The sequence below is a fragment of the Heterocephalus glaber genome, unplaced genomic scaffold (genome assembly GCF_053883595.1).
Source record: "Heterocephalus glaber isolate CG9 unplaced genomic scaffold, H.glaber_assembly_v1.0 deba00001444, whole genome shotgun sequence".
In the NCBI taxonomy this organism is placed as follows: Eukaryota; Metazoa; Chordata; class Mammalia; order Rodentia; family Bathyergidae; genus Heterocephalus; species Heterocephalus glaber.
The window spans coordinates 26,010,431-26,082,519 of record NW_028258297.1 but is presented as its reverse complement, the minus strand read 5'-3'; the positions used below and the strand labels follow the sequence as shown (position 1 = coordinate 26,082,519).

General features: G+C 38.4%; 3 protein-coding genes and 1 pseudogene across 3 annotated transcripts in view; 2 read left to right on the top strand and 2 right to left on the bottom strand.

The window, feature by feature from the left end:
- LOC147827514 (taste receptor type 2 member 14-like) overlaps nucleotides 1-845 on the bottom strand; it is a 941-nt gene extending 96 nt beyond the window's left edge. Inside the window, 2 exon segments of the mRNA XM_087214225.1 lie at nucleotides 1-314; nucleotides 317-845. The exon segment at nucleotides 1-314 is cut by the window's left edge and continues 96 nt beyond it. Coding sequence (XP_087070351.1) covers nucleotides 1-314; nucleotides 317-845 — 843 coding nt within the window.
- Nucleotides 846-22,586: 21,741 nt separating this feature from the next.
- Nucleotides 22,587-31,105, top strand: LOC147827513 (C-type lectin domain family 12 member A-like). The gene is made up of 6 exons (XM_087214103.1): nucleotides 22,587-22,838; nucleotides 25,081-25,179; nucleotides 25,439-25,627; nucleotides 26,463-26,614; nucleotides 28,478-28,584; nucleotides 30,229-31,105. Exons 1-6 carry the CDS (start codon nucleotides 22,748-22,750, stop codon nucleotides 30,398-30,400), a joined length of 810 nt encoding a protein of 269 aa, XP_087070229.1. The 5' UTR covers nucleotides 22,587-22,747; the 3' UTR covers nucleotides 30,401-31,105.
- A 25,001-nt stretch (nucleotides 31,106-56,106) lies between these two features.
- Nucleotides 56,107-56,790, bottom strand: LOC147827512 (taste receptor type 2 member 140-like). Its single transcript, XM_087214224.1, has 2 exons — nucleotides 56,609-56,790; nucleotides 56,107-56,485 (listed from the first exon to the last, which is right to left on the bottom strand). Exons 1-2 carry the CDS (start codon nucleotides 56,788-56,790, stop codon nucleotides 56,107-56,109), a joined length of 561 nt encoding a protein of 186 aa, XP_087070350.1.
- An 11,208-nt stretch (nucleotides 56,791-67,998) lies between these two features.
- Nucleotides 67,999-68,736, top strand: LOC110349331 (putative taste receptor type 2 member 33; annotated as a pseudogene).
- The last annotated feature ends 3,353 nt before the right edge of the window (nucleotides 68,737-72,089 follow it).

The window sequence follows — 72,089 nt, the reverse complement described above, 5'->3', positions numbered from 1 at the left end:
AACAAGTAAGTGGCCTAAAGGAAAAGCAATTCCAATAGACTGTTTAAAAAAAATGATGTGGTCTTCCTCTAGAAATTCAAAGCTTGAACTCTGCATGATAAAACAGAATAAGTAGATGGTATAAAGTAAGGCGAAGGTGATCACAGTTGGCATGGCCTCTATGTGGGCCTTGGTGCTGACATCTCTGGACCCCTTGGCATTGCACTGCATCCTCTTCAGATGTCTCCATAGGGAGAAGATGAGCAGAAGAAAAGCTGTCAAGGACACAATAAATGGTATGAGCATGAACATAGAGTTGGTGAATAAAAGAAGTCAGAAAATTGTTTAGAGTTCTTCAAACTGGAACTGTAAGATATATTTCTCTTAGATCCATCAAGCCAGACATTAATTTGTATGTCTATAGCTATGATATTGAAAAATAAGAAAACCAGAGACATCTGCAATGTCACTAAAACCACTTTTTTAATTCTCCACTTTAGATAAAGAAAAATAGAATTAGAGAAATTGGCTATCTTGAGAAAATAAAAGATGCTGAGGCATGTAGAAAGCCAGATTCTAAAATGATTGGTCACAATCCAGGTAATAGTAATGATCATTCTGAATACTTGTGCAGTCTTCAGGAAATCTGGGTATTTTGCATACAGCCATGTGTACTACTGTACTGAGCAGAGCAGAACAGTTCTGGAGATGGCCAAGGTAGTGAGGATTTGATCAACTGGAGAGATCTTCCTTCTCTTGACCCTGTCCACACAGTTCACCAGTGCTATGAAGCTATTTCCTACAATTCTAGTGATGGAGTCCACAGTTAATATGATTGTAAAGATGCTCTTTAAAACACCAGCCATTTTCTGGGAGAGAATGCAGCAATTTCAAGTTTCACTGCTGAAAATTAGTTACTGTATTAGTTGAAAATGTGTTGTACAATTAATTTTAGAAAATTCAAAAGTATTCTTCTTTTACAAACTCATGTACACAGTGCCAATCCAGGAACCATCAAGATTGCCTAATTTCTGCATTCACATTTTCTTCATAAAAATCCTGTATTTTTCTAGACAGCCCAACCGAGTTTGATCCAGGTCCTGTGTGATTTGCACACAATAGTCTTTTGTAGTTGATGATGAAGGCAATGCTGTAATCTCATGAGCTAACATTCAAAGAAAGATAAATTTATTTGCATGGCTTTCAGTTTTTGCCTAATCTATGTATTTCAGTCTGGCAATGTGACTCCTGAGCAAATAGTATTACAAAATTATAAGGTATACACTGAGCAACAAAATGTAAATTTGTATATGGAATATCCTAAATCCTGAGGATTTATAAACACTTCTAAGTTAGGTATATATAGGAGCCTATGAATATACTCCCCTTCCTAAAAAATGTCAGAGTTGTGTAATAATCTCTTAGACATCATTATTACTAAAATATTGGGTACTGAGTGATAGGTCTCCCACTACCTCAGAAGCTATTATGTATAGTAGCTGCCCTCTTCCTATGGTGCCTTGCCCCCTCCCCTGTGTGATGTCATGCCAAGATGGTTGCTCCCACCAAAGAATAAACCCTTCTTCCCAGCATGCCCCTGTTCCCGCCTAGAAAGTAACCTAATACTCGCTCACCTCCTACCATCTAGTGACATCATCGGCTCCTCTATTCCCTAGTCACAACCTCACTCAATCCCGCCTCAGCCCCTACAAACCCCACTTCAGTCTCTATAAAAGACTCTCCCTGCCCCAGCCATATTGCTTTTGTCTCTCCTTTGTTCAGAGACAGCCCGGCAGATCTATTCCCCTAATAAAGGCTTGTTGTGGCCTGGTCTGGTCTTGGTTTTTGGCCCTTTTACCTGACACTGAGGATAATACTTATCATTTTACTTTTTAATAGGGCCTGTGCACACACATGCACACACATACACACATATTTATGTGAATCCATTTCCCCTCCATATCCACACCAAAAAATCAAATAATCAGATTTTTCACTGATTCCACATTTATTATGAATCTAACACATATTTAGTGCATTCATAGTTGCTAACACTTTGTTTCAAAAATATTTCTAAGTTAATGATATAAATGTTAAGTGTAAATATTCATTTAACTTTGAAGACATTTTTCTGTGTATCTGAATAAGGTAGAAATCCTGTGGCAATCTTAAGCAAATACTGAAGTGAATGAGTTGATCCACACAGGAAGAATATTCCTCATTCTCTGCCTCTACCTTACCCAGAAAGGCACATTGCTCTGTCAGAACCAGAAACTTTCGGAATTTATCCACCTCCTCCCACTTCCTACCAATGTTTTCTCCACAACCACCACTACAACCAATAAGATAGATGAAGGATGATATTCTTGCTTGGTCTTGTTGGGGCATAAGGAGTAGGACAGGATTGCTCTTTCTCAATAGCTAAGGAGTAGAAAAAGAGCCAAGCAAAGAAAATGCAGCAAAGGCTACTGTAAAGAGCAGAAAAACATTATCCTATATTTCAGAGATGGTAGAAAACAATAAGAGGTACTGATTATAAAGAACTGATCATATACCTACTCCCCAACAATAGTCAGCAAACAAGGTTAATCCACCAACTTACCATCAGTGTAGAAGCAGTCAGTCAGTCCCCTGTTGTCAGCTTCCCAGCACTGGTCAAACAGCTGAGATAATCAAAAGGAGGAAGGATTTCTTTTGTTTCACAGGCACAGAAGTTTCAGTCCATGATCAACTGGTTCATTCCTTTTGTGTCTCCGATAGGGCAAAATACCATGGCAGGAAATGTGTGGTAGAACAAAGCTGCTTTAGGGTCAGTCACAAACCAAAGAAAAGGAAAAATGGATGGGGTCCTAACAACCTCTAGGAGGGCACACCTCCCATGAACTAACTACTTGCCACTTGGCCTTACCTCCTAAAGGTTTGAAGAGGTTCCACTTATGCCGTGAGCTGGTGATCAGTCCTTCAGCGTAGGACTTTGGGGGACCTTTAAGATCAAATGATAACAGTTCCTCTGGCTTCTTCCAGTCCAGGTAGCAAAGAGCTCGGCAAAGAATGTGAGCTCTGCAAAGAAGACAAAGGAAAATGCAAACAACCCTGGGGTGGGGCTGTGTGGAGTGAGAACTGGCGCTGGAACTTTATGGGCTTTTAAGAAAGAGGCAGAAATTGAGTTCCCAGCAAAGGCCTCACTCGGCCCTGAGGAGCTCTTCCTGAGATCTTACCAGTGCACCTGGCCCTCTGGATTGGAAATCCTTTAGACTTCCACCTGAACGACATCTCCTAGGGAAAGACATCCTTCCCAGTCATGGTGAGGATGGCATCATGGATAATTCTCAAAAACTACATCCAGAAAACAAATCAATCTCTCACAGAGGGGCAGTGTTTGTACTCATTTTCATGTTAATGTTATATCTAGCTGTACTTAAATGAAGTTAGTGTACTTATCTTTTTATTTGTGACAAGTTTTATACATTGTGTACTCAGGTGTAAATAATCAAAATCTCCACGAGCCAAACCTAAGATTGTCTATGTACCTCTCCATTTAGTTCATTACATGGACAATAATATGTCTATAAGCTTTATTATCATTTTTAATTATAAAGCATTATTGTTGAAAGGTACTAATTCTCATCATTTTGTTTTTTTCTAATCTTTGATTTATTAGCATTCATTCATCTGTCTACTCTCCCAGTGAGATTTATCTTTCCCTTGGCCTCGGGGACATTGCTGTCTTCTTTGTCTCTTTTTAGGAATTCCTTAAGCATTTTCTACAATGCTGGTCATGAATTTCTTTAGTTTATAGTTATTGTGGAAGGTCTTAATTTCTCTTTCAGAAGGGTAATCTTACATAATATAGTGGTCTGGACTGGCAATTATTTTCTTTCAGCTCTTGAAAAACTTTCTCTTAGCACTCCTACCACTTAGGGCTTCTGTAGAGAAATCCATTTGTTATACTAATGGTTTTGCCCTTACAAATGTTCTTGTGATTCTCTCCAAGAGCTTTTATTTTATTTTTTATTTGTTTGTTTGTTTTTTATTAAATTCTTTTATTGGTACATTGTAGGTATACAACACAATTACATTTCTCATTGGGAATTGTACCTTTACATAATGCATCTTGGTTCTTATTTTTTCCCCATTCCTAGCCCTCCCTTCATGCCCTCCACCCTTCCCTATTTACAAAGACTTTATTTCCATTTTTTCCATTTCTCATCATTTTTCTTTTCCCTTCTTTCCTTTCTCCTGCCCCTCCCACTACCCCTACCCCTTTGGACCTTTCCTTCCTATTTTGCATTTTTGATTATTCATTCTAATCATTGGTACATTTTAGGTATACAATATAATGACACTCATCATTGGAAATTTGCACCTTTACATAATCTCTCTTGGTTCTTATTTATCAACCTTGCCCAGCCCTCCCTTCAACCCCTCCAGTCCTCCCTATTTACAAAGATTTTGTTCCTATTTTTCCATTTTCTCATATTAATCCCATTCCCTTCTATCCTTTCCCCTAGCCCTCCCACTTCCTTCCCCTTTGCCCCTTTTCTTCCTATTTCACATTACTTATTATACATTTAGTCCTTATTTACACTTTCAGTTTCTCACACCAGAGAAACTATTGAGAATTTATTCATGTGTGTCCTATTTATTTCACTTAAGAGTATTGCCTCAATGTGCATTCACTTAGCTATAAATGTCTCTAATTTCTCATTTTTCATGGCTGAGTAGTACTCCCTTTTATAAAAACACCACATTTTCTAGATCCAGTCTCCAGTTGATGGGCATTTGGGCAGTTTCCAAGTTTTAGCTATTACAAACTGTGCTGCTATGAACATGGGTGCACATATATCACTGTGGTATGATTCTCTCAATTCTTTGGGGAAGATCCCCAGCAGTGGAATAGTGGGGTCAAATGGGACTTCCAGTCCTAGTTCTTTGAGGTATCTCCATACTGATTTCCACAGTGGTTGCACCAGTCTGCACTCCCACCAGCAGTGGAGCAGGGTTCCTCTTTCCCCACAGCCCTGCCAGCATTTGTTATTGGTTGATTTCATGATAGCAGCCATTCTTTCTGGAGTGAAGTGGAATCTCCGTGTTGTTTTCATTTGCATCTCTCGAATGACCAGTGATGTTGAACATTTTTTCATGTATTTATTTGCTATTTCTACTTCTTTGTCTGAGAAATGTCTGTTCATTTCAGATGCCCATTTTTGGATTGGGTCTTTAAATTTGGGAGGTCTGATCTTTTCAAGTTCTTTATAGATTCGAGATAGTAGACCTTTGTCTGAGGAAGAGCAGGTGAAGATTTTTTCCCACATTGTGGGTTGTCTCTTCACACTGCTGGTGGTTTCTCTTGCTGTGCAGAAGCTTTTTAATAAGAAGAGATCCCACTTGTTGATTGTTTGTGCTAGTTCACGGGCAACTGAGGTTTTGTTCATAAAATCTTTTCCTACACCGATGTCTTCAAGAGTTCTACCTAACCTCTGTTCCAACTGGTTCAGAGTTTCTATTTTAATATTTAGATATTTAATCTATTTTGATTTTAGTTTAGTACATGGTGAGAGATACAGGTCTAGTTTTAATCTTTGGCAAGTTGAAGCCCAATTTCTCCAGCACCATTTATTAAAGAGGCTATCTTTCCTCCAGTGAGGGTGTTTGGCTCCTTTATCGAAGATGAGATGGCTAAATGTGTCTGGCGTTGTTTCTGCATCTTCTAATCTGTTCCACTGGTCCTCAAGTCTGTTTCTTTGCCAGTACTATGCTGTTTTTATCACAGTAGCTTTGTAGTATAGTTTCAAGTTGGGGATTGTGATACCCTCTGCCATGTCTCTGTTACCTAGAATTGCTTTTGCTATTCTGAGTCTCTTCTTGTTCCAAATGAATTTTTGGATTGTTTTTCTCAAGGTCCATGAATTATGCTGCTGGGATCTCAATTGGAATTGCATTAAATCTATATAGCAGTTTTGGAAGTATGGCCATTTTCACTATATTAATCCTTCCTACCCAGGAGCAGGGGATGTCTGTCCATTTTCTGATATCATCTTCAATCTCTCTTTTCAGAGTGCCATAGTTTTCAGAGAAGAGGTCTTTGATTTCTTTCATTAGGATGATTCCTAGGTATTTCAGTTTTTTGGGTGCTATTGTGAAAGGAATTATTTTCCCTATTTCTCTCTGAGTGAGTCTGTCATTGGTGTAGAGGAAAGCTATTAATTTTTGTGTGTTGACCTTGTAACCAGCTACTTGACTGAATTTGGTTATTAAGTCTAGAAGACTTTTGGTGGAGTTCTTGGGGTCTTCTCTATACAGTATCATGTCATCTGCAAATAATGACAATTTGACTTCTTCATTACCTATCTTTATTCCTTTTATTTCTTTCTCTTGTCTAATTGCCGTGGCTTATGTTTCCAGAACTACATTGAACAAGAGTGGTGATAGTGGACATCCTTGTCTTGTTCCTGATTTTAGTGTGAAGGATTTCAGTTTTGGACCATTTAGTATGATATTGGCGGTTGGTTTTTCATAGATGGCTTCTATCAGTTTGAGGTAGAGACCATCTATTCCAATTTTTTGTAGGGTTTTTATCATAAATGCATGTGGGATTTTGTCAAATGCTTTTTCTGCCTCTATGGAGATAATCATATGGTTTTTGTCCTTGACTCTATTGATATAGTGTATTACATTGATTGGTTTTCATATATTGAACCATCCCTGCATCCCTGGGATGAATCCCACTTCATCAGGGTGTATGATCTTCTTGATGATCTTCTGCATTCTGTTTGCCAGTATCTTAGTAAGGATTTTTGCATCTATGTTCATTATTGAGATTGGCCTATAGTTCTCTTTTTCAGTTGGGTCTTTCTCTGCTTTGGGGATCAAGGTGATGCTCGCTTCCAGGAATGAATTTGGAAGTATTCTTTCCCTTTAAATTCCATTGAAGAGTTTAAACAGTAGCGGCAGCAGTTCCTCTCTAAATGTCTTGTAGAATTCAGCAGTGAAGCTATCAGGGCCCGGGCTTTTCTTAGTTGATAAGTTTTTAATGACATTTTCAATTTCATTGGTTGATCTTGGGTTGTTTAGAATTTTTAGGTCTTCTTCATTCAACTTTGGCAATTCGTATGTGTCTAGGAATCTGTCCATTTCTTCTGTGTTGTCCGTCTTATTGGCATATAGGTTCTGGAAGTAGATATTGATGATCCTCTGGATTTCTGCTGGGTCTGTTGTAATTTCACCCTTTTCATTCCTAATTGCATGGATTTGGGCCTTTTCTTTCCTTTTTCTGACAAGGTTGGTTAAAGGTTTGTCGATTTTGTTGATTCTTTCGAAGAATCAACTCTTGGCTTCATTGATTTTTTGTATAGTTCTCTTAGTCTCCACTGCATTGATTTCTGCCCTGATCTTTATAATTTCCTCCCTTGTATGAGCTTTGGGGTTGTCCTGCTCCTCTTTTTCTAGAAGCTTGAGGTTCAGCATCAGGTTGTTTAATTGGGCTCGTTCTGTTTTCCTAATATGTGTATTCACTGCTATGAATTTCCCTCATGAGACTGCTTTCATTGTGTCCCATAGAATCCAATTTGTTGTATTGTCATTGTCATTTAATTGAAGGAACTGTCTGATTTCTTTAATTTCCTCTGTGACCCATTGGTTATTCAGAAGTGTGTTGTTCAATTTCCACATGTTTATGAAATTTTTGAGTTTCTTTTGCTATGGATCTCCAATTTCATCACACTATGGTCTGATACTATACAGGGGATAACTTCAATTCCTTTGCACTTACTTAAACATGTTCTGTGTGTGAGTATGTGGTCTATTTTGGAGAATGACCCATGTGCAGCTGAGAAGAATTTGTATTCTGATTTTGTGGGGTGGAAGACTCATAAACATCTGTTAAGTTCATTTCTTCAAGAGTTTGATTGAGTTCTAATATTTCATTACTTATTTTTAGTCTAGTTTATCTATCTGCTTGTGACAGTGGGGTGTTGAGGTCCCCCACTTCAATTGTATTAGTGCATATATGACTTTTCATGTCCGTTAGTATTTGTTTTACATAGTTGGGTGCACTAGTGTTTGGTGCATAGATATTTATGATTGTCATCTCTTCCTCTTGAATTCTTCCCTTTACAAGGTTGTAGTGTCCTTCTTTATCTGTCTTAATTAGTGTTGGTTTGAAATCTACTTGATCTGCAAAGAGGATAGCTACTCCTGCTTTTTTTCGGGTTCCTGTCTCATGGAGTATTGTTTTCTACCCTTTAACTTCCAATCTATGAGTTTCATTTTGAATTAAGTGTGTTTCTTGTATGCAGCATATTGTTGGATTTTGCTTCTTGACCCATTCTGCCAGTCTATTTCTTTTGATTGGTGAATCGAGACCATTAACATTGATGGTTATAACTGAAATGTATTGACTTGTCATTGCCATGACTTTTTCTTTTTGTTGGGTTCTCCCCCTTTACATTTAATTTCTTGTCATGCCAGATGGGTTCATTCTGCTTTGCTTCCTGGGGTTGTGATCCTCAATATCTGTTCCTAGGATATTGTGTAAAATTCTTTGGAGTGCTGGTTTGGTCTTCACGAAGTTCCTAAGGTGGTCTTTGTCATGAAAGTATCTTATTTCTCCATCCATTTTGAAAGATAGTTTTGCAGGGTACATCAATCTGGGTTGGAGGCTGTTTTCTTTTAGGGCTTGGAATATGTCACTCTAAGCTCTTCTTGCCTTGATGGTTTGTGTTGAGAAGTCTGCTGTGATTCTGATGGGCTTTCCTTTGTATGTGATTTGTTTCTTTTCTCTGACTGCTTGGATAATTTTGTTGTTCTGTTGTGTTTCTGGAATCTTAACAATTATATGCCTACTTGTAGATTTTTTTTGATCAAGACTATTTGGAGTCCTATATGCTTCACTTATCTGTATGTCAAGCTCTTTTCCCCTGTTTGGGAAGTTTTCTGCCATTACTTCTCTGAAGAGATTTTTTATGTCATCTCCACTCTCTCCTGTTTCTTCATTGAGCCCAATCAGTCTTATGATATTCTTCTTTGCATCATCTAGTAGCTGCTGGATTGATTTCTCATGTTCCCTTTTAATTTTGAAGCAATTTTTCTTTTCCTGATCACTAATTGCAATCTTATCTTCTATATCTGAAATTCTGTCCTCACATGGGCTCATTCTGCTGTGTAGACTTCCAGTGGAGTTTTTCATGTCCTGGAAATCTATTTGCATCTGTTTTATGGATTCCATTTGTTTCTTATGTTGGGATTCCATCATGTTCCTGATGTCCTCTCTAGATTTATTAATCATGTCTTGCACTAGGAGCACAGTTTCTCCTGTTATCTGAGAAATTATTTCTGATTTCATTTTTTCCAGATCCCCTTTTGTTGCCAGTTCAGTGGGTCCAGGTGGTTGGGTATCAGAGTGTTCCATCTCATTTCCCTTTGGGGTTGCTGTAGGTGATCTGGAAGTCTGGTTTTGAGACTTATGTATATGTTTTCTCATTTCGACTGGGGCGGGGGGCTGTTAGCACCTGCACGGATTACGTCCTCTGAGCTGGGAGAGGTGGGACAGGGGCCGTGAGCAGCGGTAGGGATGGTGACCCAAAAGCCCTTTCCTGTGGGCTGGGAGCAGCGGGAGGAATGGTCGCCAGGAAGCCCCTTCCTCTTGACCAGGAACAGTGCGATGTCAGCTCAGAAGCCCCTACCTCTGGGCTGGGAGCAGCAGGACTCAGTACCTTGGTCTGGTGATCTGGTGTCCTCTGCGTCTTTGTAGTGTGGAACCAGGTGGCTGCCTGTCTGCAGCAGGGTGATTCGGCATCTTCTGTGGGACTCAGGACCTCGGTAGGGCTTGCACAGACCTGCCTGTCTGCAGAGGGCTGATTCAGTGTGTTCTGTGTGACTCTAAGAGCTTTTAATAGTCTTTCTTTTGTTTTGCATTTTTGGCATTTTGACTGTGATGTGTTATGGGCCCATTCTTTTCTATTTGTGTCTATTTGGGGTACTTATGTACTCTACTCTTTCCTTGGTACTGGGGACTTTTCTGCAATCATTTCAGTGCATAAATTTTCTGTGCCAGTAACCTGACTTTTCTTATGCCCTAATCCAATAAACCTTTTCTTTTCTTTTAGATTTACCCAAGTGCTCTTGGAAAACCTGTTTACAATTTCTTATTCTTTTTCTTTTATACTGTCTAAATGTTTTAGTATATCCACTTGTTTTCAAGTTCCTTCTTCTGATTAATCTTTTGTGTCCCTGAGAATTTTGATTGAGTTTTTATTAGACATATTGAGGTTTTCAATTTCAAGATTTCTGCATGGTTCTTCAAAACCTCTACTTCTTTAATGAAGTGATCTTTTATGCTCTACATTGTCTTCCTTAATTCATTAAACTGATTATAGCTTCACTGAAATTATAGATTGTTTTAGTAATTGATTCATTCAGCAGCTCCTTATTTGTCTCTTTCTTGATCTCATTGTTCATTTCAATCATCCATTTTTAAAATGCTTTCTCTAGAATTTTATCCACTTTAGTATCCATGGGATCAGCTCTCAGGGAGTTACATATTTTGAGACATCTACTTGCCTTGTTTTCTCATTATTGTTTCCTTTGTGTCTTGAGGTTTACAGGTCAGTTCAAAGGATGTCTTTTCCATTGTTGTCTGGGGTCATTTTTTGTGAGTGCATTTTATTTTGTGTTTTCCCCTGAGTTATTAAGCTTCCACTAAATGTGTGCTCAGTTTAGCCCCTAAAGCTGTTAATCTGGTAGGTATCTCAGAGCAACCTGTGAGTGGTTCTTCCTCTAGTCAACCAGGATTGATCTTTGGAGAGTTTTATTTTGATTTTTGGCTTTCAGTCTTAATGTTTCTTGCTCAAAAAATGAATGGAGGCAGACTTTCACCTGCAGCCTACTTCCATCTCTCTTGGAACCAGGCTTACTGCTTCCCAGAGAAAAACACAGCAACCTACCCCAGCTTATGTAATATTTGAAACTTTTATAATGTTTTGATTACATATTACATTTATTTTTTAATAATTGTATTCATACATTTTGGTGATATATTTTATAAGACATCATGACCTTAATTATTGCATCTTATTTTTCTTTGATAATTGATATCAAATATTGATACATTTCACCTTAGAGAGTATTTCACATATCTCCATAGTCCTGCAGCTTTTAAATGGTCAGTCTATTACTTCAGAATTCAGATTCATGCTAAGAAGCTGAATAAAGTGTAAAAAATTCATGTTTTAACTAGATGAAAAAGCACCTATATCTCATCTAAAAATGTGTTCAAAGGTTAGTTTTTTAAACACCAGCATGTACACAATAATATTATGGTTCTTTCACTCACCAAGAAAGGAAAAATTAATATTGGAAAGTAATTAGCAGTCATTTGACCATTTGTATTCATTTATCTTTATTCAAATATTTTCAACCAATCTTCATTCATTTATCTTATATATGACTGTGATATACAAGATAAAATGGGCAAAATAAAAATACACAAAACTTCAGGTCAGGAAGGTGATAAATAAAAGTGACATTTAAGTGATTCAGCAGCTGAAAAAGTCCAATAAAGAAGACAATATTTCCCATGCAGCAAAAGTGAGGAAGAGTTCTAGAAACTAATATACAAACAACTGAAAACCTAAATGGCATGGAAACCAACATGAGCAACATAAAGGATACAGAGCAATCCATAGTAAGTCATGTGCATGTATGAAAGTGATAAATTAAAATCCAGTATTTTATAAAATTAATAACACAAGTTTTTTTTAAAGGGCAGCTTAAAGAAAAAAACAGAAATAAAAAAATCCCACATATGTTATTCCTTTCTCTTATCAAAATACATTGTCCTTTGGAGCATGCTAAAAATAAAGTTATCACTGTAATTCTAGATACTGACTCAGATTTTAGAAATACCAGGATAAGATATTCATCAAATTGCATTTGTATTTATTCACTTCTCTATGAATTTACAATATGGTAGTTTTAAAAGTTTACTTAGAAAATATATTGGAAACATATGTATTTAAACAGACATATATCATATCAAAATAACATTTCAGAATGAAGTTTGTCCATAATTAATTTCTAGAAATCCAATGCCACTTTAATTTATTGGTATATATTTGTGAGGTGTAATAATTACATTTATTTTGGAAAATTACTATATATTCATATAACATCTCAATATTTTACTTCCCCTTTTCCTCCTCACTCTCCTTTCTCCCCATTTCCCCAGATTAAAATTACATTTTAATATAACATATCCAGCTAAAAATCACATAATCATATCTACCATCCCAATAAAAACATATTGTCAGCCTCTCTGAAGGATTCACGTGCCTTCATGCAGGTGACCTGCAATGACTGCACTCCCACCATCATCTGGAAAGCCATGGAGAAGCACTTCATAGAGGACAACCCCAAGTACTACAAGCTTGTGCAGATTGTTTCCCACAGAGAGTGTAAGTCAGAGCAGAATCGGCTTGCCATGGACTGGAGCATCCTGGGTGAAATCCTCATCTGTGGCCCTCAAGGCCCCTGCTTTGGAAGCCACTTCAGTGCCTTGAGGCTGGGAGGGGGTGGAACCCAGAACAAGCATAGCCTCAGAGACACCAGTCAGGTTCCCTGCCCTCTGTTCCCCTGTCTTCCTCCCGAGAGGGCAGAAGAGCCAGTGGGTTCACCCCACATACACGTCTGTGTAAATACTGTCAGCGCTGTGTCTTTCCAATGAGCTGGAGACCCACGGCAGCCCTCGGTCCAGACTGTCAGTGGGGACAACCACCATCCCTGGGAGGAAGCTCAGGGAGGCTCAAGAAGAGGAGGCAGAGCCGCCCAAGTCCCTCCCAGCCCTGGCTGAGGGCCCACTCTGGGCTAGAGGAGAGGGATGGGAAAGAGGAGCCAAGGGAAGGACGTTCTGGGTGCCCGGGACCACAGGATGTGGGGTCCCCTGGGCTCTGCCTGGGGTGAGGCCTGCCCTTTCCTGTCCCCAGAGTCCTATTCTTAGGCAGCACTCAGGGGGTGCCTTGGTCTCTGGAACCCCTCCTGCTGGAGTCCTGACCAGTAAAGGCCCAGGGTCCCCAGGACGGGGTGAGCCTCTTCCACCTCCAGGCTGAGTGGGACATTCTGGGTCCAAAACCCATTTCCAGCCAGAGTCCTTAGCTGGGTCAGGCCCGCTGCACAGTCTCCTCAGGAGGGGTCCCAGATGTGGCTGCTGCTGGACAGAGGGGTCTCAGGGCTTTCCCGGAGGAGGGTCTCCAGGGGTGGGGGCCGCACGAAGCAGGGTCCCCCATGAGCACCGCTGACCTCCTCTCTGTCCAACCCGCAAGAATGAAGATCCCCGAAGGCAGCAATGTCTTCTACGCCATGAAGTCCACCAGCCCGTACGATTTCATCCTGAGACAGCAGACCCTCCTCAGTTGGCTGGATGTCAGTCCTGGACCCTTGTCAACCTTCCATCGCTGGAAGCAGAGAGGACTGAAGGCTTTGTAAAGGCACCTGCTAAAGCCCCCTTGGGGGGATCCTGTTGGCCAGGGCTGGACCAGAGAGGCCCAGGCTGCTCAGGTTACCATCTGCCCACCTGGCAGCCCAGGCCACCCCACACTCCAGTCTCACCCCAAACCTCTCCTGCCTCGAATTCGCACCTTTCACTTCACAGGCTCGCTGTTGTCTCCCACGCTAAAGTTTCAAAAGATTTTATTTTCTGTTGCGTGAAACCAGCTGCCTTGATTTGGGCCACAGATCTGAAACTATTCAAGCAGCTGTGGACACAGAAAACCCAGGTGTTCTTTCCCTGCAGGTCCCCAAACACTAACATTGCTTCCCTTGATCTCCTGCCTAATGGGACACTAAGTCCTGGAAAAAGCAGGACAGGAGAAAGACATACCATCTCTGGGACAATGAACTCTATTTCTTCATGCATTTTCCAAAATTTATGGCTATGTCAGAAGAAGAAGTTTACAGTCGAACCTTCCACTTGGAATCAGGATGTTGTCTTAGCCTTTTCCTGAGCCAGGCAGCTAGGAGTCCAGTTCTTCGCCTCCTGACCTGGGACAGTTTCATGCAGTTCACACTCACTGAATAGCACAAGTGCTCCCCGCAAGGCATCTTCTGGGCTGGAGACACAACAAGGAGAAAGGAGGAAAATGAATGACTGCTGACCTGGAGGAGGACAGCAGACCCCTGGGAGGGTGCTATTCCTACAGAATTGCTCAGTGAGATCCTGTCTCCCACCACATGCCCTGCAGTGACCTTCACACCAGGGCCCAATTTTCTCTGTGCAAATTTAACCAAGGTCAGCAAGCCGGGGGAAGTCATAGTGCAGGACACATATGTGATGCCTCTCTAGGGGATTGTGACCTACAAAAGCTAGTTTATAAATAGGTATGAAGAGGTTTTAAAAAATAAATAGAAAATTAAGCTGTGACTATTAGAATTAATTAAGCTGTAAGCATTAGAATTTTGTCTATTTCTCCATTTTAAAACATGTTGATATGCCTTAAACTGTAGTTGTAGATCCTTGTCACTTTGCTGTTTGTAATAACTGGTATTTTCTAAAACTTGTGTAATCTCCTTTCTGTGTTAATACAGAACTGTCATATATGTAAGCTGCATGGGACATGCTTGTCTTTTTTTAACAACTAAAATGATTGCATTGATGTGAAGCATATTATTTCTTCAAGTATCCAAGTAGTCAGCACCCTGCTGGGTAACTTGGTATCTGCTCAGGTGGGAGTGTGGTCAACAGGTCATCTATGCATCCCCATCACTGGTGCCCAAACAAAAAGTGGGGAAAATATATTTTTACCCAAATGTCAAAAACCCATGAGGGGTCCAGTGGAGTGTGATGTGGTTGGAAATTCCCTTAGGCGGAACCCAAACAAGAAGGTCCTGCTGGGCTGCGTGGGTTGCAGAATGTGATCTACTGCCCGCTGCCCAGAATGCCAAGAGTGCACCACAGGGCTCGTCTGTCTGTGGCCCGAAGCACAGAACCCTTGCTTTCCTGAGCAATGGCTGTGCCCCTGGTGGCAGATCTCTCCATGTGTTCCATCCCGAGCTTTGCAGATTGTCCCCGGGCGAATCCAGGTGCCACCCACAGCATCGCCTGTGTCCTGCCATCTGGCCGGCTGACCTTATTAGCACCTCCTTCCACTGCCCCTACAGAACCTGTGTCCCCTTCCCTCCTGCAGAGAGCTGGGGCCACCCTGCCTTTGTTTAGGGTGCATCCCCTCCTCGTGCACCAGGTCTGGTGTCCACGGCTGCATTCTGCCTTTTCAAGTCCACTTCCAGTGCCCATGCTAGGGGCCTCCTACCCTTCTCCAAGGCCTCTGCCCCGGGTAGTGCTGGTCCAGCAGCGAGGCAGAAGCGTGAAGGCTTTGGAGATGCCTCACAGAGCAGTGAGCGACCTCGGACATGGCCTCCTTTTCCCGGGGCTTGTGCTGTCTCCACCACGGAGGGGCAGTCGCTGGACAGGGTCACATGGCTGTCAGGACAGCTGGCTAAGGTGGTCAGTGCAGAAGTAGCCAGGCAGTGGGTGTCAGGGCTCTCCGCCCATCCTCCTCACTGACGTCACCACCCACGCTAGGTTACAGGGCACCCTGTGGCATTATGTTGGGTCTTCCACACAAGCAGGTCATGAATCAAATTGACCCCAATCCTGAACGCCTCAGTTTTCTGCCAGGACAGAAGCCACAATGGCCTCACTGAGCATATGCTCATGACTGGAGGCTCAGGTGACCGAAAGTCGCCAGTTCCCATAGGATGGGGCACCGAACTTCTGGCCAGGAGGTGGCAGAGGGGGCGCTGAGGTGGGCGGGCCCACAGCACACCACAGATCTCCACTGTCTCACCCGCACCTGGCGAATGGTCAGACCCTGCTGCTCCACAGCCCCCACGGCCTGGCTGGAGTCCAGCGGCAGCTGGGAGGGCGCAGGGAGGGGAGAGTGAGCCAGGCTTGTGCCGCCTTCCCCATATCACCTTCCCCTACTTCTGCCTGCAGCCAGCCTCATCCGCACTCTGCTCAGGAAACTGTCTGAGGCCTTGTCCCGCCACCCCTGGGTGCCCAAGCCCACCAGGGAAGGCAGGGCAGGATTCAGCAGGGACAAAGAAAGTCATGAGCATGGACACAAAGTAGGTTTTTGCAATGACTCACTCTCCCTCCCCACCTCTGCTGGATACCAATACTGTAGACCCTGGAACAAAACCACTCAACCAAAAACACAGCAGAATTTTTTAAAAGCTCATTTCTATTTTTTAAAATTGCTTTTGGGGGTTTGGGCTTTTTCTTTTATTTCCTTCCCTTTTCTTTTCTTCTTTATGTTGTACTATGTTGTTTTTCTCTTTTTCTTGTTTTTTATTTCTCCTATTTTTAATATAATTTTATTAATTTTTGATAGTCTTTAATAGACTCCTTTATCTCACTTTTCTCCCCTTTTCATTTCCTTTCCTTTATTTTTAAAATTTTATTTCTTTCAATCTCCTATTGGCTCCATGTTTACTAGTATTTTTATTTTTTTATTTTTTGGTACCAGGGATCAAACTCAGAACCTCACACTTGCAAGGAAGGCGGCAGATCCACTGAGTTAAATCTCTGGCCCTACTAGTATTTTTAAATTAGCCTTTTACATATGTATTTAACTCTATGCTATTATTGTTGAATTGTTTTCTAATTTTAATCAAAGGACAGTTGCATTTAGTAGATATTTGCTGTATGACAATATTTGTTTTGTCTTCATGACTTTATTTTTATTTTATTTTATTTATTTATTTTTTGGTATGGGGGATCAAACTTGGGACCTTCTGCTTGTGAGGCAGGTGGCAGATCCATTGAGTTAAATCCCCAGTCCCTACTTTATTATAATTTTAGAACACTCTTCTGTGGTATAGAGTTGTACAGTGATAGCTGTTATCAGTTCTTATATCAATATCCAGTTTACCTTTGACTCAATTATTGTTGATATTCTTGGGGGGGCATAGTTGTTGCTGTTAATTAGTTTTTCCAATGTCTGGTTTGTCTCTTTGTCATCAGCAATATAATTGTTCCTTTTTGAAGAGCTGGGTTCTGTGTCAGTTATAGTGCACCTTTCCCTCCAAAATTAATGGAGGTGTTTGGATCTTGGGACCAAGGCGAAAGCCTATACCATGCTGAGAGTGCATCACTGAAAAAAAGACATAAGCTAAAGTGATCTCCATATAACCAACAAGATCTTTCCACTACAGTCAACCAACAAACCTCAGTACACGTACATACACATGAATACACACAGACAAATGCAATAGAAACAAGAGAAGACAAGGCAACAAAATGTCTCTGAAAACTTCTCAATTTCCTAAAACTCATTCATAGGGAATTGATGTGGGAGGAAATAAAAAACCAAACATCTCAATGTTATGAAATGATAAAAGAGAAGACAAAAATATCAAAATAGTCCTTAGCAAGCTCAGAGATGATATAACTAAACAAATAATGGACTTAATAAGCAAAATGGTCAGTGAGCTTACAGGCTAGCTGAGCTAAACAAAATGATACAAAACACAAATAACCAGTTTAAAAAGAATTAGAGTCGTGTAATGATATCAAACAGAAATCCAGGAGCTCAAAAATTTTATTAAAATTATGGGCAGTTAAACTGACCAATGTAAAGAGAGTGTCAGAACTAGAAGATAGGACTGATGCAGGGGACCATATAATCAGAGATACCTTCAAAACAAGAAGAGAATATTAAAAAATGGATCCAGCAGCTAGTAGATAATATGAACAAGACTAATTTAAGATGAATTAGAATTAATGAAAACTCACAAGACAGCATGAATGGCATAAAAAACCTATTCCCAGACATAGTACCAGAAAAATTTCCAAATATAAGGAAAGAATTTAACATTCAGATAAATTAGGCATACAGAAGCCCAAATAGCTATGATCAGAAAAGAATTCCAAATATAGTCAAACCACATACATAGTCGAAACCCAGGAAGTCAAACACAAGGGCAGAATATTAAAAGCTGTTAGAGAAAGGCAGCAAATCACTTATAAAAGTAAACCGTTAGAATTATGGCAGACTTTTCAACACAAGCCTAAAGGCCCTAGGGCTTACAGTGAAGTGTTTCAAACCCTACAAGAAAACAACTTCCATGCTGTATACAAGAAACACGTTTTGGGCCAGGGATTTAGCTCAGTGGTTTCGCTGCCTGCTGTGCAAGCGCAAGGACCGGAGTTCAATCCCCGGTACCAAAAAAACCAAAACAAAACACGTTTAACCAAAAAGAAACTCATCGATTAAAAATCAAAGAATAGGATACAATGTTCTGTGCAGTGGGAACTCCAAAAACGAGGCAATAGCTATGTCATATCCAGAAAAAGTGGATGCCAAACCAAAACTGATCAAAAGAAACAAAAGGGTCACCACCTATTAGTTAAGGGAACAAACCAACAGGAAGAGATAATAGCTATTAACATATATACCCTGAACAATGGCACACCTAATTTTGTAAAACAAATACTACTGCTCATGAATTTCAGATCAACAAACACAATTACAGTGAGGGACCTCAATAAAACACTATCCCCAAAAAAAACAGATCCACTACACCAAAAAAATCAACAAAACAAATGAGTTGAACAAAACATTCCAACTGGGCCAGGGATTTAGCTCAGTGGTTCCGCTGCCTGTCCCACAAGCACAAGGACCTAAGTTCGATCCCAGGTACCACAACAACAACAACAAAAAACCCTTCCAACAAATAAACTTAATCGATATTTAAGGAATATCCCACCTAATAATAATATAATACACATTGTTTTCAGCAGTATATGGAACTTTCTCCAAAATAGAACACATACTGGCTAATGTCAGTCTTAGGTAAATGAAAAAGAATTGAATTATACCATGTATATTATCCAATGATAGCTCAATGGATAAAAATTCAACAACCAAAGAAAATAAAGTAATAATGCAAGCAAATGTATGGAAACTAAACAATAAACTTTTAACAAAACGATGAGTTACAGACAAAAATCAAGGAAAAAATGACAGTTTCTAGAACGAAGCATTAAGGTTAGTTCTACATATCAGAATGTACAGGGCACAATGAAACCAATCCCAAGAAGGGCAAAAGAAATCACAAGCATAATACATTCTTTTTTTTTGTCTTCATACTGGGGATCAAACTCTGGTCCTTGTGCTTGTGAGGCAGGCAGCAGAACCACGGAGTCAAATTCCCGGCCCTACATTCTTGAATAATCAATGGTCACAGAAGAAAGTAAGGAAGAAATGAGACAATTCCTAGAGTCAAATTGTAATGCCATTACAACATAAAGCAGTCTTGAAGCTTACAGCTGTGAATGCCCAAGTCACAAAAATGGAGTGGGCCCTAATGATATACCTCAATGTCCTGGAGCAAACCAAATTTAAAGCTAATATGAGAAAAGAAATTGTAAAGGTCAGAAGAGAAATTAATAAAATTAAGACTGAAAAACAGAAAGAATCAATAAATGCAAGAGCCAATTCTTCAAAAGAAAAAAATTTGACATAACTTTAGCCAATTTTAGCAAAATAAGAATCAATGAAATTAGAAAAGAAGAAGGCAAAATCACAAGGGATGCTGCCAAAAGCTAAACGATTATTAATAACATCTTAGAAAAATTGTACTCCTATAAATTGGAGAGTTCAGAAAACAAATAGATTTTTAGACAAACGCTTTCCTCATTTAGAAGCAAATCACTGGACTTCACACATGTTCCATTCCCTCAAAGCTGCTATCTCCTGAGACCGTAGGAATGACTTGAAAGCTTTTCTTAAAATTGAGTTGTGTTCCATTCTGGAAGACAATGTTTGAGAATGTTGGAGTGCTCTCTTACAGCCTACTGAAGATGTTTAAAAGCAGCTGTCAGAACAGCTGCTCAACTGATTATGTCCAGAATGCTGTTGTTGGGGAACTGACATCTGAAAGCAGAAGTTGCTGCTCCATGTATTGCATGGGGGAGAGCCAAGTACCAAAGAATGTCATGTTTGTAAAGAGAGAACATAGTCATGGTTCTGTTACATAGGAAATTGATTCCGACCCCTAGAATAACCAGTAGTATTGTTTGAAGTGAAGGATTCAGTTGCAAAGTGTAACTCATGTTGTGGCTCCACATAAGCAGTTATATGTGGATCCCAAGGAACAACTGAGTTAACTCCCATGCTCCCCTTTCAAGAGAACATGCAAACAGGACTACTGATGACTCAGTCCTGTGAGAATGGATATGTGGACCAAATTAACTTTGTGATCAACTTACACATACTAAATTAATAAATTAATAAAGAAGATGGTTATAGGAAGATAAGAGAAATGTGAAATAAGTGATAAGAAAACTATAGTTCTGGGTTAGAGCTTACGACCAGCTCTATGTGGAAAGACACCAACAGCAAGGTTTGCTAATTATATTTTTAAACTTTGCTCTGCACAACCCTAGTATCTTATGAATTGCAGTGGTAGGAACTAATATTTTAGATTTATTTAGAAATAGGACTCAATTGGTACTAACTTACAGTGATACGGAACTTCTAGGATTTTGTTTGTTGAACAAAACCTTCCAACAAATAAATTTAATAGATATCTAAAGAATATTCCACTCAATAATTATATAATACACACTGATTTAGCAACACATGGAACTTTCTCCAAAATAGACCACAGACTCGCTAATAAGTCAGCCTTAAGTAAATGTAAAAGAATTGAATTATACCAGGTATATTTTCATCTGGAGAGACGGGAGTCGATGGAGAGGGCAAAAGAGATTAGCTCTGTTGGATATTCTATTCATTTTCCAGAATTCATTTCTGTTTCTCTTCCAGATCTTTTCAATGTTCTGTGTTTTTACTTTATTTTATTTTGAACATACAAATAAGTTTAATATTTATGTTGTGAATTATGTCAATCTTCAATGACTTCTTCTGTCTTCCCTTGATCTTAGCCAAAAGGCCGAGAAGCGATGACTTCTTCTGTCTTGTTTAGAAACATCTTTTGTACTCAAAGATAATAATAATAAATAAATGCACATTTGTAAGTTTTCTTCTGAAATGTGAATGATTCTATTCTTCACGTACAAATATCGATCCCCCTGAGAGGAACAGAGAGGCTGTGTTCTCATCCCAAGAGGCACTGTCACCTGTGCGTATGTATCTGAAATATGCAGCCAGGATCCTGCGGCCAAGTTTCAACTCTACCACTCTGTGATGTTGGGTAAGGTCTCAGTCACTTCCTAGTTTACTTCCTCTCCTGTAAAATAAGAGTAAGTATTGGTAAGATGAAATAATAATCCTGTGCACTGAATATTCTTTCTTATAATTTTGCTGGCAATATTTTCAGAAGAATTTTGATAGCCTATTTTGCTTTTGTGTTATTAATTGGCTAATAATAATAATAAGTGTACATCTTTATGGGCTACAGTGTGATACTTTAGAACATTTATACCCTGTGGAATGATCAACTCATGATATTTGGCTTCTGCTTCCTCTCAAGTGTTTTTCATTTCCTCGTAGTGAAAATATTCAGAATCCTCTCTTCTCATTCTGTTTAATTATAGTATACAATAGTCTTGTAAGTATCAGGGAGAACCTATTAGTGTCTTACTTAAATTAATATTAAATACTTTGATGAATTTAGTAATGTTCAATGCCAAACTATTTGACTGTTTAATTTTTTTTACTTTTTAATAGTTGTAAATTTTTTTTCATTTCGGTGGTGCCAATGTCTACTTAATTTGAATGAGTGATTTTTTTCTACTTATGTTTAGTACCTATTGTGAAGAGTATTTGTATGCTAACAAAAACAACCTTTTAACTGAATTCTTTAAATTTTGTAATACATTCTCTTTTAGAAGAATAGTAAAAATATCTATCCATTTTGTATTACTTACATGCAGTAATATCACTAGGAATTTCACAGGAAGATTACTAAAGAAAATTAAGACAGGACAATTGAAAGTAGTCATTGTTCCTCTCATTCTTCCACTTCCACAATGAACAAGAAATGAGGTCACGAATACTAGGAATGTCGAGTCAAGCCAATAAGACACAAATCGGTTTGATCTTGGTACCTCGTCTCCTTCCCCTTTTTGGAAGCTTAGCTAAGTGGCTCATGTGGCTTGAGCCAGTCCACAGAGGGACAGAAAAGCTAACCTTTGTTTTCTTGCCTTGGAAAACTATTCACAGAATCTTCATTCACAGACCTTTGTCACAAGCACGCGAACTCTTGGTGTGATTCTGGAGCCACAGATCCCTGAATAGATGTTTGTTACTGAGAGAAACTAGGTGCTCCTAGGTCCATCTTAGGCTCACACGGGTGACTGGAGGACCTTTATTGTCTCTCTCTGGAGTCATGTGTCCATGCCTCCCTCTTGCTAACACCCCCCCACCCCGGGCATTTTTGCCTGAAAATAAATCCGGTGCTACATTTGCACCAAATGGTTCTAATGATTTGTGTACCCTTGCTTGGTAGTAATATTTTTGAAACCTCATTTCAAAAACCATTTCATGTAGTTGGTAGATATTTAAAAATGAGGAAAAGGAAGAAATATGAGGAAGAAAGATGTTTCCTCTTCAGCAGCTCTCTGCTCTGGTACCACATATGGGCAGTAGCTTGTGGGCAGACACACGGGAGAGGGTACAGTAGGTTGTAAAAAGAAGTTCAAAATTACAGATCCTGTTTAACATGCAGCAGTTAGCTCTCTTTTAAAGTAAAAAAAAGACAAACCAACAAACCAGTAAACACTTGTTGAGCTTTCTTTGCATATTCGCCAATGTCTGAAGAAGTTACTTATGCACATCTAAAATTCTCAGAACCCAGAAAAACAGAAAATATCCAGGAGGTCAACAGATTTGGGACACAAGGTAAGCTTTGGAGCTATAGATGTGCTGTAGATACTGGTAACTTAATAATTATATTGATATCATTCAGTTTGAATTTTAAGTAAGCCTCTGATTTTTAGCAAAAGTATGCAAACCATTAGTACAAATAATTACAAGGGTATTTTTTAAAACCCTAACCAGTTCATTAAATATTCTCAGTCTTTAAAAAATTTTCTAATTTTAATTTCACACTCCAGATACATGAGGCAGGATTGCATTTTGAAAAGACTGGGTGGGAAAGTCTTTTTTCCTGGATGAAAAGAATCCATAGAACAAGAAACACAGGTTATCTAGGAAAGTTATGGTTATTTTTCTTTATCTTTTTCATAATAAAATACTTATGTGTGTGTAGGAGAGAGAGAGAGAGAGAGAGAGAGAGAGAGAGAGAGAGAGAGAGAGGAGTTTTGAAAGCATGAACTTTGGTCCCTGGCTCCCAATTCTTCACCCCTTATTCCCTTCTCAACTGACTTTATTAGGCGTCTCCTCTCACTGTTCGGCTCTTCTCATGAAGGTCACTGCTGTCCTCCTTGTTTCATCCCAGTTGTCACATCTCTACCCTTTCTTTCCTTCATTTTTCTGCAGCATTCAAAAAGCTCAACAGTCATCTTTTAAAACACTTTCTTTGCATATTCTCCTGGACACATCGCCATAATTTCTGCTATCCCTATGGCTGCTCTGGGTGGGGGCGCTGTTTTTGGTTTGGTTTGGGAGTTCTTTTTGTTTTTGTTTTTCCTCTTCCTCCTCTATGGAACTCTTTTTGATTGAACGCTCCAGGGCTGTGCTCTGGTTTCCCTTTTCTTCTGTCACTCAATATATCCCTCTAAGTTGTCCTGCTGAGTCATTTAACTCCAAATACAATAACAGCCAAATGCTTCTATGTGATCCATCTCCTTATGAAATGCAAAGCCTTTTTCACATTTCCATGTGGAGTTCTCATTTCAGGCCTTGACACCCTCCAAAGTCATTTCTCACAACCACTACAGCTCTTTAGCCACTCTGAATTTATTTTGTTTCTGGAATAAAAAGCTTTTCCATCAGAGTACAGTCTTCATACCAAATCATGGTGCCTGGAATGTTTTCTCCACTTATCTTGCATGCTGCTTTCCATTGTCCCTAAAAGCTGAACTACCTATTTTCTACAACTCAGTTTCAACTTTCTGCACCCCGTAGTCCATGCTAATATGAATCTATCTCTTCACTTGTTTCCTCTCATGATAAAATGTGTCTCCATGAGAACAGTCTTGCTCCTTCTGCATTATTAGCATCCACAATAGTGTCTGATATATAAGAGGTACTCACTATATAACTTTAAATGATTATGTACGTAAATGAAAAAATAATACTTAAAAAAGATAGCACTCGAATTTCTAGTTTTAACCTTAGAAAAGATCTTGTTTTTTTCACTAATAAAGGTTTTCTAAGCTCTAAAGAAAATTTCTCATTTCAATTCTTTCTGGACTTTACAATAGTATTCTACCAACTGAGTGGTATGACCTATTTCAGAAGCATAGTAAGATTATCATGTTATCCTCCAATTTTATTTTCTTCAAATAGGATGTTTTCACATATGCACATGATGATAATTTAAGTCATGTGATGACTTGATAATAATTCACAATATACATTTCACAATTTTTATAGAAAAAAAAGATGCATTCTGGGCTTTACTGTTCAGTATAAGAAGAGGAAGCATTCAATAAAAACTCTTGCTAAACCATACAAATGCAAACTTTTAAAGAGGACCTGGCACGGAGTTGCTGATGAGGAATCAGCAAGTCAAGAAGAGACAGACAAGCTCCCAGGGTGGCATGGGGAGGACATAAACCTGGAGCTACTTTCTTTCCCAACCCCAGCTCCTCTCAAGGAAAGGCTGCTCAGATGAAAGTCTCTGTTTTCTATTCACTTTCCTCAACTGTGAGCAGTAAGATGCATGGCACTGACTGGGGTTTCTTCACTGTCTTTTGTACACTTTCTCTCTGCCTTTTCATTTCTGGAATCACTCCACCAGTTACCGTTCTTGTTTACCAGAGCCATTTCACCTGCAAAACTAACTTTCTCACTTGTTCTTGACTTAGTCTACTAAATTTTCAAACATTTCTTTGAATCTCTAGCAAATCAGGTTCATTCAAAATGTAGTATTAGGAAATCAATAAAGACGGAGTGGATAAATGAAATTAAGTTGTGTTCCATTTCTCAAGCTCATTGCCAATTTTGCTCTTGACAGCACCTCCTGCTGCTTCCCGAATATGGCATCAAACAACCTTGACCCTGACTCTTTTATGCCTTTTGCTGCTCACTGGACTAGGAATCCTGGGAAGCATATGTACGTATTATCCATCTTTCGATGAAAAGTGTCTAGAATTTTGTGGGGTTTATAGCCAAAGTTTATTCTTTGATTGGAGCTTTGTAATAATAATAGAGATCTTGTGAAGCAGTGTGTAAACTTAGACTCCTTCCCTACTCCTGCAGAGTGACTTTTCCTTACCCTTTAGTCTTTTAAACACTACTTATGCAAATATTTTAATGGTTCTCGTTCAATTGAGGGTTCACAATTTCTCTCTCTCTCTCTTTTCTTTCTGGAGTTTATACCACTTTGAAGATAGATAAAGGAAGATTGAATAAACTGCAAAATGTCAAAGAAGAACTTCAGAGCAACATTTCCTTCCAGCTGATGACTAACTTAAATAGGTCTGAAAATATAAGAAATCTCTCCATCACTTTGCAAAATTTGGCTACCAAATTATGTCGTGAGCTGAATAGAAAAGAACCAGGTAACCCTGTATTGTTTTCAGAGTTATTTACTGGACAATGAGTAATTGAAGAATAACTATCATTTGCTAGCATCCTTTCAATATGGAATCATCGCAGTATTTGAAGGAAGGAATTAAATGTGGATGGTGGAGATGTCCGTGTAGTTAGAGGAAAGATAGAAAAGTAGTAATAGCTGCAAGTCACCAGATTATCCAGGGAGGAGAATAAAGCAGATAGTTTCTCTAATCTGCAATTTACTACTGTTCTAGGCATTGGGGTAAATTGATCATAGGGAGGGACGTCTCTTAGAGATTATCTCATTTTAAAATTCAGTCAGTGATTGATGACTAAAAGGCCATAGGAAAGAAATAAACTCTCAGTTTTACACTTGGAATTGGGGGAATTGGCCTTGAGATATCTCTACAGATTTCAGCAGGTTTTGTGGCTCAAATGCTTCTGAAGTTCCCGGGAAGCTGCTCTGGTTTTCAAATTGGAGAAGGCAGGAAGAATGCTGACATGTGGGGTTGATTCTTACGAGACAGAATGCTTCCCGCTGTTAGATTTTCTTGAAACACATAAATTTAAAACTGAGAAAGGGATATTTACCAGAAATCCTGGTACAAGAATAAACACTTCAATCCAAGTGTTTCATTTGAACTTTTTTGGCTCAAGTTATGTGTCATATTATTTGTGATGACATCTAAGAATCTTGAATACAGCATTCATTTTCTTTGCCTTTGCCTTAAAAATAAAAAACAGTAAATTTGTACAGTGTCATACAGAGATTAGAGGAAACAATAACAGTAATGAAGTCTATTCAGAGAACCAAACAAAGCTGTGTTCTTCTTCTTGCAGGGCACAAATGTAAGCCTTGCCCCAGCAGTTGGATATGGTACAAGAATAACTGTTATTTCTTAACTACAACACTTCAAACATGGCAAGACAGCGAAACGTCGTGTTCCTCTCAGAATGCCAGCTTGCTGCAGATTAAGGAGAAGAGTACATTGGTAAGGCTTTATGTCTCTTCCGGTGAGGAAAGAAATCGTTTTTTCTCAATACACAGTAGGCTAGTGGCGAGCTTTTGTTTGTCTCCAACTGTTATTTTATTTATATTGCTGTGCTTAAATTACATGGAAAGAAGACAACAAAGAAGTTCCGCCCCATTTCAGAGAAGGTTTCCAATCAACACCAACTGTGTGGTGGCAATAAGCAGGCGTGGTGTCTTTGGGTCAAGACTGACAAGGAAACATGGGCTCTGCTGCTGCAGTTCATCTCCAACAAGAATGTGGCACACGGGGCAGCACAAGCTAGGCTCACACTGAGCCTTCAGCACTGGGCACAGATTCGGGCCTCTTCTCTCAAGCTAGCGAATCAAGTGAAATAACTGGGTTTAAAACATGTTTTAAAATCAAGCCCAAATAAGTGTAAAAACCACGCTGTTGACATAGTCTCCGTTCAAAATTTACATAAACATACTTTTCACCCTAATAACTTAGATTGTTTCCTCACATAGCCCACCGTGTAGCTGCAGGTAGACTCTTCTGCCTCACGATGGACACATAGGGAAGAAAGGTAACAGCATCTGCATAATATTTTCTCTACACACTGCAGTTGGATGGAAAATACAAAATTTTTAAAAAGAAAGAAAGATTTCATCTTAGATTCTCACAACCTTGTTTTTCGCAGTTCATGAATCCAACTCTGATGCTAAGGTGACAGTGCATGTAGGTAGATTTTTGTTTTCAATGAAGGGGACCTGGGAAAAGACGGATTTATCTCTTTTTCTTCAAGAATTATCCGATGGTACATGCTCTTCAGTAGACTGGAGGCAAGCTTGTTGGCCAGGACACTCACTAGTGATTCTTATTATAGTGAGAAAAGAGATGAGACTTTGCACATTTATCTCAGGGAATCACAGCCAAAGGAAACCACAGAAAACCTTAGCTCAGGACCTTCGCATAGGAGTCTTTAGGAAGCTCGTGGGTAAATAAAGGGTGCCCAGAATCTTCAAGTCTATGCACATCCCCAAGTTGGAATTCTGGAATCAAGTCTCAGAACATGATTTCTGAATATTTTCTACAAACATGGAATCTGGAAATGATTCTGAAGATTACTAATTCCATCAAAATTACAAAGGAGGATCTTTTCATTTGGCAAATTCCACACGATATGTCACACTGAGTCCCATGAAAAATAAAATCTCTGATAGTATTAATTTTTCATTTTCTTTCTTTGTTCTTTCTTTTCCAGTAGAAATGATGTGTTCATATTTCAGTTATTACTTAGCATTTCTGGTCTTTCCAGTAGGAATCTTATTTTTAAGAAGAATTGCATTTTCTAAAAGTCTCAGCTTCCCTACTGTAAGAAATTTTAATCCTTTATAAAAGAGAGATAAATTAATCTATGACCTTTTCCTCCAAGGTCATTTTCAAATTATTCAATCATAGTTACTCACTCAAAAATGAAATTTTTAAAAGCCTGGAATCAGGGAAAAATATCTGTTACTTTGGCTAAAAAATTCTGGACCAGTCCCAAATTCTATTCTATAACCGAATCATCTTCCTTCTCTCTTAACTGTTGTTTACCATCATTAACCACCTCCTTTGTCTCTGGACTTAATATTTATTGGTCAGATATTTAGATCCAGAGGCTTGTGAACTTTTCATTGTTTTGTACTAGTGAAATGGGAACTAACACTGTAAAACTGTTGACATCTTACAGTAAGAAATGCTTTTAATTTCTTTTATATATCATTGAAAAGTAGTCTAATATAAAAAATGTTATCTTCAGTAATTTGTAAGAAATCTAAAGTAAGGTAATACACAAAGTAGGAGACAGTTTCTTAAGCAAACCATTTGTATTTACTTTAGGAATTTGTAAAATCCCAGAAATTATATTACTACTGGCTGGGATTATCTCCAAGACAAGATTACAGAAGCTCAGAGGAAGTGGATGAGCACATTACCTCCTCTGCCAGGTGTGTCTGAATTCTTGTTGAATAGTTATAGTTGGGTGCAAGTAGAGATGTTCTCCTCAGGAGCAGTGTAGATGGAAATTACAATAAGCTTCCCTGAGATTACACTGTTTGCTCTCCTCCTCTGACACTAGTCTTTCTGACACAGAAAGTTGTCACCAGTATCATTATTTTGATAATCACTAATGAGCCTTTAGTACCCACTAAAATTAAGAGGTCTTTTTACAAATGCTTGTATTAAGAAAATTATAGAAGCCAACAAAAGTCACTACTGGACTATAACAAGAATATAATATTGGCCTAGGCTCTAGGATTTGAAGATAAATGAAAAAATCATTCTTAAATTTACTTAAACATCAATGGTATGTGCAGATTGATCAAGTTATTCTAGGGATAAAAGGAAGCTAGTATGATAAATGCTTAAGCCAGAATACACAGAATACAAGAAAGTTTTGTTATCATGGATATTTGAAATAAAAAAATTTTTGACTGAAATGTTTATAGATGAATGAGAAGGATATTTCAGTATAAAGAGTAATATATGCTCCACCATAGTATATTGTTTGTTTGGTATGCATAAATATACTAAACAACATGTTGTGTGATCTATTTAAGAATGTGAGTATAAATATACTGTTATAAATGAATTAATACATTCTATGTGTTCTGCCTGTAATGGGAAAATCAAGGCTTTTATGCAAAAAGGGTCAAAATTCCCTTTTTATTTTATAATGCCTAAAATTTGGAAAGAAGACAGGATCAAAGAAAGATCCCAGAAGCTCCACCTGCTGGAGACTCTGAGAAGCTCACTATTGATCACATTGGCTGAGGGCGCCTCTAGCAGGCAGGGAGGTCAGGGCAATGCTGTTGGAATGGAACCACGCTGAATCCAAACACTGAGATTTCTGCATACTCACCACTCCAGGCCACACAACAAATACAAGTCTTTGTTTGTTTTCTATCCTTCAGACAGCAATAACAGTTGTAAGAGTGTGGGTCATAAAGACAAGATGGCTCTATATTTGGTAAATGGCTATGAGAAGACAGGATGGGAAATAAAATGTGTATAAAAGAAGAGAAAGTTAGAGATCGTAAAAGTTTCACTTAGGTGAAGGAGTAGAGGGAAAGATAATGTGTGTATTCAGAGAGTGGAATCTTGTTTTGAAAAGGCAGAATTTGCATGGGTTTGTAATTATCATAAATGGAAAGGCAATATATTATGGAGTGGGTTGATGTTGAACTTAAGATTCATAGATTAATCTCTGGTTTTGGTGATTATGTAAAACACTTGAGGAAATAATTTTGCTGGTGCATTAGAATAGAGAAATTTTGAAATTACATTATTTTAAATCATGTTTTATATGGAGATGGGTCCTATATTAGGAATTAGATGACAGCAAATATTCTAGATGTGGGAAAGTAGGACAGAAGGGGGAGGGGTAAAGCTGTGTTTCATGTGACATATATGTCAATTAAAATGACAAATTTTAAAGTTCACTTGGACACTTTTAATACTCTGAACAAAAATTCAATCTTATCTTAGACAATGAAAGCTCTAGAGGCAATAATGTCATGTTGCAAAAATTGTTTTTTCTGTAAATATGTTTCAAATATCCCAATTGCCAAGTGCAATATTTTCTCTTTCAGGATTAAAAGAAGCACGAATGACATAAATAAGATGTACTGTGGGTACATATATGCAACAAACATTTTTTACATTCGCTGCACTGAAAAACAAAAAATTGCTTGTGAGAAGAAGGCCAACCCAGTGAAGGCTGAAAGTATACTAATGAGTGAAGATTCAGATGGAAGAATATAGTCAATTATTTTGCTTTGGGTTATATCTTGTAATGGAAGAAACAGCCAACATCACATAAAAGGGATAAAAATTTTGTGATGAAATTTCTGCCTCTTTTCTAATATTTACATCTTCAGACTTTCTCTCAGTTGCTGAATGGAAGGTCCTTAAGTTAAACTTTATCATTTCCATACGGTTGAGATACTACTCAGCATAAAAACAGTATTTCCTGGTTAATACAGGAATCTGAAGCCCCCACCAATTTTGTAGTAATAAACCATGTAAATTTCAATCATAAAAATAAGAGAAAATTAAATAAAAATTTCAAAAAAAGAATATGACTAACCTGGATTTATTCTAATAATACAGGTTGACTGACATTTTGAAAAATGAGTAAAAAAGTCATTTCAACAGATAAAGTAAAAAGTATTTGAAGGTATTTGCTATGGTTTAGGTCTGAAATTTCTCCCCAAACCTCCTGTATTCAGAGATGAGAAGGTGATTGGAAGATGAGGGCCTATACTCATTAGTGGAAGATTCATGTCTCAGTGTGCTCTTAAAAGGTGGGGCCTGGCCAAGAAATGTGGGTCACTGGGTTATGGTCTGGAAGGAGGTGTTCTTGTTCTCCACTCCTCCCTTCTCTCTCTGCTTCCTGACTGCCATGATATGAGCAGCTTTCTTCCCCCACATCATTTCTTCCTTCTGAAAACTGTGAACCAAAATAAAGCTCTTCTCCTAAGCTATGGGCATTGAGTATTTTTTGTAGCAACAGGAAAGTGATTTACACAGACCTCGGGAGTGGTTCTAACAGCTTAAGGTACAAAGACAGTGCTACAGGGGCCAGACTCCAGGACCCTGAAAGCAAGCAGGGATAGTGGTCTTATTCCAAGCAGAGTGGACTTCAACTACAGCTGATCACAAGAGACAAAGAAAGTCACCATACATTAGTTAAGAAACAATTAAACATGAAAAGATAACAATTGTAAATATGTACTCAACTTAATACAAAAAAGATTACTAGACATATAAGATCAAATAAACAATAATAGATCCATAATGGGAGACCTCAGTACCCCACTTTCACAAGTAGATCAGCTAAATAAAAACAAAGAAACATCAGAACTGAACCATACTTCAAAATGAATGCACTTAGTAGATATCTACAGTGTTTTGCCTTACTATAATGGCATATGCTTTCTTCGCAGCATTGCACAAAACTTTTTCCAAAATAGGCCACAAAGCTGGCTTAAATAAATACAAAAGAATCAATACTATATCATATATACTCTCACATCATAGCACACTGATGCTAGAAACGAAGAAACACAGAAAATTTATAAACACCTGGATATTAAGTAACACATGCTTACACAGTCAGTGGGTCACAGAAGAAATCAAGGAGGAAATTAAACAATTCCCAGAATCAAACAACAATGCCAATACAGCATACAAGAATCTATGTTGCAAAATAATGGCAGATGGTATGCAAAAAATCATCCAAAAGATGACTAAGGGATGGAAGCACGGTTCAACATATGGAAATCAATAAGTGCAATACACACATAAACTGAAGCAGGGACAAAAATCACACAATCCCATCAACAGATGTAGAAAAAGCCTTTGACAAAATCCAACATCCACCCTGAAGGAATAGGTAGAGTAGGGCATTAGCTTGATAAATGTGATTTTTAGTAAACCTAGTAGTAATATCATATCAAATGAGAAAAGCTGAAAGCTTTCCCTCTAAAATCAAGAACAAGAAAAGGATGTCCACTCTCACCACTCCTGTTCAACATAGTACCCCAAATGTCAACCAGAGCAATCAGGCAAGAGAAAGAAATAAAAGGATACATTCAGGAAAGGAAGAGGTCAAATTATCATCCTTCTGTTTTTTGACTTTTATTAGTACACATTTGTGGTATATAATGATTACATTCACTGTAGGGAATTGGTACATATACGTAGCACAATTTCAATTCTCTTTTCCCCCTTCCCTCTGCCCTCTTTTTATTTTTCCAGCATCATATTCATTTGTTTATTTTATAAGACCTTAAAAATTTAATTATGTTACATACAGATTAAAAATCAGACTAATAGGCCAAGGAGCATATAAAATATGTCAGAAAACTATACCAATTCAAGGTACACTTGTGGATACATTGTCTATGCTGGATTACAGTATTTTTTCCTCTCTCTTTTCCTATTATCATATGGTTTTTTATATAAGAGAAACAATGTGCTTTGTTACTTCACTTACCATTTTAAGATTATGGTCTCAAGGTGCATCTATTTTCCTACAAAGGACTCATTTATTCTTCATTATGGCAGAGCAGTACTTCATTGTATATAAATATCACATTTTCTTTATCTATTCATCTGATGATGGACATATAGGTTATTTTCTATAGCTATTATGAATTACATTGGTATAAACATGGGTATGCCTACATTGCTGTGGTATGATGTCCTTACAACTCTTTGGGGAAGATACCTACAAGGAGACTAGCTGGGTCAGATGGAATTTTTAGTTTTAGTTTTTGGAGGAATCTCCATTGATATCCATAGTGGTTGCATCAGTTTAGAGTGCCACCAACAATGGAAAAGTATTCCTTTCTGCCCACAGCCTCACCAGCATTCATTATTGATTTATTTCTTGATGACAGCCATTCTTTTTGGAGTGAGATGAAATCTCAGTGTTGTTTTAATTTTAATTTCTCAAATAGTCAGAGATGTTGAATATTTTTTATGCATTCATTGCCTGTATTTCTTCATCTGAGAAGTGGCTATTCATTTCAGATCTCCATGTTTAAATTGAGTCTTTACATTTGAGGCATCTGATTTTTTTAGTTCTTTGTTTATGCTAGATACTAGCCCTTTGAGGAGTAGCTGGCAAAATTTTTTCCCATTCTGTAGGTTGTCTCTTCACTCTGTTGATTATTTTCTTTGCTGTGCAGAAGCTTTTGCATTGGATGTGATTCCATTGGTTCATTGTATTATTTCTTGTGCAAGTGGGTTTTCATTCAGAAAATCTTTGCATTTCTCCATGAAGGCCACTGGAGTCACTCATTTTCACTGTGTCACTGTAAATTCCATCTTCCTTTCTCCCAAGCCATGAGCCAAGAGCTGAGACAAATGTGCAGACTGCACCTCCATTTTTCTGTATTGTGTTCTGTCTCCTCTGTCTCTCATTAGGGTCCAGTTTTCTGTTATGTCAAGCAAGCCAGGAAATCATCAAACACTGGGACAAAGACAGAGTTAAAAACTGAAATGAGTTTATTCATGCACGTGGACTCCACCTGTAGGAGAAGTGAAGTCCAGAAGCAGGGGACAGCACAGCCCTTTTATAGGTAACTCAAACAAAGAAGTTCAGGGAGAGGTTAACATGTCCTTCAACCAGCTGCAAAATATCTTTCACAACCCAGCTTTTTCAACCCAGCTATTTTGTCAATATAGGACATTCTATGGCTACAGGGTTTGGTGGTTACAGGGAGGTACCAGGCACCATCTGTTCCCAGGGAGCGATAAAGCATATCTACAGAAGCAGAGCGAGTGGTTAGAAGGGCAGTTACAAAAATGCATCCTTAGGAGAATTCCAGCACTCTGTAAGGGGAGGGGTATGAGGGGAGTCTACTCACAGGCCAAGATGGTGTTGCTTAGGTTCACTTTCGGTCTCACATTTTCCCTTCAGGAATCCACCTCCCTCCTTATCCTCTTCCCCAAGTTGTTTTTCAGTGTCTGGATTCCAAATCTTGGAGAGGCTGATTTGTTGCTGGTCTGACATTTTCAGAGTGGGAAAATTAGACATTTTCTTTGGACACATTGTACGGCCTCTCAGCTAGAGTACTACTCTTGCTGGATTTTGGGTCCAGCTCTTCCTGGGTAGTGCTGGCCATGACAATACCATCCACATATTGAAACAGGGTTCTTTTTTTTCAAAACTAAATCTTTGAGGTCCTTTAAAAGGACCTCCCCAAATATTCTGAAAGAATTTCCCAACCCTTGGAGGATTGTAATCACTGCTTTTGAGTATTCTGGCCTTCTAGCCATTCAAAGGCAAAAGGCATTGATATTCAAAAGCCAGGGGCACACAGAAAAAGACAAAGACCCAAGGACTAAATTGATCTGAAAGAAGGACAACAATAGGGTGCATGGGCTAGGTAGTACTGGGTGGAGCTCTTCAATGGCCTCATTTGTTGCCTTGAGGTCTTATACTAATCTTCACCCATCATTTTCTTTTCAGGAAGAAGGGGATATTACGGGGAGATCACCAGGAAGTATTTCCTGAATCAAAAGCATCTCTTAAGACTAGGCTAATCCCAAGGAGACCATGTAGTTTGAGTAGATACTTATTTAGGGAAGCAAAACTAGACTTTAGTCTTACACAGATGGAAGGGACTGTTTCATTCCTCTCCACCTTACCATCAATCCAGAGTCACAGCTAAATTCCCAGAAGATCTGCTCCAAAGTTGAGCATCCCCTTTTACTGAAGAAGTTAAGGTCAGTACCAAGAGATGGCCCCTGTCCTTGGCAGTCTTGATCTTGAAAGACTCATGCATTAGGTGTGTAGTTGTTCTTAGCTTATGTTATGATAGATACATGAACTATGTAGAAATATTATAGGCAGTCAGACAGGGCTAAGTCCTCGAGAAGACCAGGATGAAGGTGAAACAAAACACAGCACCACATCAATTAGACTTCCTGGCTGTGACACAGAAAGGGACAGACCACCCTATGACAAGGGGATTTGCTGGAAGGTTATTGGGGGCTCATAGGGAAAGGTGTCCTCACAAGTGAATTCTCCACTGAGATACTGTCATAAGAACTTGGTTGAGAAATGGTATCCTTTGTGTCACAGTAAACACTGCTGGAGGAAATGAAGGGAGGAAAGGGAACTCTAACAATTCTGAAAGCTTCAAAAAGAAACAGGAGATGATATTGGGGAGAAGAAGAGTATCAGGTACTGATGCCTATGATCCATTCCTGTTTCTACTGGGAAAGACCCATTCAGACAGAAGGTTTCCCTGTGTTTGCACTCCCCAAGGAAGAGCAGAAGAGGCAGGTCTTGTTCAACACCTCATTATAAAACCACCCTCTCTACTAAATGCCTCCACCTGTTTCCACTCCTCATTTTTCCTATTACAGTTGAAATAACTTCCATCAAAAATATGATACAGGTATAAAATCTACAAGATATATTAAAGTGTAAAGATGATGGTAGATAATCCCACTAACAGAAGTATGGATAATGGGTCATTAAAACATTCTGTTGGATTTCCTTATAATCTTGTTCTCTTCTTCATATAAGTGTATATGTACACATATCCATATAAGTGTAGATGACACACAAATAGAAACAGATTATTACATTTTATGGCAAAACTATAATAATCACATATGTGTATTTGGTGATTCTCGTCCATAAATCTCTGAATTTGTCTCTTATTACATTCGTATACATGTTACTTATGGACCAAGTATCACAAATACATTGCAATCTTACAACAGTTGATACAAAATTGCTGTCCAGAAAGATGATAGTCATTTTACATGCTCACTCTTCCTCCATCGAATGGCACATGTAGTACATTTTTCATGATGCCCTGCTAGTAGCTGGAGGTGGAAGAACATGTGAACACACACACACACACACACACACACACACACACACACAGAGTTTCCCACTCTGTTTTGATTTCGGCCCTGCTTTGGTGACAGCCCACCTGAAAGATGGCCTCTGATTCCTGGAACATAAACAGGACATGTGGGAAACCCTTTGGTTTGGAGTCTCCATTGTGAAAATTCTAATGGTCTTAGTCTGTGTTCTTGGACTCCTGGTTATATTGACAATATCAGACACAGTTATAGCCAGAGGAGGAGACAGAGAAAAAGATGGTAGAAAACCAACAGGATCTGTCCCCTTAGTTTCAAAATATTTTGTACACGTACCATGCAGGCTGAAGTAGATCTCTCATGAGGGCAGAAGGATGGATGTCATGGGGGTTAGGAATCTCAAAAATAGTATAAACCACCTATATCTGGAATCAAGATCATCAGCAATAAAGCTCCTATGTCTTCCAAAGAATAATATGTCCTGGATTTGTATTTTAAGCCTGAAGCCAGTGAGAATATTGACTTTAAGAACTGGAGCATGTTCTAAAATCCATTTGAGTTGATGGAAGCTAGGACCTAAATATATAGAGGAGGAAGTTTCCAACTTAGAAGTTAAGCTTGTATGATGGTCAGCGACCTGTGCCAACTGGACAGGGTATTGGGGTTTTGAGATATTGGTTAAACATTATTCTATTTTTGATTCATTTTGATTTTTGAGACTGGGTCTCTCTATGTAGTTCAAGCTGGTCTCCAACTCACCATGTATCCCAGGCTGGCCTCGAAAGTGCAGTGATCCTCTGGCCTCAGCCTCCTAAGGGCTGAGATTACAGGCAGGTGCCATCATACCCAGCTTGATTCAACATTCCTGGTGTATCTTTTAGAATGTTTCTGGATGGGATTTCTACGTTGTCAGCTGACCCAGTGAAGCCTAGTGTGGTGGGCTTCATCCAGTTCACAAGAGGTCTGACCAGAGCGAAAACATGAGGAAGGGAGATCTTGCTCGGCCTGACCATCCTGGGGGGAGGCAGCAACCTTTCCTCCTTCCCATCACAGACTGAAACTTCTCCATCAGCTCTGCTGCTCCTCAGACCTTCAGATTCAGACCACAGCTTCGTCAAGGTATCTCCTGGGTCTCCACCATGCAGAAGGCAAATATTGAGAATTCTCACCCTCTGTAATGAGCCAATGACCTACAATAAATTTCTTTTTTGGCAGTGTAAGGTATCTACTATTTCTGTTTCTCTACAGAATCAAAACCACTTACTTTTAATTGTTTGAAATAAATAAATAATAAAATAATAAAAAGTATAAGAGGAGACATTACGAACTTGTGACATTGTGTGCTGAGGGCTTGACATTGTGTGCTGAAGGCTCGACATAGTATCTGAGATATTCTCAACATCACCCCAATTACGAGGCAACATGAGATGACTTCCCCTGTGTGGTATTTGACACAGTATGAGAAAAGTATCAGTCAGGAAAGGCAAAGAAAGACAGGCACCTTCACAGACTGCAGGTCACTAAGGAGAAACCAACTCAGTCAATGTGTGAGTGTGGAGAGGATCAGATAGAGCAGAGAAAGAGTGGAAGAACTAGGGAAATTCCAGTAGTGTCTTCATCCTGGTTTATGGCATTGCATCCATGTTGATATCCTGGGTCCATCATTATGCTATGGTGGAGTAAGAGGTTCACATTGCAGGAGTAGACTGAGGGATGTATGGATACACTTTACCATCTTTTTAACTTGTTTGCACTCTGAAAACTAGGTCAGAAAGCTAAAAGAATACATAAAAATATGGAAAATTATATAAGAAAGACTTTTGTATTTAAAACTGGTCAAATCTTAATGTTTTTATATTTGGGTCATTATTTTTAAAAACAAGGAAACATTCCAGAGAAAACTCAAACCCCTTTTCCTTCCTTTCCTCATCCCTTTGTTCCTCCATTTTGCCAGAAGAAAGTTTTTGAATTTTATGTTTATCTTATGCGTGTATTAATGATGCTTCACACTAACATGTTGCCTCATCTTCTGACTCACAGACCTAGATAAATAAGCATTCATTTAATACCAGTGAACCATGCCCTTAAAAATAGTTATGAGGGTAAATTCTCTATTTACTTTGCCAATAAGAATATTTAGGGAAAAATCATGCATGAAAGTTCATGTTTATATGACATAGATGTCGTTCATATACATGAACAACAACCAGTGCTTTTCAGAAAAGTGGAAGCATCCTTAGCCCTATTGGTTGTTTTCTTTTACAGGAATCGTTGTGAACAAGAATTCCTTCTTCCAGTTCAAAACCTTAGCTGAAATATTTATTGTGTTTATTCAGGGAGTGAGAAAGTCCATCAAAAACTCAAAGACCATTGTCAACACCATTGTATCACGAAAATTTTTTGTAGCCTCCACTATTCTAAATAAAAACCTTCCGGTATCCACCAGAAATAGATCAGCGTACTGTGCTTGATTTGGTTTTCTGTTTACATGAGCCTTTGATTAGTCATTCAAATGCTAACTGTCCCAGGGCAGGGAGTAAAAAGAATGATTAAACTTGTATCTCAACCTACCATAGCAAAGTGTGTTTTTAACTCTCTATGTATAGACTGTTGCAGTCAGTCTTTACAGCACGGTTTTCCAGCAGGCCGCCACATAGTCACCTCATGTTAGCTCAGATGAACTTCCCTAAGACCTGCAGCCAGGCTACATCATGAAGAAATCTGTGTTTCTTTTTCTTTTAATTTCTGATGTTAGAACTAAACACAATCATTTAAATAGTTACCAAAAGTATAAAGTATATAGCTTTTTTTATTGTGTGGCCTCCCATCAGACCTGTGGGTATTTCAGGCTTATGATAATGGCTCATGCAACATCAAATGTAATAATTCTATCTACCTCTTTTTGTTGTCTTTAGAATATTTTTTTATTTTCAGTGTGGATGTTTTGGGTTTAAATTCAATAATTAATGCCTGTTGATTTCCTAGGAAGATCTAGTCCCTGTATTCTGCTGCTTCCAGCCTCAGCAAACCCATTTTTAACCTTACATTTTTCCACCTATAAAATACTGAGCAGGATGTATTCCTTAACGTGCTTATAGAATAATTAGACATTAAGTATGTGGGGTGATCAGTAAATGATTTATTGGTTTATTTCCACTCCACGTTTGAGGGAACAAACTCCTTCCTTTGTTTTGCTTCTCTTGGAACATGTTTTTATTCCAAAGCTTCAGAATGGACTAGTTTGCAGCCCTGCTCATGTATAAAAATCATACAGATTTCATAAGTGTAGCTCCAGTTATGTGACTATCTGAGTGTGTCCCCTCACTTGATTGGAGCCTCTCTGAGATCAAAGTGGATCCACGACATTCCAGGTGGTGCCTGCACCTGCCAGAGTGGTGTCTGATTGAGACACAGCTCCACGACTTTAGCAGGTGTGTTAGTCACTTTCCTCAAAATGCTGGACACCTACAGCTCAATGGAAAAGAGATTTACTTTGGCTCATGTTTCAGTCCGAAGTTGGCTGGCTTCCAAGGCAGGAGGGCATGGTGGAGGGGCATGGTGGAGGAAAAGCTGCTCGCCTCATGGTTGTCAGGAAACAGAGAGAGAAGGGAGGAATGAGGATAGAAATAGACCCTTTCAGGTTACGCCCCAGGGAACTATCTCTTCTGTTGAGGTCCCACCTCCTCACAGCAAGTCAGATGCACTGCCCCCATACTCCAGTAATTTTTCAAAAGCCTCCCCTATGGCCACACGAGGCTTTTAAAAAAAATTCATTAAGTTTATTGGTACACTTTAGATATACAATATGATGACATTCATCATTGGGAATTTGCACCTTTACACGTTCTATCTTGGTTCTTATTTTTTCCCCATTGCCCTGCCCTCCTTTCTACCCCTCCACCCCTCCTTGTTTACAAAGACTTTGTTTCTTTTTTTCCTTTTCTCCTATTTATTCCTTTCCCTTCCCCTACCCCTCCCACTTCCCCTTCCCCTTTGGGCCTTCCTATTTCACATTATCTATTATACCTTTTAGTCCTTATTTGCACTTTCAGTTTCTCACACTGGAGAAACTATTCGGTATTTACACGTCTGTCTTATTTATTTCACTTAAGAGTATGTCCTCAATGTGGATCCATTTAGCTATAAATGTCTACAGTTTCTAATTCTTCATGGCTGAGTAGTATTTCATTTTAGAAAAAAAACCCAGATCTTCTTTATCCAGTCTCCAGTTGATGGGCAATTGGGCTGTTGCCAAGTTTTAGCTATTACAAACTGTGCTGCTATAAACATGGGTGCACATATATTGCTGTCATATGACTCTCATAATTCATTTGGAAAGATACCCAGCAGAGGAATAACTAGCTCAAATGGGACCTCTACTCCTACTTTTTCGGGGTATCTCCATACTGATTTTCACAGTGGTTGCACCAGTCTATACTGCCACCAACAGTGGAGAAGGGTTCCTTTTTCCCCACAACTCTGAAAGCATTTATAATTGGTTGATTTCTTGATAGCAGCCATTCTTTCTGGGGTGAGGTTGAATCTCAGCATTGTTTTCATTTGCATCTCATGAATGACCAGTGATGTTGAACATTTTTTCATATGTTTATTTGCCATTTCTACTTCTTTGTCTGAGAAATGTCTGTTCATGTCAGGTACCCATTTTTGGATTGGGTCTTTAAATTTGAGAGGTCTGATTTTTAAAGTGCTTTATATATACTAAATAGTAGACCTTTGTCTGAAGAACAGCTGGTAAAAATTTTTTCCCACATGGTGGGTTGTCTCGTCACTCTGCTGGTGGTTTCTCTTGCTATTGAAAAGCTTTTTAGTAAGATGAGATCCCAGTTATTGATTCTTTGGGCTAGTTCGTGTGCAATTGAGCATTTGTTCATGAAATCTTTTCCTATGCCAATGTCATCAAGAGTTCTACCTAACCTCTCTTCCAGCCTGATTAGTGTTTCTCTTTTAATATTGAGATCTTTGATTCATTTTAGATTAGTTCACGGTAAAAGATATAGATGTAGTCTTAATCTTTGACAAGATGAAACCCATTTTTTCCAGCACCATTTATTAAAAAGGCTATCTTTCCTCCAGTGAGTGTGGTTGGCCCCTTTGTCAAAGATGAGGTGGCTGAGTGTGTCTGGAGGTGTTAGTGCATCTTCTAATCTGTTCCACTGGTCCTCAGGTCTTTGTCTTTGCCAGTACCATACTGTCTTTTTTTAATCACAGCAGTTTTGTAGTATAGTTTCAAGTTGGGGATTGTGATGCCCTCTACCTTGTCTTTGTTGCCTAGAAATGCTTTTGCTATTCTAGGTCTCTTCTTGTTCCAAATGATTTTTTGGATTGTTTTCTCAAGATCTGTGATGTATGCTGTTGGAATTTCATTTGGGATTGGATTGAATCTACATAGTTGTTTTGGAAGTATGACCATTTTCACTGTATTGGTTCTTCTCAAACATGAGCAAGGAATGTCTTTCCATTTTGCAATAGTAGACCACTTCAATCCTGTTTTTCAGAGTGCTATAGTTTTCAAAGTAGAGGTCCTTGATTTCTTTCATTGGGTTGATTCATAGGTATTTCCTTTTTAGGGATGCTATTGTGAAAGGAGTTGTTTCTCCAGTTCCTGTTTCAGTGACTCTATTTTTTGTGTACAGGAAAGATATTGATTTTTGTGTGTTGACCTTGTATCCAGCCACTCGACTGAATTTGGTTATTAAGCCCAGAAGACTTTTGGTGGTGTTCTTGGGGTCTTCTATATAGAGTATCATGTCATCTATATATAATGACAATTTAACTTCTTCATTTCCTATCTTGATTGGTTTCATTTCTTTCTCTTGCCTAATTGCTGTATTTCATGTTTCCAAAACATATTGAACAGGAGGGATGATAGTGGACATCCTTGATTTCTTTCAGATTTTAGTGTGAAGGATTTCAGTTTTTGACCATTTAGTATGACATTGGTTGTTGGTTTTTCATCGATGGGTTTGATCAGGTTGAGATAGAGGCTGTCTGTTTCAATTTTCTGTAGGGTTTTTATTATGAATGGCTGTTCAATTTTGTCAAATGCTTTTTCTGCATCTATTGAGATGATAAGAGGGTTTTTGTTCTTGGCTCTGTTAATATAGTATGTTACATTTATTGATTAGTGTATGTTGAACCAGCCCTGCCTCCTTGTGATGAATCCCACTGTTCAGGGTGTATGATCTTGATCTTCTGCATTCTTTTTCCCAGTATCTTACTGAGTATTTTTGTGTCTATGTTCATTAGCAAGATTGGCCTATAGTTCTCTTTTTTCAGTTGGGTCTTTCTCTGCTTTTGGGATCAAGCTGATACTTGCTTCCAGGGATGAATTTGGGAGTAGTGCTTCCTTTTTGATTTCATTAAAGTATTTAAACAGTAGTGGCAATAGTTCTTCTCTAAATGTCTTGTACAACTCAGCATTGAATCCATCAGGACCCGAGCATTTCTTTGTTGGTAAGTTTTTAATTATATTCTCAATTTCATTGATTGATATTGGGTTGTTCAGAATGTTTAGGTCTTCTTCATTCAACTTTGGAAATTCCTATGTATCTAGAAATCTGAATATTTCTTCTGTGTTTTCCATCGTAATGGCATAAAGGTTATCAAAGCAGGTATTGATGAGCCTTGGGATTTCTACTCTGTATGTATGTTCTGGGTTCAAGCCCTGATATCAGGATCAGAAGGAAAATTTTGAAATTGCTACGTGAACTACTAATTATGGGAATACAATCTCTAAGAACAATCAAGGATTTGAATAAAGGGTGCTTGAGAAAGAAGGAGAGCCTGCACTTTCTGTGAGCCAGAAGGGGAAGGAGAAGTGATGAAGAAAACAGGAGGGTGTTTGAAATGGAGAAGAGGCTTCAAAGGTCTTGTTTTGCAGTGGAGGGAAGATGCACATCAGCCGACCCAGATCATTGCAGCCATGTGGCCAAGGGGTCACTACTTACAGAGGAAGCTAGCAGTGACTGGGGGCTTGGCAGGGTAGGAAGGACTCAAGCAGGACAGAAACTTGCTGCTGGGCCCATATGGTTAAGTCAGCAGGAGGTGCAGACCACTTTCTCCACTACAGTGAGGACCCAGTGTGACTAGAGGTCCTGTTACTGTGGTTGGTGCTTAAGAGCATGGTGCTCAAGTCAGACCAACAAAGTCTGGGTTTGCAACTGAGACATCTCCTGTTTCAATCATAATTAATTCATGTAGACACCTAGAAGAATGCCTAGCACATTAGTAAGCTCTCCATTAGCATTCACTAGTATAATGATGATGGTATTCAGTTAGGCAGAAGAATTCTGTGTTTTTTCCTAAAATATGAGGGCACTTAGGGGAACTAAAAGTAGTCATGATAGGAAGTGAGGGACTTAGCCCGAAGAATGTCCCAGCAGGTACTATGAGAGAACAGAAGGTGAAAGAGCCTGGCATCTTAACCAGGAAGAGGGCATAGAAAAATAGACAAGAAGAAAAAATCTAAAGTTGTGCTATCCACTGAGAAAATGCTCAGAGTGATAATAACAAGGGCAAAAGTATGGCCATAAGAATCATAGCAACTCAGCATACAATCATTTGATGACTTTTTGGAGCAGGTACAATGTTCGAGCCACTCTTAGATTGGGAAGAAAGAGCAGCCAACAAAACACACAAACTTCTCTGTCTTTGTGGACTCTGAATCCCACCAGTTGAACAATTTTTCTGAGAATACGTTAGATATTTGATGAGCTCTTTTGTAAAATTCTTGGTCTATTACTTCTCAGTAAAATTTCTGCTTCTCTAAATTTGTAATTTTAAGTGTTTCTGGGCATGAGGAAGGAGGAGCGATTGGACCTAGTTGTATGAATAACTCCAGAGGTCAGTGGTGTGAAGATGTAGAAGTGAAGAAATGGGGTGTAGAGAGAAGAGGGCTTGTACTCATCATTGTGGCTTTCATTTGCATTTTGTGATGGTTGGTGATGTTCAGGAATTTTTTCATATATGTGTTGACCATTTACATCTCTGCTTTTGAGAAATGTCTATTGAGACAATTTACCCACTTTTAATTGGATTTCAACTCATTGTTGAGTTTTTCATGTTCTTTAAATGTCCTAGATATTGGTCCTTTGTGATTTGTTCTTTTGTTACGAAGAAGCCTCTTATATGATATAATCTCATTGGTGTACTTTTGTTTGTTGCCTTTTCATTCAGGGTCAAATAAAAATCAGTGCTTATAATCATATCTCAAAGTGATTCCCCTATGTTTTCTCATCATAGTTTCATTTCTGGGCTTCCATTTAGGTCTCAGACATATGTTGAGTTGGTTTTGTGCATAGTTAATGTTAGGGGCCTCGTAAAACCCCTGATTTCCAAGATTTCAAAACAGAAGGTAGATAAACTACATCTTTGCATCATTTTTAAGAAAAGAAAAATCATAAGGTATGGAAAATATTTATTTCTAAATTCAATTTCCAAACACTCTTTGCATCACATGTGTTTAGTTAGAACATTGCTCATTCCTTGAAAGAACAAATGCTGTGTGTGTCTACTCAGGGATTTGACATGTGCTAATCTGCGAACTATTCCAAGTTTCATAGCATGGAAAAGTGAGTGAAATTGGAGCACTTGACTTCCTCTTTTTTTAAAAAATAGAATAATAATATTTAATAAATTTCCTGTCTTTGTAGTAATTTATGAAAGTAAATAAAATGGTCCCTTACAATCTTATTATAAACTTTAATAAAAATTTAGGAAATATTTTTTTTGGTGGAATTAATACTATTTAAATATTACAATGACTGTGACTTCAACCACTTGAAGGGGACAACACATTCCCAACCACAAGCATGAAATCTAACCCAAATCACAACTGTAAACTTAATCCTAAGCCATCAACTAAACCAAACCTCTACTACTACTAATCTTGATGCTTAGTCTAGTCCCTAGTTATAACCCTAAACCCTATCCCTGAACGCTAACCACTGAGTCTAACCTTAACCCCAAATTCTAACCAGGACACTAAAACAATCTCTCAAACCTAACTCTAAGACCTCTCCGAATTCCTGACCTGTAAAACTCATCCTAAGTAGGAGTGGTTGGGTCTGACCCCAGGGCTGTTTTCTGTCTCCCTAACCCAGGCAGGCCTGGGAATAGTGGGGTGGGGTGTTTTGACAATATTGTGTCTAGTTGTGCAGAGTGTGTAGGGAGGGAAAAGTGAACAGCCTAAGGGGCCTTTGAAGAAATCCTGTGTGGAGGAACAAAGCAGTTGAAGGGACCCCAAGAGCTGAGCTGACCTCACTTCCTGGATGATGAAGCAGGGCTCAGAACCCTGTTGCTAGGCACCCATCTCCAACAGTCAACTGAAGGGAGCTCACTTGTCCCGAGACTCTGGATTTAACAGGATGTTCTCATCTTGTTTCCTGACTTCCCAAGGCTCAGGCCTCTGGAGATCACCCAGAGGAGGTCTTGGACGCATTGAGTCTCTCGTCGCCCTAAACGCCTGTGGCCATTTTCACAGAGTCCAAAGGTGACACAGAGCAGTGGAGGGAGGTCACCAAAGCCCAGCCCTTGGTTTTGACCCCTCCCTGTGTGGGCTCCACCCCTCCCCAGGTGTGAGTGTGAGTGTGTCATGGTGTGCCCATGCCCATGTGTGAGAGTTGAAGCCGCTCTCCGTGCTGTTTGTACTTTGTTGTATGGCACAGTCGCTTGGCACTTGGCTAAGGTTATGGTTTGCATCTAAAACGTCCCCCTACAGTCTGCTGTGTTCAGGGTGGGACTTGGAATGGGATTAGATCCTTCAGGTGGTGTGCTCATCAGTGTGTTATTGATTGATGAGCACATAGCTATTAGGACTGGAGGCCAGGCTGGAGGAGGGGGGTCACTGGGGGAGTCGCCTACAAGGCTATATTCTTTTCCCTGTCCCCTCCCTTCTTGTCCTGCATAATTACTATGGGCTGAGCAGCTTCCACCATGCCACTGCTGTGTTGGACACCACCAGCTATTAACTGAACACTCTAAAATCATGAGCCAGAGTTAATCTGCATGAAGTTTCGGTGTTGGATAATTTTTCCTCAGTGATTAAAAAAATGAGTAATAAAGTTGCTGTCTCCATGTCTGAACCTTGGTCCTTGGTCCCACCCCAGGGAGAAAATGCATCCTGCCAGAACCACAAAGTTTGGGGCTGTTTGGAAATCCTCCTGGAGGACGCACGTAAGAGCATGGTGAAAGACTTAGTGCCTTCTGTGCTTCGTGGGGACACTTGGTTTCTCCACAGGTTTTTCCAAAGCTACCGATCAGTGGGCACCACACAGCAGGTGCTGGAGCTGCTGTTGAAAAGGTGCCTGTCTCACCTCATGGGCCGGGGATCATCACCTTCTGGCTGGGTCTGCACAATGCCAGGCACAGTCTGCTCTTTGGAAGCTCAGGTGCTCAAAGGAGCCCCAGGGGCTTCCTTCCATTGTTCCTCTGAAGGAACCTGAGCCCAGGAATAGGCAGCCCTGGGCCTCTCCTCTGTGACCTTCACCCACACTGGGGAGATGCTGATACTTTGGGTCTGGCTTACCTGAGGCCTCAGACAAAGCAGTTTCCCCATCTGTAAAGGAGGCTGTGCATGGCATCTGGGGACTCCTGTCCTAGACATGACAGGAGCTCTGTGGTGGTCTGAGGGGCACAGGACCCTCTGAGGTATCCAGGAAAAAGCTGGCTGGGTTCACTCATTGCACACACACATGAAGCATGGGTTGTATGTAGGCTCCCTTCCAGGCCTTTGCAATAACCCAGGGAGGAGGGCAGGGAAATCCCTTCTCTCCTGGGCTCCATTTCTCCCTCAGAGTCAGTAACACCAGAAGTCAGAGGTGGGGCCAGTGCAGGTGTTACTGGTCGCTCGGGTCCATGTGCTCAGGTTCATTTGGTCCCGCTGACCAAGCCAAAGGAGGACATTTACTGTTGAGAAGGAGAAAGGCTTTCCCAAAGCCAGCTTTGAGGTGATGGAGAGGGTTTTTTTGGTCTCAAATCATGGTGCCCTGTGTAAGTCTTTTATAGTAAAGATCTGAGGGGACAGCGGTGATAAGGACCACACACATCTCTGGGCTTGCTGGATTGGGCCCAGCCAGCAATGAAATTGCATCCTGGTTTTTGGGGCCACCATTTGCACATTCTGTCCACTCATCTGAGCAGAGGAGACGAGGGGGTAGCTTTTAGGCCCTAGGCCCCAGGAGTTAGAGAGGCCCCTTCCCCTATAGGAGAAAGTCTAACCATCGGAGTTGCCCTTTTCCATGCTGGTTGCAGATGCGACACCCTCATGAACTCCTGCCAACTCATGAACTCTTCCTGTCCTCACCAGCTTAGTCAAAGGTGGTGGGCATCAGAGCCAACTCAGAGAGTGAGTGGACTTGGTCAAGAGCGGGGGCACAGGGGGCCTTCTCCCCACCTCACTCTCCTCATATATTTCCATCAAGACTATATTCTAATAATATTTTCCAGAGAACTGTGTATACAATTTTACACACAGCTTCTTACTATGAAAAATATTTCTATCTGGATAAGCCTGTAATTGCAACAACAAACCAGAACTACAAAAGCCACGCAACCTGCAGATTTGGTAGTGTGTTTCATTTTAATAGTTTGCCATTAGAATTTATTCATTCATTCATTTACTTATTTAAATATTATACTTCACCCAATAGTCAATGTGCCAAGTTTAAGGTCTCAGAAGTCAACAGAAAATAAGAGAAACATAGTCTCAGCTACTTTGGAGTTAAATTCTACTGGAAAAGATATATGATAAACAAATTTATTTTTAAAAACCAGATGTGGACATGATCTATCTTAAGAATTAGATAATGTTAAAATTTCATAATGACAAGAAATAATATAATATTTTTCATATATTTAATTTAATATATTTAATCATATAATTCAAATATTGTACAAGGTTACACATTGCCTTCTTATATCAGAATCAGAACATATTATCAATGATTACATCAACAAACATTTTCTCATTTCAACATTATATACAAGATTATAATCAAATATATAGATTTTGTATTAGAAACATTCATTGAGATATGCATAGTGATTTCTATATTATTTTTACATGTAGTATTAAAGTAGGAAAGATGAGTTTCATTTCATCATAATTTCAAAGGCATTTTGGGTTGTCTTCCTTTTTTTTTTTTTAAATGAGGTCTCACTATATAGTTCAGGCGGGCCTTGAACTCACTGCGTAGACCAGGGTGGCCTTCAACTTGCAGCAATCTTCCTGCCTCAGGGCCCCACAAAGGAATTTAACAATAGAAGACAAAGAATATTTTTGACAATTCAAGAGCCCACCATACTTTAGGAGAAAACTCAAATACTTAAAACCAGTTATCAAATTCAAAAAGGGTATTTTTTAATTCAAAACTATAGGAAATGACTTTTCTGACTGCATATGGGTGTTTATAAAATCATTGGAAGAAATATGATTACATTCCTTCTTTCTTCATCAGTATTACAGAGATAAAATTATTAAAAGCTTTTTACCTATTTGTAGCAAATCTATTACTTTTTTATTGCTACTCATGGTAGCCATATGTTAAATTCATTCTAAAAATATTTGTCACTATTTTTATTGAATTTGTATTTTATTTTAACAATTCTACGTAATCTCTATTGACATGATAATCTCTAAAACATTAGATTAATCTCTAAAACTGTATACATCTTTGATACATGATTTAAAATTGAATGTTCTTGTCATCCAAAAAAGTTGGAACATCAAACATATCTAAACTCACTGTTGTAGATATGTTTAGCATGAATTACAATGAACAATAACAATAATTTCCTGACATAAGGCAACATTTCTCCAGAAAGCACAAATTCAAATCTTCCCCAAAGAACTAAAGACATAACTACCCATGAATACCAATGTTTATAGCAGCACAATTCATAATAGCTAAATCCTGGCAGCATCCTATGTACCCATCAAAAGACAATAGGATAAAGAAAATGTGGTATCTATATATGATGGAATACTACTCACTTATAAAGAAGGAAACAGGGCCGGGGATTTAGCGCAGTGGTTTTGCTGCCTGCAGCGCAAGCACAAAGACCAGAGTTTGATCCCCAGTACCAAAATAATAAAATAAAATAAAATAAAGAAGGAAACATTTGATCAGCCCGCTGCAGACAGGCAGGTCTGTGCATGCCCTACTGAGGTCCTAAGTCACACAGAACACACCGAATCAGTCCGCTGCACACAGGAAGGTCTGTGCACGCCCTACCGAGGACCTGAGTCACACGGAAGACACCGAATCACCCCACTGCAGACAGGCAGCCACCTGGTTCCACACTACAAAGACACAGAGGACACTAGACCACCAGACCGAGGTACTGAGTCCCGCTGTTCCTGGCCCAGAGGTAGGGGCTTCTGAGCCTTTGTCCCACTGCTCCTGGTCCAGAGGATGGGGCTTCCCGGTCACCATCCCTCCCGCTGTTCCCAGCCCAGAGGAAAGGGCTTTTGGGCCACCTTCTGTCCTTCTGCTCCTGGCCCAGAGGAAGAGGCTTCCAGGCCACCAGCCTTCCCACCCCTCCTGGCCCAGAGGGAGGGACTTCTTAGCCGCCATCCCACTGCTCCTGGTCCAGAGGAAGGGGCTTCCCGGCCACCATCCCTCCTGCTGTTCCCAGCCCACAGGAAAGGGTTTTTGGGTCACCATCCCTACCGCTGCTCACAGCCCCTGTCCCAACTCACCCAGCTCAGAGGAGGTAATCCATGCAGGCACTAACAGCCCCCCGCCCCAGTCGAAATGAGAAAACACATACATAAGTCTCAAAATCAGACTTCCAGATCACCTACAGCAACCCCAAAGGGAAATGAGATGGAACACTCTGATACTCAACCACATGGACCCACTGAACTGGCAACAAAAGGGGATCTGGAAAAAATGAAATCAGAAATAATTTCTCAGATAACAGGAGAAATTGTGCTCCTAGTGCAAGACATGATTAATAAATCTAGAGAGGAGCTGAGGAACATGATGGAATCCCAACATAAGAAACAAATGAAATCCATAAAACAGATGCAAATAGATTTCCAGGAGATCAAAAACTCCATTGAAAGTCTACATAACAGAATGAGCCAATGTGAGGACAGAATTTCAGATATAGAAGATAAGATTGCAATTAGTGACCAGGAAAAGAAAAATTGCTTCAAAATTATAAGGGAACATGAGAAATCAATCCAGCAGCTGCTAGATGATGCAAAGAAGAATAACATAAGACTGATTGGAGTCAATGAAGAAATAGGAGAGAGTGGAGATGACATAAAAAAACTCTTCAGAGAAGTAATGGCAGAAAACTTCCCAAGCAGGGGAAACGAGCTTGACATACAGATAAGTGAGGCATATAGGACTCCAAATAGCCTTGATCAAAAAAAAATCTACAAGTAGGCATATAATTGTTAAGATTCCAGAAACACAACAGAAGAATAAAGTTCTCCAAGCAGAGAAAAGAAAGAAATCACATACAAAGGAAAGCCCATCAGAATCACAGCAGACTTCTCAACACAAACCATCAAGGCAAGAAGAGCTTGGAGTGACATATTCTAAGCCCTAAAAGAAAACAGCCTCCAACCCAGATTGATGTACCCTGCAAAACTATCTTTCAAAATGGATGGAGAAATAAGATACTTCCATGACAAAGAGCACCTTAGGAACTTTGTGAATACCAAACCAGCACTCCAAAGAATTTTACACAATATCCTAGGAACAGACATTGAGGATCACAACCCCAGGAAGCAAAGCAGAATGAACCCATCTGGCATGACAAGAAATTAAATGTAAAGGGGGAGTACCCAACAAAAAGAAAAAGTCATGGCAATGACAAGTAAATACATTTTAGTTATAACCATCAATGTTAATGGTCTCGATTCACCAATCAAAAGAAATAGACTGGCAGAATGTATCAAGAAGCAAAATCCAACAATATGCTGCATACAAGAAACACACTTAATTCAAAAGGAAACTCATAGACTGAAAGTTAAAGGGCGGAAAACAATAGTCCATGAGACAGGAACCTGAAAAAAAGCAGGACTAGCTATCCTCTTGGCAGATCAAGTAGATTTCAAACCAACACTGTTTAAGAGAGATGAAGAAGGACACTACATCCTTGGAAAGGGAAGAATCCAAGAGGAAGAGATGACAATCATAAATATCTATGCACCAAACACTAGTGCACCCAACTATGTAAAACAAATACTAACAGACATGAAAAGTCACATATGCACTAATGCAATTGCAGTGAGGGACCTCAACACCCCGCTGTCACAAATAGATAGATCAACTACACTAAAAATAAGTAATGAAATACTAGAATTCAATCGAACTCTTGAACAAATGAACTTAACAGATGTTTACAGAGTCTTCCACCCCACAAAATCAGAATACACATTCTTCTCAGCTGCACATGGGTCATTCTCCAAAATAGACCACATACTCACACATAGAACATGTTTAAGTAAGTGCAAAGGAATTGAAGTTATCCCCTGTATAGTATCAGACCATAGTTCGATGAAATTGGAGATCCATAGATAAAGAAACTCAAAAAATTTCATAAACATGTGGAAATTGAACAACACACTTCTGAATAAATATTGAGTCACAGAGGAAATTAAAGAAGAAATCAGACAGTTCCTTCAATTAAATGACAATGAAAATACAACAAATTGGAATCTATGGGACACAATGAAAGCAGTCTTATGAGGGAAATTCATAGCAGTGAATACACATATTAGGAAAACACAATGAGCCCAATTAAACAACCTGATGCTGAACCTCAAGCTTCTAGAAAAAGAAGAGCAGGACAACCCCAAAGCTCATATAAGGGAGGAAATTATAAAGATCAGGGCAGAAATCAATGCAGTGGAGACTAAGAGACCTATACAAAAAATCAATGAAGCCAAGAGTTGATTCTTCGAAAGAATCAACAAAATTGACAAACCTTTAGCCAACCTTGTCAGAAAAAGGAAAGAAAAGGCCCAAATCCATGCAATTAGGAATGAAAAGGGTGAAATTACAACAGACCCAGCAGAAATCCAGAGGATCATCAATATCTACTTCCAGAACCTATACGCCAATAAGACGGACAACACAGAAGAAATGGACAGATTCCTAGACACATATGAATTACCAAAGTTGAACGAAGAAGACCTAAAAATTCTAAACAACCCAAGATCAACCAATGAAATTGAAAATGTCATTAAAAACTTATCAACTAAGAAAATCCCGGGCCCTGATAGCTTCACTGTTGAATTCTACATGACATTTAGAGAGGAACTGCTGCCACTCCTGTTTAAACTCTTCAATGAAATTGAAAGGGAAAGAATACTTCCAAATTCATTCCTGGAAGCGAGCATCACCTTGATCCCCAAAGCAGAGAAAGACCCAACTGAAAAAGAGAACTATAGGCCAATCTCACTAATGAACATAGATGCAAAAATCCTTAATGAGACAATGGCAAACAGAATGCAGAAGATCATCAAGAAGATCATACACCCTGATCAAGTGGGATTCATCCCAGGGATGCAGGGATGGTTCAATATATGAAAATCAATCAATGTAATACACTGTATCAATAGAGCCAAGGACAAAAAACCATATGATTATCTCCATAGATGCAGAAAAAGCATTTGACAAAATCCAACATGCATTTATGATAAAAACCCCACAAAAAATTGGAATAGATGGTCTCTACCTCAAACTAATAGAAGCCATCTATGAAAAACCAACAGCCAATACCATACTAAATGGTCAAAAACTGAAATCCTTCACTCTAAAATCAGGAACAAGACAAGGATGTCCACTATCACCACTCTTGTTCAATACAGTTCTGGAAACATTAGCCATGGCAATTACACAAGAGAAAGAAATAAAAGGAATAAAGATAGGTAATGAAGAAGTCAAATTGTCATTATTTGCAGATGACATGATACTCTATATAGAAGACTCCAAGAACTCCACCAAAAGTCTTCTAGACTTAATAACCAAATTCAGTCAAGTAGCTGGTTACAAGGTCAACACACAAAAATCAATAGCTTTCCTCTACACCAATGACAGACTCACTGAGAGAGAAATAGGGCAAATAATTCCTTTCACAATAGCATCCAAAAAACTGAACTACCTAGGAATCATCCTAACGAAAGAAATCAAAGACCTCTTCTCTGAAAACTATGGCACTCTGAAAAGAGAGATTGAAGATGATATCAGAAAATGGACAGACATCCCCTGCTCCTGGGTAAGAAGGATTAATATAGTGAAAATGGCCATACTTCCAAAACTGCTATATAGATTTAATGCAATTCCAGTTGAGATCCCAGCAGCATACTTCATGGACCTTGGGAAAACAATCCAAAAATTCATTTGGAACAAGAAGAGACCTAGAATAGCAAAAGCAATTCTAGGTAAGAGAGACATGGCAGGGGGTATCACAATCCCCAACTTGAAACTATACTACAAAGCTACTGTGATAAAAAAAAAAACAGCATGGTACTGGCAAAGCAACAGACCTGAGGACCAGTGGAACAGATCAGAAGATGCAGAAACAATGCCAGACACACTCAGCCATCTCATCTTTGATAAAGGAGCCAAACACCCTCACTGGAGGAAAGATAGCCTCTTTAATAAATGGTGCTGGAAAAACTGGGTTTCAACTTGTCAAATACTAAAACTAGACCTATATCTCTTGCCATGCACTAAACTAAAATCTAAATGGATTAAAGATCTGAATATTAAAATAGAAATGCTGAATTGGCTGGAACAGAGGTTAGGTAGAACTCTTGAAGGCATTGGTGTAGGAAAAGATTTTATGAATAAAACCTCAGTTACCCATGAACTAGAACAAACAATCAACAAGTGGGATCTCTTCTCATTAAAAAGCTTCTGCACAGCAAGAGAAACCACCAGCAGTGTGAAGAGACAACCCACAATGTGGGAAAAAATCTTCACCTGCTGTTCCTCAGACAAAGGCCTACTATCTCAAATCTATAAAGATCTTAAAAAGATCAGACCTCCCAAATTTAAAGACCCAATCCAAAAATAGGCATCTGAAATGAAGGAATAAAGATGAGCAGTACTCCAGCTAAGAGCTCACCAATCTGGCTCTGGCTCACTTGCCCTTGCTGGTTTCACAGATCCCAGCTCCTTTCTTTATTGGGGAATTCATGACAGCAGAGAAAATAAATGAACCCCTCTCAGTGCCAGCTGGGAGGCTTGGCCCTGACACCCACCAAAAGTCTCATATGTTAAGAGGTAGGGCTGTTGGAAGTTGATTGGATCATGAGGCACTACACTCACAAGTGGATTAATCCAGTGATGAATTGATAGCTCAGTATGCTGTTACAAATGGCATCTGGGCAGAAGAGGCGGATTGCTGAGGGTGCAAAGAGGTGTATTCTTGTCCCCAGCTTCTTTCTCTGATTCTAGCTGCCATGAGCTAAGCACCATTCTCTCATGACTTTCTGTTTAGAGGCAGTCAAATATGCCAGAGTCCTCTAAAACTAACAGCCAAAATAAACCTAACCCTCACCCTAACCATATTCCTAACCCTTACCTGAATAAAAATATTTTTACTTATATAAATATACAGACATTCCTCCTTTAATGACTTAGTTCTGCTCATAGGTCTTTATCAAAGTCACTAAATGAGGAATTGTAAGTATGTATATTACAATATTCAAAAGAAAGAAATGGTCAAAAGAAACTCCAACTCAATGACTTTGCTTCTATTTGCCTTTTTCATGCAGTATTGTAATATATAACAGAACAAATAACTACAGTACTGTATTGTGCAAAAATTACAGTACTGTACATTAAAAGACAGTGAGGCTCTATCAATAAAATGTACAGAACTGTACAAAAAAGAGAGGTCATAAATCCAAGTGGTGGGCCTTAAATCCAAACAGTGCACATGGTTCATAAGTGTGAAGAGTTGATAAAATGGGTAGGTTGTTAAATGAGGAATGTCTGTATAGGATTGTATGTTGCTGAAGATTTAACACCCCTAAACACAGGGCACAGGCTCGTGTCTTACTCTCTATTCACACCTCTTAAACCTAATTCATTCTAAAAGTTTCACCTATTTTACAAATTCATATAACTTTTTATTTACCTTCAATCTGCCATACAATCAATACTAGTAACATATAAATACAATAACATTTATCTTAATTATATGTTTGCCATTCATTAAGTTACTCTAATTTTCTGTTCCTACGAGAAAATGCTTTTTTTCTTCCTAGTAATTTAAAAATTAATGATGACAAAATATATAAAAATATCCATTTTCCAGTATAGTGGTCCATCAAAAGATTATCATAACCATGTTTCAGCATTTTTGTGCATTAAAATTAAAATAGAGTAATATATATATGATTTTTCAAATGGAAATTATACATTTCTAATAACAATGTGCTAAAAGAATTATTAATTTGAATCTAATAAGATACATGGGAATTTGGAATATATCAGTCTCATGATTCTGTGGAAGTCTTTAAATTCATAAGTTTTCATATTTAAAATAACAGATTTAGTATATTTATTTCCAACAATCTGTACTTCATTTTTTATGTTATATTTTAAACACATTGAATACATTGGAGATATTTTATGTGTATAAAATTAAAAAGTTCTATTTCTGGGCCAGGGATTTACCTCAGTGGTTTCGCCGCCTGCTGCGCAAGTACAAGGACCCGAGTTCGATCCCTGGTACCAAAAAAAAAAAGTTCTATTTCTTAGTAACTATCTCACATGCATACATATGTATGTTCCGTATCATAGGTTTTCTTTAAAATCTTAAGATGAATAATTGACAAAAATTAACATTCTTTTTTATACAAAGCTTTTGTACACTTAAAAGGTGTAACAAATACTTATACTGACATACATCCATGTATAAATATGTTAAAATATATATACACCTGTATTTGTACTGTTAAGACTGTAATGTCTTTGGATAGATCTGATTTCAAACATACTTTTGTAAAATTTATAAAATTATATACAATAAAGTATTTGAGAAGTAGAAAATTATAAGTGCAAGAATTTCCCATGAACAGACTTTCCTCTTAGAATATGCAACATGATCCCCAAAATGGTCTATGAACCTGAAGATTCAGCATCTTTGGATCCACACCTCAGCCTTCTCAAAAACAAAAATGGGGCCCATTTCAGCTTAATATTTCCCGGAACTAGGACAAAGGAGTGGATTGAAGGAAAAGCAATGTCAGCAATATGATAAAAGAAAAGAAAAACCTCAGATCTATAAACTTGTACAAAAAGTGAAAGAAAGAAAATTGTGTGCAGTAGGAGAAAAGCAACCATAGAATGCATGGCCTTTATGTGGGCCATGGTGCTGACATCTCTGGACTTTCTGACATTGTGCTGCGTCTTCTTCAGATACTTCCACAGGGAGATGATGAGCCACAGAAAAGATATCAGGAACAGAGCAAAGGCTATGAATGTGAACATTGTGTTGCTGAATGAAAGAAATTTTGAAAATCCGGGAAAGTCATATAAACTGAAAATGTAAGACATGTTTCTTTTATACTCATCAATCCAGACATCCATATGTGTTTTTGACTGAAAAATATTTCAAAACAAGAGAACAAGAGACCCCATCAAGGTCACTGAAACTACCTTTTTAACTCTCCACTTAAAGTAAAAAAAAAATGAGTTAGAAAAATTGGCTATCTTGAGAGAATAAAAGATGCTGAGGCATGTAGCAAGCCAGAGGTTAAAATGACAAGTCACAGTCCACATAACATAAGTTATTCTTACCATTATTACACTGATAAAGAAAGATGGGTAAAACACATGGATCCACCACGTTGTGGATAATAACCAGATCAGGCCAATCCTGGAGATCGCCAAAGCAGTGAGCATGTGATTAGCTGCAGAGATCTTTCTTCTGTTGATCAGGTCCGTGCAGTTCACCAGGGTTATGAGTCCATTTCCTAATTTCCCATGATGAACCGCACACTAAAAATCATACTACATATGCTCACCATGGCACTATCCATTATCAATAAGAGACTGGCGACTGGCCCAACGTGTAATATCACTGCTAAAAATGTATTAATGCATTCATTTACAATTTCGCATATATATGATTCTTTAAAAATTCAAAATACACTTTCTTTAAAAATATCTCCCAAGGGCAGGGAATTTAGGTCCGTGGTTCCAGCACCTGCCTTGCAAGCACAAGTTCCCGAGTTCAATCCCTGGTACCAAAAAAGAAAAAATGTCTCCCATCTAGAGTATCAAACAAAAACATCAAAATTTGCAAATAAGTTAGTTCAGCGCATTCTGCTTGAAAATCTTGTATTTTCCAGCCATTTCAGCTGAGTTTCATCCAAGTGCTGTGAGCCTTACTCACAGGAGCCTGGAGTCTGTTGTAGTTGAAGAAGGAAGCATAGAACAAAACTATACTTATTTAAATCTTTTTGCTGTTCTTGCCTTAGCTGTGTATTTTAATCTGAGTTCCTAGAGATCTGAGAAAATAGAATTACAAATTCTAACTGGTGTAATGTGTAAATACCGAACAGTTTCTCTGTTGTGAGAAACTGAAAGTGTAAATAAGGACCAAATGCATAATAGGTAATGTGAAATAGGAAGAAAAGGGGCAAAGGGGAAGGAAGTGGGAGGGCTAGGGGAAAGGATAGAAGGGAATGGGATTAATTTGAGAAAATGGAAAAATAGGAACAAAATCTTTGTAAATAGGGAGGACTGGAGGGGTTGAAGGGAGGGCTCGGCAAGGGTGGAAAACAAGAACCAAGAGAGACGATGTAAAGGTGCAAATTTCCAATGATGAATGTCATTATATTGTATACCTAAAATGTACCAATGATTAGAATGAATAATTGATAATGTAAAATAGGAAGAAAAGGTCCAAAGGGGTAGGGGTAGTGGGAGGGGCAGGAGAAAGGAAAGAAGGGAAAGGAAAAATGCTGAGAAATGGAAAAAATGGAAATAAAGTCTTTGTAAATAGGGAAGGGTGGAGGGCGTGAAGGGAGGGCTAGGAATGGGGAAACAATAAGAACCAAGATGCATTATGTAAAGGTACAATTCCCAATGAGAAATGTAATTGTGTTGTATACCTACAATGTACCAATAAAAGAATTTAATACAAAAAAAAATTCTAACTGGTGTAGAAGGCAACAGAATCTAAACAAATATATGGAACTTCTGAAACACTGCAGTTCCTTAAACACTTCAAAATTCAATCTTTACAGTGACCTACGCATACGTTGTGCAAAGCTCTAACTGGGCATTATGAATTACATATTAGTCTCACAGAGGCCATTATTTCTCGAATGTTTAATATTGAGATAATATATATTTATCATTTTATTTTTTACAGAGGCATGCGTACACACCCATATACACCCATACTCACATCTCACAGGTACAAAAATCTATTTGAATCCAAAATTCCCTTTTTCTTGCTTCAATAATTCAGATTTTTTTGTTTACTAAGCATGTCTTATACATTGTGGCAAGAGTTAGTATTGTGATACTTCTTAAAATTGTTTAAAATTGCTCTAAAATGCATACTATGTGCTATTGATATATTCAGCAAGATTAGAACAGTCTTTTCTGTGCATGTGAAAAGAGGTATAAATCTCTCCGTGGTCCCATGCAGCACACACTGAGATGAACAACTTCACTGTGCACCAGGACTCCTCCTGCTTGCCTGCCTCTCCCTTGTCCAGGACCGCTGTTCCTGCCAACCACCTGAAGACCCCCTGACCGTATTCTCCCTCCCTCCTCACCCACCCATGTCAGCTCCATGACCTCACTCCAGGCACCAGGCAGATAAGGTATGAGACACTGCCCAGGTGCCATGGAAAAAGAACTGCAGCAGAACTGTTCTTCAGGACCTAAAGGGTAACCAGTGGAACAAATTCAATGACAGTTATAAAAACAGAGGAGAAATATGCATTATAAGCTTCAAAGATGGCAGAGAAAGACAGGGGTATTTACTGTGACCAGGTGATCCAATCTTCATTTCCTTCAATGTGTAGTGAGCAAACAAAGAGAACACTATGTATTTATAAAATTCTCACAACAGCACATTTATGGGAGGGACATTTCAACAAGGCAAAGTAGACTAGCATAAGAAAATTTTAAGAAAAAACTCAAGAATGAAGGCATAGACATACCATTAGTGTAGAGGCAGGAAGATCCCTGTGTGAGTCAGCTTTCCATGGCTGTGACAAAGGACCTGTTATCATCAACTTAAAAGGAGGAATTACCGTTTCAGAAGTTCTGTCCACAATCACTTGGGTTAACTGCTTTGGCACCTGAAGCAAAACAGAACATTTGCCAGGGAGCTTGTGGTAGAGCAAAACAAATCACCTCATAAGAACTGCAGGCAAAGATAGAGAAGGGAATAAGGCCCCAAATCCCCTTTGGGAGCATGCCCAGTGACCTAACTTCTTTCCTGTGGACCCCAGCATCGGTGCTTCCATACCTCCCAAGAGTTCCACAGCCTTCAACATATGGACTTGCAGGGCATTTAATATTGAGAGATGACAGTCTCTCCTGCTTCTCTCCTTCTAAGTGACATAGATGAGCTCAGCAAAGAGCAGAGACATGCAAACAGCCACGTGTGGTGCTCTGTGGAGGGGGAGGTGGAACAGAAACTTCATGGCCATTTAGAAAACATGGAAAACAAGGGCTATACTCCACAGCTGAGGAGCTTTACCTACTCCATCTTCCCTCTGGATGGAAGTGCTGTACTTTCCACCTCCACCTCACCAACAGCTGCTAGGGAAAGAGTCTTTTCCAGACAAAGTGAGAATGGAATCAAGGATAATTTCCACACATTACAACCAGAGTCAGAATAAGAGGCCAGGACTTGAGAAGAGCAGTGACTTTACCCATCTCATAACCAGTTGAGGTTAGTTAAGGTGTATATAGAAGAACTCAATCCATTCCATATTAATTTTATTGTTGGTGGTATGTTTACATATTGAGCATAGCAAATGCAAATCATCAGAGTTATCTCTCTACTTCAATTCTTATATTTAGAAATATCTTTTAATCCCTTACTTATAAATCTATCCACACTTACCTTGTTATCCATAAATACAAATTAAATACTAGATCACACTCACGATTTAACACAAACTGAAACAAAGTGACTATTGAAGCTCCTTTCTTCTCCCTAGATTTTCTGTAGTGTTACATTAAAAATACCTTTGTATATGAAGAAAAACTGCTTTCCTTTGTGAAGTGTATGAACATAGCTACATGAACACAGACACTCAGGTAGATACAGATCTGGAGAATCAGCCTTATTTACCTCTGTGGACATATGCAACGATGTTCTCAGTTAAGAGACCAGCAAAATCTGCACAGCTGATTATTAACTGAAGAAGAAATGATCCCTCGTCTTGCCTGATGCCTTCTATTTAGAGAGAAGAAAGAGAACTAAAAACAGGGTGAAGGTAGTGATCCGTGAGCAAGGATGAAGCGGGGAAGGCAGAGGGCAGGAAAGCAGATGAGCTCCCTCAGCGCTTCTCATCAGTCCTGCAGGCGAAGACTGAGCATAGGCAGCATCAACTCATGGAGAACTGTGAGAAAGATGGATTCAAAAGGGGGAGGTCAACAGCCTGACTGAGTGGGCTCATAAAACAGCAGTGCATTGGGTCTGTGTCTGAGACATGCTATACACCAAGAGCAAGTGGAAGCTGAAAACTGATTCCTGAGCCCAGCCTTTGAAGTTTCAGCCTAGCACGGAGTCAACTCAGTGAACCTGAGTCCTGTGATTGAGAGAAGTCAATCCCTTTCCCACAAGTCCCTGAAAATACACAGCAAGAATATTCAGGAGGGAGTCATGTGATGTTCTCCAAAGACCTGTCACCATTTGCCAGATATCAGTCCCCAGGAGAGAGGGCACCTGTCCACATTCTCTGGCATGTTCAGGTTTAGAGTCTGGACCAAAAGTGGTAAATGGGGAGAAGAGACCTTACGTTATATTGCATGGAATGGAAGCTTGAGAATGGCAATGCTTTCTATCGTTTTGACTCATGTCCATCCCAAGGCGGGTTTCAACCATTGGCTTTGTTTTTTTTTAACAAATCAAATAGACCCTGCTGACTGTGGACTGAAACATGATTTAAAATAAATCTCTTCTCCTTTAAGTTGTGGGTGTGTGGTATTTTGTCCCAGCAACAAAGAGAATGACTAAAACATAAGATCATTATAGTAATGATTTTTAAGTTGTTCATCAGGAATTTGGAGATAACCTTGTCTACCTCAACCTGGTTGAAGGCACAAATATCTTTACATAGGTTTATGCAGGTATCCAGTGGATGATATTTTGATAACACAGGACTAAAACTTCACCCACAGAATATGATAATGCCACACTTTCTGAACATGGATTTTATGAATTTGAAGACACATGCTCATACCACTGATTATATCACTTCTCCTTACTTCCAAATATATTTGCTAACGCCTTAGACACCCCTACTTCCTTATTCCATGTACACATACCTAAAGCATATATATGTCTCTTCAGGGAGACAGATGGTAGAACAAGGTCTCTCATCTCCAGATGCTCAGCCAACTTGTGATAAAATATTTCTCTATGTAAAACACGTTTTAGTGACTGGCATAGTGCTTGGAATAAAAAGCTCAGGTAACAGGGCACTCTGACAACCCATATGAGAAGGGGACACCAAACCAATATGAAATTAGAACAAGGTCATCCATCTGCTCAACAGAGGAATTCCCTGTATCTAAGAAACAAAATGACAAAGACCAGAGGACCAGAGAAGTAAGAATTTAATCAGCTGAGGGGATATGTTTGTCTCTTGAGCCAGTCAACTCACCAAGGCTATGAAGACTTGTCAAATTTTTTAGAAACAAATTGGACATTATACCTACGGCTTGTGGCCAGTTCACTCAAGAGCCAATTAGATTTCCAATGTGATATGTTTACAGACAAGGAGTGCATGGCAATTACTTGGTTTCACTTATGGTAAACATCCAAAGATGAACAGAATGACTAAGACCCCAACAGTATCACTATAATGACATCCTTATTTCTTTTCTTTAGCTAAAGAAAAATCAAGTTGAAGAAATTGGCTATGTTGAAAATAAAATATGCTGAGTTAAATAGCAACTCAAGTGCCAAAATGGTTGGTCGCTGCTCAGGTGATAAAAAGAATAATTCTTATTTGTTCATTATGTGAATTCACATGAATCATAGTTCAACGTCAGTGCATTAACATTCTCAAAGGCAAACAACTCTGAAGATAACCACAGTTGTAAGAATTTTATCATTTGGGAGCATGTTTTGGCTCTGACTCAGTTAATGCAGTTCTCCAGGGCTATGGCAAACTGCAGCAAAATTTCCAAAACCAATTGGCCATTGTTCATATAGAACTGATGCTTAGCTCAGGTTAGAAAAAAGTAAACGACAAAAAACAAAATCTTTGGGCATTATTTCTTGATCTCATGACCTAGAGTTCTGCGACCACCTAGTTTCTACATGTACAGTAAAGTTCCTGCTGTCTTTTACAATCTGTGAACAATATCATGCAGGAGAGTAGCACAGCATACTAAAAGATCAATTAAAGGGTATTCTTAGAGCTATTCCTCAAATGGCTCAAAATAAGTCCTATACATATGCTATATGTCCTTACCAGACTGGAGTCTTTCACAGAAGCTGTCGGGGTGAAAGCTGAATTCTCATTTGCTACTATGCAAATGAAGGCATATAATCTTTCACTGGTTTTGCAGTTTTGCCTAGTCTAAAGTCTACGTATTATGGCTTCATCAAGCTTAGATATCAGCTAGTAAAATTCTAAAGCATAATGTATAGAACATGCAAAAATGTGTAAATTGATCGATGCACCTCAGCTCTAAGGACATGATTTTAATATTTTATTATCATCAAAAATTTATTTTGACAAAACATTATATACATGTAGAAAAGTGTAAAGAAACAGATCTGCAGGATTTTTCTTTCAAAATCTTCCTAGCTTTTCCAAGAATCCTCAGGAATGTCACTTTGTTGTCTATAACCCATAAACATGGAAACACACATACCACTACCAATCACCCAACATTTTATTTTGAGTAAAAAGGTTTTAAGGATCAATAAGACATGAATAGCTATGTCATTTTCAAAATAAAATAACTAAGGCTATCGTGTGGCATTAAAAGAATTTACACACACACACACACACACACACACACACACACTTTTTTTTTTTCTTTTTCTGTCCAAAGCTAAGAACAAGAAAGACCCTGCTGAACACAACCAGGGCTTTCAGATCCGAACAGCCAGAAATGTTTAGAAATCCACTTAGAAGCCTGGCTGAAATCTCCCCTCTGAGTCTGGGGAAAGCTGCTTACAGACATGTCGTGCCTGGGTGCTCTGTGTGACGCAATTGGAGAGGCCACCGGGAAACCTTGCTAACAGCTGGATGCTGTAGTCTACCACATACCTTGTTAGCCTGGCATGGAAAAACTGCCAATGCTACTCATCCAAATATTGAAACTGTTCAATTTATTTGAAATATGTACTTTGGGGTGAAAAAAAATGAGGTTACTTATTTTTATTTTTGTTTCTTTATAAAACATTGTTGTGTTTTTAAAATACATTTGTTTTTTGTCTGCTCATTGCTTTTCTACAAGAAATTGGTACTTTTACCTTCACCTACAATTTGTTTGAATTTTCTATTTCACTAGTTTCTTCTTTTACTATTAAAGTTGTCGCTCTATAACCACTGGTTCCACATCTGGAGATTCATGCAGCTGTACATCGAACATAGTTGGAAAAAATATTTCATCCCTATTGAACGTATACAAACACTTTTTTCTTATGACTATTCCCCAAAGAATACAGTATAACAACTATTCATATAGTGTTTATATTTATTACAAGTAATCTAGACATGATCTTAATTATACAGAATAATGTACTCAGGTTATTTTCATATGTCATTTTGTATAAGGCATGTAAGCATCCATTGACATAATATATATGGAGAGAACTGGTTCAAATCCCCATGTAACCAAGACATGGATACCAAGATGACTACATATGCAGATTATAGTTTGTAATGAAAGCTTGGGAATCAAATTGCAGATGGTAATGTTCTGAGTTTTTTGTTTGTTTCATAGATATGGCACTTTAGTCAAGGTACTTAATTTTAACTTCCTTTAAATTTCACTTCCTTATGTACCAAATGTAGTAACATTGTTTTCAGAATTAAATTTAATAAAATATGTTAAATGCTAAAGTTTTCTTTCTTTCTTTTTATTTATTTATTTATTTATTTTGGTACTGGGGATTGAACTCAGGACCTTGCGCTTGTGAGGCAGGGGTGGTGCCACTGCGCTAAATCCCCAGCCCAAATGCTAAAGTTTTCTATAAACACTGAAACTGGGTAAACATTTCAACTCTTACTATGCTCTTTCTACATTTTTAAAGATTATACTGTCATTCATTTTTATTAACATTAATTTGCCACTCATTTCTATCTGATTGAGTTAAATATTAGACACATTCATTCATTAAAAATGTTCACTAATCCATTCACAAAAATAAATTTTCCAGATTTGCCTGAAATTTTCAAACATCAATTTAGATAGCACTGTCACTATTATTATATAACTTGGAGATTTGTCTAATGTATTATAGTTTTTGATGTTACTCACAATTTGTTAAGATTATAATTTATTTTCCAAGCTTATAGACTGTTACTTTTACTCCTATTATTTCATTAAAGTATTATTAAATTTAGTATTATTAAATTGTAGATTAGAATACATAGTCTGCATAGTAGTTGTTCTTTGATACATATTAAGAATTTTTTGGCTTTTTAAAAATCTATGTTTCAGAATTTAAGTATTTCATTTAAAAGAACATCTATTCTGCCTTGGCAAAGGACTCTAATTTATTGAGTTAAATGTATTAGTTGAGTTGATCATATCTTCTTTATACTTACAAACCTATCAAACCTGTGAAATATTTACTTTTTCAGTATTTTGTTAGTTTTTAATAATTTGATTCATTAATTAGATACTACCTTTTTGGTACCGGAAATTGAACACAAGGCATTCACAATGAGTTATGGTCTCATTTTTTCCTTTTTATTGTCTCTTTTTTATTCTTCTCTCTCTCTTTTTTTTTTTTTTTTTTGACACAGAATCTGGATAACACATTAAATTACCCAGGCTGGGCTCAAAATTTTGATCCTCCTGCCTCAGCATCCCAGATTGATAAGATTACAGGCATGAGCCACCACACCCAACAGATACTATAATTTTGAAAGAATTCATGGCCCTATTTATTATCATTTTCTTATTCTTTCCCTTTATTGGTTTAAATAGCTCTTTAGATATTGATACCTTTTATCTCAGAGACTATTTCTTCTGATGTTAGTTTTGTCCCACCAGCTTTTATTCGGTTGGTATGTTAGCTCAGAATTCACCTTCATATTCATAAGCTAATTAAATGATTAAATATAGTAATTTAATTAGATGAAATTTAGCTGTCTCTCACTTTTTAAAAAATGTTCAGAGTTTAGTAGTTTGGACAATAACATCCATATGATAACATTAGTGTTCTCTCATTAACCAAGAAAAAAAATTAGTATCAGAAAGCCCCAAATCCATCAGCAGAAGCCAGGCCACTGAAATAGTCTATTATCCTTCCTACCCTCTCCCCAGGAAAAGAAACACAACCAACAAGATATTCTCAGACAAGGGCACCACAGAAACTGAAAGCCAAAAAAGAGGGCCTCAGAGAGAAGCAGTGGGCCCTTTAGAAACAGCAGAAAAAACACGAAAGCAGCTGCAGGTTTTGGCATACAGGAAACAGAGAGAAAATACAGGGAATAGATTTCCCATGTGGAAATCAGCAGACAACTGCGTCCCAAACACACCACACTGCACCCTCCTATTTGCGACTTATTTGAGGGGCCTAATGTTAGGTAAAGGGCAAAGACCTCCAGTTAGCCATGCGCAGAGTGATGATGAGCAGAGCTCAGTGGTCCATCCCAATCACCAAGCCTCTGCACTAAAGGGCAGGTAATTGAATACATGGGAAGGGCATCTGCCCAGTAGGAGCTGGCTGTAGCCTGAGGAGGAAGAGGACAAGCAGCATCTTACACTCACAATGATGTTCTGAGGAAGGCAGAGGCACAGGAAGGAACCCGACCAGCACTCCATCCAACACCCCTTTATGGGTCCAAGCTTACGCACTTCTGAACATGGGGAGAACAGCTCACCCATTGAACTCTGACTGCAATATAAATAGGACAAGAGGACATTTTAATTTTGTGTTTCTGCAACTGCATGAGCTTTTTGTTGTTGCTTATGATGTTGCTATTTTCCCTCTATATTCTTTATTTCTCTGTTTACTTCTTGTTCCTTTCTTTTCTCTGTTTTCCTTTCCCACTTTACCAAACATATATATGGAAGGTCTCTCTGTATGTTCAAAGTAGAACAAGAGTTAACTAGCACTTTAATGTAAACAATACTTGTCATGGGCAACGCAAGGTACCCACCAAAAATGTGTATGAAGGACTCAAACACGTTATCAACATATTATCATATCATCAGGTTTTGACCTTCTCACAGCTTCCCTCAGTCTACATCCTTCCTTCTGCAACCCTTCTCCCACTTCCACAAATATTCTCTCAAGCCTCCTTTCACCAACCCTTTACTCAATATAAAAATAATATCAACAGAATTCAAAATTAAGAATTGCTATGGGTAAGTGAGGAAGAAATTAATCAGTTGCTAGAGTCAAATGATAATGCCAGTGCAACATGCCAGAACCTGAGACACAAGGAAAAAGACCCTGAGGGAAGTTTATAGCTATAAATCTCTACATCCGAAAAACAAAGATGTTTCAGGTAAATTACCTTGTGATGCACCTCCAAGTTTAGAAAAACAAGGACAACTCAAATCCAAAACTAGTGCAATGGAGAAAAGTATAAAGATCACAAAAAAATTAATGAAAACTAAAACTGAGTATTTACATGTGGAGAATTTTTCACTCTGCAATGAAAAATACATCCTTTTTTGAGTGACCAAGAAATACTTAGAAAATTGCCAATTAATTTAGTTTAATAGTTAATATTTAAATATAACTGGACTCAAGAAAGTAACTGTATTAAAGGCCAAATAATGAGAGATATGTCTGTAAAATAAAATGGACCAAAAAACCTAAAATGGAAGAAGGGTTACTTAACCCTACATGACCTCCCTGAAAAACATTTTCAAGCATAGGGGACAATATCCAGGGGAGCTAGTGGTGTGTGTGTCTCTGTGTGTGTGGGTGTCTCTGTGTGTGTCTGAACTTGTGTGATGCACATATGTGCCTAAAAGTTTCTAAAGAATAAAGTTATATGTAGATATTACTTATCTGTTACCTGGTTTTAAAAAGTATTGACCTTTGATGTTCCAAAAAACACATGACTTCTTTTGATAGGAAAATGTTCTATTCTTTCTACAAAAATATGGCATTAATAAGAAATTTCCATAGTGTTGATGATTTTAAATATAACCAAACTTCATCAAAACATTTAGACACTCATTTTGATTTCTAAAATTTTACTAACGGGCAACTAAAATATAAGAACACAAATTATTGAGAGATAAAACTAGGAAAAATTGTGTAACAGTGAAAAAGAATGTCTTTATTTACATGCTACCAAATGAGAATGCAGCTTTCTCTCTAACATCAGTTATCAAATATACCACTCAATGGCAGAATATATGAATAAGTGTTAATTTGAGCTGTTTGGACAAACATTCCTTTTCATAAAGGCAGTATTGAAACTCACATATTAGCATGCTCTGATGCTTTCCTGCTCGACACTGGTCACACATTGTAAAATAGAGAAGAACCTAATCCCTGTACTACTTTCAAGAGCACATAGAATTCAGAGGTAGATTATTAAAGAAATCAGAAACAGTGATATTAGGCTGGTGTTCTTTTTGATTTGTTCCGACATGATAAGTTTACTACGGGACATTTTGATCATCATAGTGATGGCAGGATTTGCTGTTGGAAATTTTGCTAATGTCTTCATAGCCCTGGTGAACTTCACTGACTGGATCAGGAGACAAACAATCTCCTCAGCTTATTAAATTCACACTGCTTTGGCTGTCTCCTGAACTGGTTTACTTTGAATAATGTTCCTAAACTGGATTTCAACTTTGTTTAATCCAGCTGTAAATAGAAGTCCAGTAAGAATGATTTTTCATATTGTCTAGACAGTAACTAACCATTTTAACATCTGGTTTGCTACTAGCCTCAGCACATTTTATTTGCTCAAAATAGCCAATTTCTCCAACTTTGTTTTTCTTCACCTAAAGAAGAAAGTTAATAGTGTTATCATAGCCCATACTGTTGGGGTCTTTGGTGTTATTTTTTTCTAGCCTTGTGATGTTCTATGTATATCAGGTGATGTATAGGGGTGAAAGAACATGAAGGAAATGTGACATGGAATGCCAAACAGGGGCACTGTAAGCCTTTCCAAAATAACTGTATTCACTCTAACAAACCTCATACCTTTTATTACATCTGTCATCTGTTTTCTGTTGTTAATCTATTCCCTGTGTAAACATCTTAGGAAGATGCAGCTCCATGGCAAAGGATCTCACAATCCCAGCACCCAGGTCCATCTGAAGACTATGCAAACTCTGGTCTCCTACCTCTGTTACCTGTCATGTAATGTCAGTCTATAATTATATCAAGTTGGAGCCAGGGATTTAGCTCAGTGGCTCCACCACCTGCCTCGCAAGTGCAAGGACCCAAGTTCGATCCCCAGTACCAAAAAAAGAAATATATATATATAATTATATCAAGTTGGAGTTTTAATAGGTTGTGGAATGAATCAGTCTACTTGATTTCCAAAGGCTGCTGGAATTTTATATCTTTCAAGTGATTCATGTATTCTTATTTGGGAAACAGGAAGATGAAACTAGCATTTCTGTGAATCGTATGGCAGGTAAGGTGCTGGATGATTATGTAAGAAACAGTGATGAAATAAAAGTATAGAAAATTTCAAATTGTACAAACTACAACTGTGTTATATATCTTACATAATATTACATATATATGTTAATGTAAAGTTGGATTCTTTCTTTTTTTCAAATAGGCGCTTTATTGAACTAAAAATTGCATAACACTGAATTAAAAACGTAATTCACATGGAGTTGACTGATAAATTTGGACTCATTTCTATGTCCTATTCATGGTTGTCAGTCAGGCTTTCTCTGCTTTCACTCTCCTATTCTCCTTTACCTCGGATTCATGGAATTGCTATTATTTTTCATCCTACATCCCTATTAAGAAGTATACTTAAAAATCATAAATATCTATGCACCAAGCACTAGTGCACCCACCTATATAAAACAAATACTAACACACATGAAAAACCATATAAGCACTAATACAATAGTAGTGGGGGACCTCAATACCCCACTGTCACAAATAGACAGATCAACTAGACAAAAAACAAGCAACTAAATAGTAGAACTCAATGAAAACTCTTGAACATATGAACTTAACAGATGTTTACAGAGTGTTTCACTCCACAAAATCAAGATACATATTCTTTTCAGCTGGACAAGGGTCATTCTCCAAAATAGACCACATACTCACTCATAGAATATATTTAGGTAAGTGCAAAGAATTGAAGTTATCCCCTGTATATTATCAGACCATAGTGTGATGAAATTGGAAATCAAGAGCAAAAGAAACTGCAAAAACTTCATAAACACATGGAAATTGAACAACACACTTCTGAATAACCAATGGGTCACAGAGGAAATTAAAGAAGAAATCAGAGAGTTTCTTCAATTAAATGACAATGAAAACACAACATATCACAATCTGTGGGACACATTGAAAGCAGTCTTAGGAGGAAAATTCATAGCAGTGAATACGCATATTAGGAAAACAGAAGGAGCCCAATTAAACAACCTGATGCTGAACCTCAAGCTTCTAGAAAGAGAAGAGCAGGACAAACCCAAAGCTCATACAAGGGAGGAAATTATAAAGATCAGAGGAGAAATCAATGCAATGGACACTAAGAAAACAATACAAAAAAATCAATGAAGCCAAGAGTTGGTTCTTCGAAAGAATAAACAAAATTGGCAAACCCTTAGCCAACCTTATCTGAAAAAGGAAAGAAAAGGCCCAAATCCATGCAATTAGGAATGAAAAGGGTGAAATTACAACAGACCCAGCAGAAATCCAGAGGACCATCAATACCTACTTCCAGAACCTATATACCAATAAGATGGGCAACACAGAAGAAATGGACGGATTCCTAGACACATATGAATTACCAAAGTTGAATGAAGAAGACCTAAAAATTCTAAACAACCCAGTATTAATCAATGAAATTGAAAATGTAATTAAAAACTTATCAACCAAGAAATGCCCCGGTCCTGATGGCTTCACCGCTAAATTCTACAAGACATTTAGAGAGGAACTATTGCCACTCCTGTTTAAACTCTTCAATGAAATTGAAAAGAAAGCAATACCCCCAAAATCATTCATGGAAGCAAGCATCACCTTGATCCTCAAACCAGAGAAAGACCCAACTGAAAAAGAGAACTATAGGCCAATCTCACTAATGAACATAGATGCAAAAATCCTTAATAAGATAATGGCAAACAGAATGCAGAAGATCATCAAGAAGATCATACACCCTGACCAAGTGGGATTCATCCCAGGCATGCAGGGATGGTTCAACATATACAAATCAATCAATGTAATACACTATATCTATAGAGCCAAGGATAAAAACCATATGATTATCTCCATAGATGCAGAAAAAGCATTTGACAAATCCAACATGCATTTATGATAAAAACCATACAAAAAATTGGAACAGATGGTCTCTACCTCAATCTGATAAAAGCCATCTATGAAAAACCAACAGCCAATATCATACTAAACGGTCAAAAACTGAAATCCTTCACACTAAAATCAGGAACAAGACAAGGATGTCCACTATCACAATTCCTGTTCAATATAGTATTGGAAACATTAGCCACAGCAATTAGACAAGAGAAAAAAATCAAAGGAATAAAGATAGGATATGAAGAAATGAAATTGTCATTATTTGCAGATGACATGATACTCTATATCAAAGACCCCAAGAACTCCACCAAAAGTCTTCTAGACTTAATAACCAAATTCAGACAAGTAACTGGATACAAGATCAACATACAAAAATCAATACCTTTCCTCTACATGAATGACAGACTCACTGAGAGAGAAATAGGTCAAATAATTCCTTTCACAATAGCATCCAAAAAACTGAAATCCTAGGAATCAACCTAACAAAAGAAATCAAAGACCTCTTCACTGAAAACTATAGCACTTTGAAAAAAGAGATTGAAGGGGATATCAGAAAATGGAAAGATATCCCTTGCTCCTGGGTAGGCAGGATCAACATAGTGAAAATGGGCATACTTCCAAAATTGCTATATAGATTCAATGCAATCCAATTGAAATCCCAGCAGCATACTTCATGGACCTTGAGAAAACAATCCAAAAATTCATTTGGAACAAGAAGAGGCCTAGAATAGCAAAAGCGATTCTAGGTAACAGAGACATGGCAGGGAGTATTGCAACCCCCGACTTGAAACTATACTTCAATGCTACTGTAATAAAAACAGCATGGTACTGGCAAAGAAACAGACCTGAGGACCAGTGGAATAGATGAGAAGATGCAGAAACAACTCCAGACACACTCAGCCACCTCATTTTTGACAAAGGAGCCAAACACCCTCGCTGGAGGAACGAGAGCCTCTTTAATAAATGGTGCTGGGGGCCGGGGATTTAGCTCATTGGTTCCGCTGTCTGCCTCACAAGCACAAGGACTCAAGTTTGATCCCCAGTATCAAAAAATAAAATGAAATAAAATACATATAAAAATAAATAAAAAGTAATAATAAATGGTGCTGGAAAAATTGGGTTTCAATTTGCCAAAGACTAAAACTAGACCTATATCTCTCACCATGAACTAAACTAAAATCAAAATGGATTAAAGATCTAAATATAAAAACAGAAATACTGAACC

Coding starts and splice junctions, on each gene's coding strand:
- LOC147827512 (XM_087214224.1), bottom strand. CDS start 56,790: ATGGTAAGAATAACTTATGTTATGTGGACTGTGACTTGTCATTTTAAC. Junction 56,486..56,608: donor ATGGGGTCTCTTGTTCTCTT/GTTTTGAAATAT, acceptor TCTTTCATTCAG/CAACACAATGTTCACATTCA.
- LOC147827513 (XM_087214103.1), top strand. CDS start 22,748: ATGTCTGAAGAAGTTACTTATGCACATCTAAAATTCTCAGAACCCAGA. Junction 22,839..25,080: donor CAACAGATTTGGGACACAAG/GTAAGCTTTGGA, acceptor TGCTCTTGACAG/CACCTCCTGCTGCTTCCCGA. Junction 28,585..30,228: donor CACATTACCTCCTCTGCCAG/GTGTGTCTGAAT, acceptor TTTCTCTTTCAG/GATTAAAAGAAGCACGAATG.